The 72,089-nt window shown below is 46.8% G+C and overlaps 2 protein-coding genes across 2 annotated transcripts; one reads left to right on the plus strand and one right to left on the minus strand.

The window, feature by feature from the left end:
• Positions 1-7,823: 7,823 nt before the first annotated feature.
• On the minus strand, positions 7,824-49,066 carry LOC123447765 (4-coumarate--CoA ligase-like 7). The gene is made up of 5 exons (XM_045124417.1): positions 47,957-49,066; positions 8,940-9,126; positions 8,680-8,825; positions 8,439-8,506; positions 7,824-8,359 (listed from the first exon to the last, which is right to left on the minus strand). The coding sequence occupies exons 1-5, from the start codon at positions 48,965-48,967 to the stop codon at positions 8,146-8,148; spliced, it is 1,626 nt and encodes a 541-aa protein (XP_044980352.1). The 5' UTR covers positions 48,968-49,066; the 3' UTR covers positions 7,824-8,145.
• Positions 49,067-49,290: 224 nt separating this feature from the next.
• On the plus strand, positions 49,291-49,812 carry LOC123446284. The gene has a single exon (XM_045122960.1). It carries the CDS (start codon positions 49,324-49,326, stop codon positions 49,558-49,560), a length of 237 nt encoding a protein of 78 aa, XP_044978895.1. The 5' UTR covers positions 49,291-49,323; the 3' UTR covers positions 49,561-49,812.
• The last annotated feature ends 22,277 nt before the right edge of the window (positions 49,813-72,089 follow it).

The following is a 72,089-nucleotide window of genomic DNA, read 5'->3' on the forward strand; positions in this document are numbered from 1 at the left end:
ATGCTTATGTCAAAAAGCTTCAGCCTAAAAAGCTGGAACCCAAAGCGGAAAAGTGCATCTTCATAGGTTACCCAAAAGAGACAGTTGGGTACACCTTCTATCTCAAATCCGAGGGCAGAGTGTTTGTTGGTAAAAACGGAGGTTTTCTCGAGAAGGAGTTTCTCTCGAGAGAATTGAGTGGGAGGAAGATAGAACTTGATGAGGTTGTCGAACCTCTCATCCCTCTGGATGGTGGCGTAGGGCAAGGGGAAACCTCTGTCGTTGCGACGCTGGTTGAGGAGGAAGTTAATGATGATGATCATGAAACTCCGGTTCAAGTTTCTGTCGAACCACGCAGGTCGACGAGACCACGTGCTGCTCCAGAGTGGTACGATAATCCCGTCTTGTCAATCATGTTGTTAGACAACAATGAACCTGCAAATTATGAAGAAGCAATGGTGGGCCCAGATTCCAACAAATGGCTAGAAGCCATGAAGTCCGAGATAGGATCCATGTATGAGAACAAAGTGTGGACTTTGGAAGTACTACCTGAGGGCCGCAAGGCTATTCAGAACAAATGGATCTTTAAGATGAAGACGGACGCTGATGGCAATGTGACCGTTTATAAAGCTCGACTTGTGGCAAAGGGTTTTTCACAAGTTCAAGGAGTTGACTACGATGAGACATTCTCACCCGTAGCGATGCTTAAGTCCGTCATAATCATGTTAGCAATAGCTGCATTTTTCGATTATGAAATCTGGCAGATGGATGTCAAAACGGCGTTCCTTAATGGTTTCCTTAAGGAAGAGTTGTATATGATGCAACCCGAAGGTTTTGTCGATCCTAAGAATGCTAACAAGGTGTGCAAGCTCCAGCGATCCATTTATGGACTGGTGCAAGCATCTCGGAGTTGGAACAAACGCTTTGATGAGGTGATCAAAGCATTTGGGTTTATACAAGTGGTTGGAGAATCTTGTATTTACAAGAAAGTGAGTGGGAGCTCTGTGGCGTTTCTAATATTATATGTGGATGACATATTGCTGATTGGAAACAACGTAGAGTTTTTGGAGAGCATAAAGGATTACTTGAATAAAAGTTTCTCTATGAAGGACCTAGGAGAAGTTGCTTACATTCTAGGCATTAAGATCTACAGGGATATATCAAAACGCCTGATAGGACTTTCACAAAGCACATACCTTGATAAAGTTTTGAAGAGGTTCAAAATGGAACAGTCCAAGAAAGGGCTCTTGCCAGTTTTACAAGGTACGAGATTGAGTAAGACTCAGTGCCCAGCAACTGATGAGGATAGAGAGCATATGAGCACCGCCCCCTATGCTTCAGCCATAGGTTCTATCATGTATGCAATGATGTGCACTAGACCGGATGTTAGCCTGGCCATAAGTATAGCAGGCAGGTTCTAGAGTAATCCAGGAGTGGATCACTGGACGGCGGTCAAGAATATCCTGAAGTACCTGAAAAGGACTAAGGAGATGTTTCTCGTGTATGGAGGTGACGAAGAGCTCGCCGTAAAGGGTTACGTCGTTGCAAGCTTTGACACAGATCCGGACGACTCTAAGTCGCAGACCGGATACGTATTTATTCTTAATGGGGGTGCGGTATGCTGGTGCAGTTCCAAGCAAAGCGTCGTAGCAGATTCTACATGTGAAGCGGAGTACATGGCTGCCTCGGAGGCGGCTAAGGAGGGTGTCTGGATGAAGCTGTTCATGACGGATCTTGGAGTGGTGCCAAGTGCACTGAATCCAATAACCTTGTTCTGTGACAACACGGGTGCCATTGCCTTAGCAAAGGAACCACGGTTTCACAAGAAGTCCAGACACATCAAACGACGCTTCAACCTCATCCGCGACTACGTCGAAGGGGAGGACGTAAATATATGCAAAGTGCACACGGATCTGAATGTAGCAGACCCGCTGACTAAACCTCTTCCACGGGCAAAGCATGATCAACACCAGAACTGTATGGGTGTTAGATTTATTACAATGTAATTCGCATGATGATGTGAGGGCTAGATTATTGAATCTAGTGCAAGTGGGACACTGTCCCTAGCAAGCCTCTAGTTGTCTAGCCAGTTGATCAAAGATAGTCAGTGTCTTCTGATTATAAACAAGGTGTTGTTGCTTGATAACTGGATCACGTCATTAGGAGAATCACGTGATGGACTAGGCCCAAACTAATAGACGTAGCATGTTGATCGTGTCATTTTGTTGCTACTGTTTTCTACGTGTCAAGTATTTGTTCCTATGACCATGAGATCATATAACTCACTGACACCGGAGGAATACTTTGTGTGTATCAAACGTCGCAACGTAACTGGGTGACTATAAAGATGCTCTACTGTTATCTCGGAAGGTGTTCGTTGAGTTAGTATGGATCGAGACTGGGATTAGTCACTCCGTGTGACGGAGAGGTATCTCGGGGCCCACTCGGTAATACAACATCACACACAAGACTTGCAAGCAATGTGACTTAGTGTAAGTTGCGGGATCTTGTATTACGGAACGAGTAAAGAAACTTGGCGGTAAACGAGATTGAAATAGGTATGCGGATACTGACGATCGAATCTCGGGCAAGTAACATACCGAAGGACAAAGGGAATGACATACGGGATTATATGAATCCTTGGCAATGAGGTTTAAACGATAAGATCTTCGTAGAATATGTAGGATCCAATATGGGCATCCAGGTCCCGCTATTGGATATTGACCGAGGAGTCTCTCGGGTCATGTCTACATAGTTCTCGAACCCGCAGGGTCTGCACACTTAAGGTTCGACGTTGTTTTATGCGTATTTGAGTTATATGGTTTGTTACCGAATGTTGTTCGGAGTCTCGGATGAGATCACGGACGTCACAAGGGTTTCCAGAATGGTCCGGAAACGAAGATTGATATATAGGATGACCTCATTTGATTACCGGAAGGTTTTCGGAGTTACCGGGAATGACGAATGGGTTCCGGGAGTTCAAAGGGGGGGGGGCAACCCACCCCGGGGAAGCCCATAGGCCTTGGGGGTGGCGCACCAGCCCTTAGTGGGCTGGTGGGACAGCCCGAGAAGGCCCTATGCGCCATAGGAAGAAAATCAAAGAGAAAAAAAAAGAGGAGGTGGGAAAAGGGGGAAGGACTCCTCCTTCCAAACCTAGTTGGACTCGGTTTGGAAGGGGAGGGTTGCCCCCCTTGGCTCGGCCGAAGCCCTTGAGGGTCCTTGGACCCCAAGGCAAGGCTCCCCCTCTTCCCCCTATATATACGGAGGTTTTAGGGCTGATTTGAGACGACTTTTCCACGGCAGCCCGACCACATACCTCCACGGTTTTTCCTCTAGACCGCGTTTCTGCGGAGCTCGGGCAGAGCCCTGCTGAGATAAGATCACCACCAACCTCCGGAGCGCCGTCACGCTGCCGGAGAACTCTTCTACCTCTCCGTCTCTCTTGCTGGATCAAGAAGGCCGAGATCATCGTCGAGTTGTACGTGTGCTGAACGCGGAGGGGCCGTCCGTTCGGCACTAGATCGTGGGACTGATCGCGGGACGGTTCGCGGGGCGGATCGAGGGACGTGAGGACGTTCCACTACATCAACCGCGTTCACTAACGCTTCTGCTGTACGGTCTACAAGGGTACGTAGATGACACATCCCCTCTCGTAGATGGACATCACCATGATAGGTCTTCGTGCGCGTAGGAAATTTTTTGTTTCCCTTGCGACGTTATCCAACATTATGCGTGGCAGAATCATGGCGGTAGTGCGGGTTTCTCCGGTCCTCCTGGGAAGTTTGCACCAGGGGTGGCGGGGCCTCAGCATCCTAAGAGGGGTGCTTTCCGACAAAATTATGGTGGAAGAGGAGGTGGCAGGAAGCCTAAGCCTCCGCTTCCCCCTTCAGCTGTCCATGTTGCTGCTGTGGCGGTGGTAGCTACTCCAACCGAGCCTACAGCGGGGCAGGCCATGGAAGGCTCCAACTCCACGGTGCAGCCTCAGGTGGTTGTTCCTCGACCGATTGGAGAGGCACACAAGAGCATCTCACAAGGGCGGCTCGAGGGAGGTGATCGTCCTTCCAAGTGGGCCCGCAAAAAGGAGACTGGGAGAGATAATTTTACTTCTCAGTTTTTTATTTCTTTATCAGCGGGAGTAGATTTTGACTGGCATTGTCTCCCTCCAAGAAGAAGATCCGGTGGGATTTTACTTGGAGTTAGATGTGATACCCTTCAGGTTAGAGAAGTGGTATTAGGAGATTTTGCGGTTAAATTCAGGATTACATCTAAAGTGGATGGATTCCAATGGGCTCTCATTGCTGTGTATGGGGCTGCTTAGCCATAGCTTAAACCTGATTTTCTCGCCGATCTGGTTCGGATCTGCGATGAGAAATTACCGCTTTTGATTGGGGTTGATTTCAACATTATTAGGAGAGCTGACGAAAAGAGCAATGATAATTTTGATGGCAGATGGCCATTTATGTTTAATACTATTATCGAGAGCCTGGATCTGAGGGAGATAGAACTCTCTGGTAGGAAATTCACATGGGCGAATTCCCTACAAAACCAGACTTTCGAAAAGCTGGACCGGGTTCTTACCAGTGTTGAGTGGGAACAGAAGTTCCCTTTAGTAACGGTGCGTGCGCTCCAGATTGCGATTTCTGATCACACACCTTTGTTGCTGGATTCTGGTAGTGCTATCCATATGGGCAACAAGTGTAGATTCTCCTTTGAATCAAGCTGGTTCTCGCGGGAGGGCTTCATAGATTTGGTTGCCCGGGAATGGAAGAGAGAGCTGGGTGGGACATCCAACGTTGATCGATGGCAAAATAAAATCCGACATCTTAGACAATACCTTCGTGGTTGGTCCAAGAACGTTGCTGGGATCTATAAGGATGAGCAGGATAGGCTTATCAAACTTATAGAGGATCTTGATCGTAAAGCTGAGACAATTGTTCTCGATTTCAACGAGCGATCTTTGAAGAATGAAGCTGAACAGCGCCTTCCAGTGCTCCTTAGAGAGGAGGAATCGAAATGGGCTACTAGAGCTAAAGTGCGGGCAATCGTTTATGGGGATAATAATACTAAATTTTTCCACCTGATTGCAAATGGCAAGCATAGGAAAAAGAGAATTCTCCAGCTTGAGCAAGATGAGGGTACAATAGTAGGTCATGAGAACCTAAAATTGTATATTTCAAACTATTATAAAAAGTTATTGGTGCTTCTGACCCTAGTTTTGTGACTATGGATGAACATCAAATTGCGGATATACCTCAAGTCGGAGAGGCTGACAACGAGTTACTTTCCACCCCATTTACGGAGAAAGAGGTGCTGAAGGAAATTGGGGACATGAAGAATGGTAAAGCTCCCGGGCCGGATGGGTTTCCAGCTGAGTTTTACAAGAAATGTTGGCACATTATCAAGAAGGATCTTATGGCAATGTTTCATGATCTTTATGATGGTCACTTACAACTCTTTCATTTGAATTTTGGTACCATTACGTTGCTACCAAAGAAAGAGGGAGCGACTCGTATTGAGCAATTTCGCCCTATTTGTTTGCTAAATGTTAGTTTCAAGATTTTCACGAAGGTGGGAACGGATAGACTAACGACTATGGCACACTCGGTGGTGCAATCTACGCAAACAACATTTATGCCTGGGCGGAATATCCTAGAAGGGGTAGTTGTGTTGCATGAAATGTTGCATGAGATTCATTCGAAGAAACTGGACGGTGTTATCTTCAAAGTGGATTTTGAAAAGGCATATGATAAAGTTAAATGGTCCTTTCTGCAGCAAACCCTGCGCATGAAGGGGTTCGACGAGCTTTGGAGAAAGCATGTCGATTGTTTTATAAAAAAGGGAAGTGTCGGGATTAAGGTAAATGATGATGTAGGTCATTTCTTTCAGACACTGAAGGGTCTTAGACAAGGGGACCCAATGTCTCCCATTTTATTCAACATCGTTGCTGATATGTTGGCACTTATGGTTAAGCGTGCCACCGAGAAGGATATCATAGGGGGTCTCATCCCGCATCTCGTGGACGGGGGTGTTTCTATATTGCAATATGCAGATGACACAATTCTGTTTATGGAGCACGATCTGGTTAAAGCTAGAAATTTGAAGCTCATCCTTTGCCTTTTTGAGGAGCTATCAGGGCTGAAAATTAATTTTAATAAAAGTGAGGTTTTCTGTTTTGGCAGAGCCAAAAATGAACAACACACTTATAATCAATTGTTCGGTTGCGAAACTGGGAATTTTCCCTTCACGTATTTAGGGATTCCTATACATCACCAAAAATTATCAAACAAAGAATGGAAATGCATTGAGGATCGATTTGAAAAGAAGCTAAGTTGCAGGAAAGGCAAGTTGATGTCTTATGGAGGCCGGTTAGTTCTGGTTAATTCGGTATTAACTAGCATGCCTATGTTTCTCCTATCCTTCTTCGAAGTTCCTGTTGGGGTGCGAAAAAGATTGGATTTTTATCGGTCCCGTTTTTTCTGGCAAAGCGATGAACTTAAGACTAAGTACAGGCTTACTAGATGGGATATTATTTATAGACCAAAAGATCAAGGGGGATTAGGAATTGAAAATTTAGAGACCAAAAACAGATGTCTACTAAGCAGATGACTGTTTAGACTATCTTTGGAAAATGAAGGTACGTGGGTACAAATTTTGAAGAACAAGTACTTACACAACAAAACCTTATCTCAAGTTACAACATGACCAACTGACTCTCCTTTCTAGAAGGGGTTGATGCGGGCAAAAAATGCTTTCTTCAGCAGAACTAGGTTTATCATAGGCAATGGTGAATCTACTAGTTTCTAGGAAGACACTTGGTTAGGGGAGATGCCTTTAGCTATTCAATACCCGCGGCTGTACCATATTGCACAACGTCGACAAGCGTCCGTTGCATCAGTACTTGGTGAGATTCCTCTAAATATTCAATTTCGTAGATCTCTCATCGGCGATAGATGGATTAGTTGGTTGCACCTCGTGAGAAGGTTGATGGACGTCAACCTCTCTCACAGACCCGATCGTGTTTATTGGAAGTTGACCACGAATGGAGTATTCACGGTAAAATCTATGTACATGCATCTCATAGATTCAACACCTATTCCAAAATCTGCGCATATTTGGAAGATAAAAGTTCCTCTTAGAATCAAAGTCTTTATGTGGTTTGTTCACAAATGAGTTATTCTAACGAAGGATAATCTTGCCAAGGAAAACTGGAATGGTAATACTAGATGCAGCTTTTGTCCGGATAAAGAAAGTATTAAGCACCTCTTTCTCGATTGTCCTATGGCTAAACTGGTTTGGCGGTCGCTGCACATTGCTTTTAACATCACTCCCCCTAATAGTATAAACACGTTATTTGGGATGTGGTTACAAGGGGTTGATGTAAACAATGCTAAACTTATTCGCGTGGGTTCTTGTGCAATGTTGTGGGCTGTATGGAACAGCAGAAATGACTTAGTATTTAACAGACAACGCAACTTTAACTTCTTGCAGGTTATCTTCAGGGCTACCGCACTGATCCGCACATGGTCATTACTCAGTCCTGTGGAAGCCAGAGAGCCTATGGTTACTGGGTGTGTTCGCTGGGAGATGGTAGCACATGGTATCTTCAACCGGTTTGGATGTCGTCATGTTAATAAGATAGGTGTTTAGTCATCTATATATTTTGTCATCTCCGGCTTGGGCAAGAAGGATGCCTTGTATCGTCCTATTTTATTTTTTGTTGCACACTTCATGTACTTTGTCTGAGACTTCATTTTAATTTTAATATATTTGGCCGTATGCATCTCCCGATGCACAGGCCGGGGCTCAGCCTCCATTTCGAAAAAAATTCTAGTGACACACACACAAAAAAAAATACTGGCCCTTAGGCACGAATCAAACATACCCTATATTCTACTCCCTTCGTTTCAAAATGTAAGACCTTTTCTAACAATATAATAGTAACAGAAAAATGTCTTACATTTTAGGATGGAGGAAGTAGGTGTGTAAATTGACAAGTAACAAGCGGAAGAAAAATAAAATTCTTCACGACATGTTTCAATAGGGGACAACAAGGTTTTAACTTAACATTGAGCAGCCCACATGTGCTCTCGATACTATATAAGTCTTCTTTTTTGCCCGTTGCAATGAATATAGGAGATGATCTCACTGATGATCTCACAAGCTTGATCAAAGTCTGGACAGATGGCTCGACAACTGCCTTCTCAGTATCTTCCCGGCCGGCGATCTGGGTATGGAGTCGATGAAGAGCACCCTACGGACCTTCTTGTACGGCGCCACCTGCTTCGCCACATGCTCCATGACTTGTGCTTCGGTGATCTTGCTGCCGGGTTGCCTCACCACGAGCGCCATGGGTATCTCTCCTGCCTCTTCGTGAGGATATCTGCATATTCATTGGGACCGTCAATACTGTTTCTACGCTGTCAGAAGGCGGTAAACTGTCAGTCATTAGTTGGACTTACGGCATAACTGCAGCATCGACGATTTCTGGCAACGACTGAAGGATAAGCTCCAGCTCTACAGGCGCGACCTGCAGTTTTCAGTTTATCATCAACCATGCGAGCCAAATTGCTATTCATTGCAATAATAACACATACTCCCGATGTAAATTAATATAAGAACGTCTAAATTATTAAAATAGTGTTCTAAATGCTTTTATATTAGTTTACGGAGGGAGTAGTTCAGAAGCTGATAAGAGCAGACCTGATAGGCCTTGTACTTGATGAGCTCCTTGAGCCTATCAACCACGAACAGAAACCCATCCTGATCAATGTAGCAAAGGTCGCCGGTCTTGAGCCAGCCTTCCGAATCGAAGGCGGCCGCGTTCGCCTCCTCGTCGCCTACGTAACCTGCACAGACACACAAAACCGTAAGTAATCTCAGCGCAGCAGCGTCACAACAATCTGCGCGCACCGAAGGCAATGTGCGTTGCAAGGGCGATGCTCGTGGGCTCGTGGCTTCACCTGTCATGATGGAAGGACCTCTCAGACACAGCTCCCCTTTCTGCCCGACGGACAAGGGCTTGCCAGTGACGATGTCGACCATCTTCGCCTCGACGTTGTGGTTGATGCGGCCGGCGGAGCCTACGTGGGAGCACTCGTCCCGGTCGACCATCATGGACACGGCCCCAGCCTCTGTTGAGCCATAACCCTGAAGCAGATTTAAGCAACAAGATTTTAGAAATTGTACTGAAAAATCTCCTACACTCGGACTAATTTGACACCGTGAGCAGATCTTATGACTGCATATTATAGTCGCTATACAGAAATGAGTCTTTTAACTACGAACAACTTGTCTTGAAAATTACATGTTTTGATCATTATCCCGAAGGGACTTTAGTAGTGTTGGTAAGGGGCAGAAGCACCTTTGTTTCTTTAGGTAGGTGGTTACACATTAGAGTATCTCTAGATGTGCTATAGTCGGTCAAACCTCTAAATTTACAGTATATATCCCTAAAGCGCACCTAATAGATCCCATAAAATGGACGATCCTATTTTTTCTTTTGCAGCTCCCCGTATATTATCCACTACATACCTCAAATATATCTATACCTACTAATAAAAGAAATAGTTATTCTTAGTCCATCTTGCTATTTTATATAAAACCTCCTGATGTTTCTAACATTAAACTCGCACTACATATTTTTTTAAAAAAAATACTCATATCTTCTAAACCGTAACTTCAAATTTAACATGTTATATATGAAATGATTAGAAAAATATGTATAATTTGAATGTGATGTTATTTTACATGTTAAACATTTAATAAAAAAATTATCTAGGGTGCAATTTTAATAAGTAATTTGTTATTCGTCTTTCTTTCATACCGGTACTAATCCGGATTGGGGATGAACACGTCACAAAATCAGGATTGAAGATGAAATTGAAGGTCACTTGTCCGTTTCTTTATATTTATTAAATCTACATGCAAGCCGTGTCAAAATAGAAGACCTGTGGAATCTTGAACTGAACTTTTGTAGGGTAAGACCATATATGTTTGTGCCGTAACTACGAAGTCTCATATTATAGACCATTTTTTATAAATTAACAGTGTATGGTTTTTTTTTCTTCCGTTGCAACGCACGAGCCCTTTTGCTAGTAGTTTTTAAGCCGTTTTGCAAGCCCCGTATATTGGAATTGAAAACGGTCAACGCCAGAGCAGGCGGAGGAGCTCGACAGCAGACGGCCGGAGCGTCGCTGGAGCAGGTGGATGTGTTGAATGTTCCTGAAGATGGAACGATGAAAGATGGCGACGGTTTATTCTAGTGTGCGCGTGCACGATGTGCAGACAGCCTGTTAGACCGGTTGGTGCTCTCATTTGACTGACAAACGGCTTCGTGCGGCCACCGGACTAGATGACAAGATGGTGTGTGTTGATGCGAGTTTAGGACACATTATTAAGGAGGTGTTTGTTTTCGAGTTTTTTGCCCGTCACCTGTTAACGCCGTAAAGGGAAAACAATCCCTGCGTTTGGTAACTCCACAGCGTAAACATGTCACAACATAAATGAGTCCAGGCCAGTTATGTATCGATACCGCCCACCCCTCACTGGTATCGATCTTCTATCCTCCTCCTCCTCCCGTCAGAACCCACTGCTCCCCGTACAACCCTCTTCCTCCCATCAGAACCTATTGTTCCCCATGCAACCCTCCTCCTCGTCAGCTGCCGCCTCCCCGAGAACCTCCGAGTCCTGCATCGATGCCTTCCTGATCCCCTTCGAGCCCCCCTCCGCCGCCGGCGTGAGTCGGAGCAGCCGTTGGCGCTTGTGATCGGGAAGGGTCAGCTGTGCTTGAGATCAGAGGTGGCCGGCGGCGCTTGATTTCAGGCCGGCCGGCGGGCGCTTGATTCGAGTGGCCAGCTGCGCTTGAGACCGGAGGTGCCCGACAACGTTTGATTTCAGGCCGATGGGCGGGCGCTTGATCCGAGCGGCTAGCAGCGCTTGATCCGAGTGGACGATGGCACTTGATTTTGCGGACGGCCGGCGGCGCTCGATCCGAGTGGCCGGCGGCGTTTGATTTAGGAGACCGTTGACGTCGCTTGACTTTGGGGAAGGCCGACGAGGCTTGATCTGAGTGGCCGGCGGCGCTTGATTTAGGAGACCGTTGACGTCGCTTGACTTTGGGGAAGGCCGGCGAGGCTTGATCTGAGTGGCCGGCGGCGCTTGATTTTCTGAAGATGGCCGGGGTGCTGGACATCTTGGGCGGCTGGAGCCGAGCAATATCAGGCCATTCATGGTGAGCATGCTGGCCGGCGACAGCAGGGACGACAATCGATTCCTTTACCTCAAATGAGCCAAACAAATTTGAAAAAAACTCACTAGACCTCCTTAAACAGTGTGATCTGATTACGTTACCATTACCGTTACCATTTCTGTAGCCAAACACCTCCTAAGTTTATAGGTGTAGCAGCAGTGGTGCCATGAAAGTGGCTTTGTCTTCATTTATGTCTTTGTTTGAGCCACTTTTTAATCACTTATTTTGGAACGAAGGGAGTATAATAAACGCCATATGATTCAGAGGTACACAACTTTTTCCGCGCATCAACCAAGTGGACGCTTGAGGATGGTCGTTCTTGCAAGTTCTAGGCGGATCACTGGCTAAATGACGATTTCATCACTCACATGGCTCGTTCCCGCTCTGCTGGAGTCCAGCACCGGTGCAAGCGTTGCCGCACTGTCCGAGTCTCTCCGAGATGCTCTCTAAACAAACTTGGATTTTGGACATACACAGAGCCCTTGGGCTGGGTGCACTGGTCGAATACATCGATGTTTGGCAGCTACTACGTACATCACGTGACTCTTCCGGACCTGGCCGACTTTTTGCTATGGTGATGGACGAGTTCGGCCATCTACACTATTGCATACTGTTACAAGGCCCCTTTCCTTACAAACTGACCCGTAATTGAATGATTAGGAGGACCGTGATATTCCCTGTCCATTAAAGTTTAAGTTTCAGATTTAACGTTGGTGCTTGCATTTTTCTGAATTTATTCAAGATCTTCCGACGATATGTTTTCAGTGGAAGGATATGTTCCCGTCGAGAATGAAGGCGTCAGTGATGACTTCGTCAATGTCAAGATGATGTGTCGGCTTAGTCTATCAAAGATACTCATAAGGATAGGGTGTACGTGCGTGCGTTTATAGGGATGAATGTACGCTCGTGTATGAGCGACTTCGATTGTACTAAAAAAAAAAAAAAGACCCCTTTCCTTCGATAGCACTGCCTCCCCCTTCTAGAAGCTGAACTGGATTAATTGCTCCCTCCCTCCACAAATGAGCTTGAAGGATTTCCTTTGGCTAGTTTGTTGGACGGCAGATCGGTTCCTCATTTTTTGTTCTCATGATCCGGAGACCCTGGACCACCTTCAGGTGGGAAGCGTCTTTGCCCGTAATAATAGAAACCAAAGAAAGAGCAGAACTGTAGTATTCATCTTCAAGGTTGCTCGATCTCAAATGAATCAAAGAACAATTCTTCACAACATACCTATAATATACCTACGCATAATAAACTAGCTAGGCGAGCACGTCAGCAGCAGTGCGTGTCCCGGCTGGATCCTGACTGCTTGACGCCGCCGAGCATCTGTACGACCATCCCGACACCGTTCTCCAACCACTGGCCGTGGCCGCCCCCCACGAACGGCCTCGCCGCGGCAGTGAGCACGCTGGAGATCTGTATCACGAGCAAGAGCAGCAACGCCGCCTTTGCCATGCTCGCCGTCGCGGCCATTGTCGTCAGCAGGAAAGATCCCAATCAAGGCTCAAGAGAGTGAATGAACCGAACAGAGAGTCAGAGATACGGGATCGAGTGCCCTGTCTGTTTTCGAGCTTCAAGTTCTGCTTTTGTGCTAAAATGCAGCAATGTCTAGCTGAGGAGCTGAGGTTAGTTTGGATTGGAGGAAGCTTGCTGAGCTCGCGCCGCTATATATATGCATGCATGCAGAGCCGGCGTGTCGTGCGGCTATCGTCTGTGTGTCCAGTGCCCTCGGTAGACGATTCAAACGTAGTACGTACGTGGGAGAAGGGAGAATTCGTGCTAAGACTCGTTCATAGTCTCTCCAACACGCCGGTCTGAGTCGATCAGTGGACGATCATATTCATAGTACCACACCCCGGCTGTTGAACCGTTCCAGCTTGTTCGACAAGTAGAACCGTAATACGATATACTACCCGTACGTACTAGTAGCAGGCTAGAGGCTAGCAGCAGAGGAAGAGTCGCAGAAACCTGCACTGACGTAAAGGAATGCGTGCTTTTGAATCCTGAATTCGTTCAGGTCAGACGCAAGAACACGAATATCATCCGTTCAACAAGAAACTGAATTTCCTCGTGTACATGGGGGTTGGTCATGGTCGTGAAAGGGGGGAGGCGGGGAAAACTTGCATACAGACACGCATCGTCCTTCTTACTGTCGTCAACATGAACACCCTCCGTTCCTAAATACTCCCTCCGTTCCTAAATATAAGTTTTTGTAGAGATTTCACTAGTGGACTACATACGAATGTATATAGACATACTTTAGAGTATAGATTCAATCATTTTGCTTCGTATGTAGACCCTTAATAAAATCGCTTAAAAGACTTATATTTAGGAACGGAGGGAGTATAAGTCTGTTTAAAGTATGTCTTTATACATCTGTATATAGTTTTTAGTAAAAGCTTTAAAAAAATTATATTTAAAAACGGTGGAGCATATATTGTGCATTCTTGTACGTTCACTGTCGTACTAGTACTAGTACTTAGTCAAGAAATACAGTAGTTCCGTTGGACCAAATGCATCGTGTATCTTACTGTAGAATTCGAGTCAGAAAGGATATATTTGTTGGTAGCTCCTGCCATGGGTTGCAGTATAACTAACTCATGTCTTGTCCATGAGAAAGATTGACCGTATAGTGTTGACGTCATCAAGACTACTCGTCATTTGGTTTTTTTTGGTAAATCAACGGTGCTGACCGTCTCTAAAGTCTCTGTCGAAAAGTCAAGGGGTCGGAACCTGTCCAACACGAAAAATACGAGGTGGGGAGATCGGAAGCAGTGACCGGTTCTACACGGCCGGGCACACGTATGCGCATGCATGTGTGTGCACCTACCAACATCCGCAAAGAATACCCAATTCATAGATGTGGCTCAGGAGAAAGAACCCGATGTAAGATGGAGTAACGGCAAGCTGGAGGAGCTGGTGGCAGATAAGGATGGGGCATGGGTGAAGAAGAACGGAAGAAAGAACCGGGTGTGCAATCGAGCGGAAAGAAAACCGGGGGTAAAAAATAAAAGATTGATAGAATGTGTAAAATAATTAGAATAGGGTAAACCCTGGCATAAATTTAGTTTAAATGGGTAAGATGGATGGATTTTTCTTATATAGGATAATCCCTGCCAAAAAGGACAAAAGAAGAGGTAAAAAATGGAATTAACTCTCATTATCTCGAAGGGGCTTTAGTAGTGTTCGTAAGGGGCAGAAGCACCGGAGCTCGGCAGCGACCGTCGAAGCGTCGATGGCCGGAGCTCCGTCGGAGCCTCGTCGTTTTTCTTTACGGTACGGTTTTGCAGTACTTGTTCTGTCAAAGCCAATGTAAAACTGCAAATATCTTTACCGACGACCATAAAACGATTTTACGGGTCGAAATTGTAGAACATCTGCTTGAGATGCTCTTTAAGCCAACAGTTGGATCAATCGTTGAAGATTTTGCTACACCCTTTGTGCGAACTAGTGCCAATCCACATGCATTTTGGTCACTGGAATGGGATTGAGAAAACCCCGTGTCGCTCCTCCTGCCTATGGCGACTTGGGGGGACCCAGCCAACCCTAGCACAACTGTTGCCTTCTTGTCTCTACCCTTTGCTGTCATTGAATGAAGCCGCTAGGCGAAGCTTACGCGGCCGGGGGCGACGGCTCAATGTCCCGTGGCGCGCTTTCAGGTTGTGGACGACGGCTCTCGCAACCCGTGGTTAAATCAGGTCGAAAACTAATTATCAGCGGTAGTTTTTCGGTGAAATCAATGTATGTCAACTTTATCAATACCGGAATGATACCTACATCTTCACACATTTAAATCATTAAAATATTACTGAAGATTAAGATTTTTATGTGGTTTTTTCACGAAGGAGTAATATTCACAAAGGATAACTTGATTAAACGAAAATGGGTAAGGAACTTTAGATGTTATTTTTGTGAACAACGAGACTATTAAACATCTCCTTCCTGAATGTCGTTTAGCTAGACTACTATGACGTACTATTCGTATAGCTTTCAACATCTCTCCTTCAACAAGTATGAACACATTATTTGGAACGTGGTTTATTCGAGTGGACGTCATCACGGCTAGACACATTTGGATAGGAGTTTTGTGTCATGCTTTGGGCTATATGTAATTGGAGAAATGATATGATATTTAACAGAAAAATATTCACCATTTTTTGCAGCTTATCTAGAAAACTACTACTTTGATACGTACATGGTCGTTACTCACACCTGCGGAGTCCAGAAAGATTTTGGTTAGTGGATGTAGCGGATGGAAGACGGTAGCACTAGATATCTTCAATCGATATGAATGACGGCATATTAATAGGCTAGGTGTTTAGTAATTGTAGCCTATTTATATCTTATCAGAAGTGACCCGCTATTTTCCCTTTCATTTTAAGACCTTCTTAGATCCTTTTGGATATTGCACTTGGTTGGAACCTTCTTATTTAATAAAATAACTGCAAGCATCATCATGATGCAAATAGCAGTCTTTCTTTTCTAAAAGAAAACACTATTGCCTACTCTTACAGAGCCCTTTTCCTTGGTAGCAGTACCTTCCCCTTCTAGAAGCTAAACTGGATAAATTGCCCCCCATGAGCGTGAAGGTTTTCCTTTGGCTAGTTGCTCAATATCGTTATTGGCATTCTTTGCTCTCATGATCCGGACCCTGGACCACCTTTAGGTGGGAAGCGTCTTTGCCCCTATAATCTAGCACGAGGTGCTATCTTGGTGCTGCAACCCCCCCCCCCCCCCTGCGTTCTTTGAGCGGCTTTCTTCGACGATGTGGTCCCTATATGCCCGTCTATCATGTATGGTAAACCCTAGATGATTCATCCTTCCTACACGGATAAGAGCCCCTGGTTTATATAGATACCACGGTCCCTAGGATTTTACAAGTTTCCGACCTTTGCCCGGGGATAGATAGACCGATTTAACCCTATTCATCTTGGAGCACACGCCAAACTTCGGAGCCTTCCTGCCCAAGCACGGGGTCGTCATAGTCGGGTGTGGTCCACAGACCGGTTGCCCGAGGACCCCTTAATCCTGAACTCCCTCAGTAGCCCCCAAACTAGCCTTCAACGTCGATGAGTATAATCTTCGACACCTTCATGTTTCCCGAGTAATCGGCTTGCAAGGCGAGTTCCCCTCCGATTTGTAAAGTGGCGAACTATTCTTCGATGAATCCACACATACCAAAGCGATGCGGGACCCATAGTTTTAAATTTTGCTCCAAAATTTAATAATAAGCCTCGGACACCGCGTGCCTTGAAGAAAGCAAGCGTCCTAGCAGTTCCCAACGGAACCGTCTCTTATAGACGTGGGGGTGACCTCTCTTTACAAATAAACAAAGAATCATGTCGAGGGTTTCATCGCTGGTTCCTACCCCTGCCCCCAAGTGCCTCCGAAAAACCCGAGAGTCCCAACACCCATCACCATGGCAGGCTCCTCTTAACGTCCCTTTGGTCCCCAATCAGGGGGCTCGGCAAGTTGTTCCATCTCCCCCAGCTTCGGCTGTGAGACCTCGAAGTCCATGGATAACTACCATCGTTTGATCTCGTGCCTACGCACGCCGTCCTAACCTTCATCAATGGCAAGGCTTTCGCAGAGAATTTCCTTGCCCCACAAAGAGGCGAAAGGGTCTGCTTTACTTCCTTTCTGCTGCGCGGGCTGGGATTCCCCATTCACCCCTTCCCGAGGGGTTTGTTGGAGTTCTACGGGCAACTGGTCCACAATCTCACCCCGGCTCCATTCTCCATATCTCGGGCTTTGTAGCCTTATGCGAGATGTTTCTGGGCTGCGAGCCTCACTTTAATTTGTGGAGGAAATATTTCTGCCTTGTCCCCCGGACTAAAGGAACGTCCCTTTGGGAAGTGGGCGGGACCGAACTGTGGCGCATAGTAGCTACAGGATACCTAGTCGGGGCACCAAAGAAGGAGGTCGACGAGTGGTCTTCGAAGTGGTTTTATATCGACGATGTTCCTTTATTCGAGCTAGTTTGGAGAGGACTGCCTGAATACTCCGAGACTCCCTTAAAAAAACGATTTTGTTAGCGTCCGAAGAGTTCTCCTGAATAAGAGAGTTCCGAGGTGAGCGCCTAGCCGCCAAGGTTAAAATGCTTGCTCACGGCAGGCTGACCATTGTCCAAGTGATGGCCACATCAATTACGAGGTGCGTTCAATCGCTTCAGCAGCGTATACATCCCTTATGAAGCTACATCGGGACGAGCGACTCAACGCGCTCCCGGCGGCAGAGACCGGATACTCGGGAAGCCTTAACAGCAATTTTGGCGGATCTCTTCAAGGGGGAAAAGAAGATTTCACCCGCCTTGCCTTCAAGGAGGGTTTTGGGTCGTATAATCCCATTACATGGGTAATTATGTGACATTTTATAGCCAGTACGTTTAATGTACGTCACGATGATTGTAAACTTGTGATCCTTCGTTGTGGGACTGGAGGCGCTGGATCGAGATTGTTAAAAGTCCCACTCCCTAGCGCGAGGACTTTGCTCGTGATGACGACCCCCGATTCCACGAGGATCCGAAATTTTTGATTATTTTTTGAGGACGGGGTGTTTTATGAAGAGAGCATCGACAAGCAAGAGGTGGCATTTTGGCCGATAACCCCAAGTTCCATCCATCTTCAGCAAGCAAGAGGAAGACAACCACTCGTCAAGAGACCATGCCTAAACGTCGTCAGAGTACGCGCCGGACAGCATCCCGCCCTCCTGCAGCCAGGGTCATGCCAACCAATAGCCAACTCCCGAACATGAGGAGGTGATAAATACCCCGGCTACCCCGCAAGCTAGGTACATATGTTAATCATTTTATTTTCCCCGGTAGCGGTTGCCTTCTTAAATGTCCATAACCCTTTGCCAAATGAAACGTAGAAAGCGTGCGTGACCCTCCTCGTCCGAAGACGTGGTCGAGGTGCTGGGAAGCCAGCCCAACCCAAGGTCTTCGGTTGGCCACGGGATTCCGAACACCGGCCCGGTGCCTGCCACATTCGAGGATTTTCCACGATGAACTCCGAAGTCGAGAGCGCTATGCATCATCGGCAGCGGAAAGAGTCCTTACGACACCCCATCTTTTCCGAGCAAGAGTTTAATGCTCTAAACTCGACCGATGCCTATCTTGGCGTTGCGCGGACCGGTCTCAAAGAAGTGGCCTTGCAGATGTCAGCCAAACTTCAACTATTCATCGGTATTTTGGTAACCGAACCAAGGTTCGGACCCAATAGCCCCCGAGCCTTAATTTGGTCTGTACGGCCGAGTTAAGGCTCGACATGACCTTTGAATTTGCTTCTGCACGCTTTAAAGCAGGAAAATGACAAATTGTCCAAAGATGTGCAACAAATTGAAGTCAAACTTCAAGCCACCAGGGCAGAGCTCGAGGACGTGATTTTTTTACCAGGGAAGCACATGGTAAGGGGAATTTGTTTTGTGATGTGCTGAATTCCATAGGGCTGCTTGTTTATTAGAGGATTTTTGATATAGCAGAATCTATAAGCCACATGCAGAAGGATGTAGACGCAGCTTGAGATTCTCAAAGGTACGCCGAATCTCAACTTGAAGCTGGTCATCGCATATTAGCACGATGCCGCGAGGAAAACAACCAGCGCAAAGAGGAGAAGAAAAACCAAGCCGAAGAGATTGATGCTTTAAAAGCCCAACTAGCGCAAAGCATCGAAGAGAATCAACATTTAAAGAGCGGCATATACTGTAAATAAAATCCCTGGCCTGTTTGCGTGATAAATCACTTTATGATGACGATAATCTAAAAAATCTCCGTCGTACTTTGTTTTTGAAAAGGTCTCTTGACTGGGCGTCCCATGGCATAAACCGGTTCCTTAGGAGGGGATCTGTTGCAAGAGCTTTCCATTGTTCATGGGTGGGCTCAAAAAGCTATGTGGAGTATGATCCAAGCTTTATGGCTGAATCAAACTCCTCCACAAGGGATGGCTGAACTGTCCGAGTTCTTCAAAGGAGCCCGGAGCCGTTTCGATCTGTGGAAGATTACAGCCTGCCGAGAAGGAGCTCGGAAATCATGGGCCATGGTGAAGCGTCTTGATCCCGAACACATGACCCGAGTTGGTACAGCGGTCCGTGATGGCGCAGAGATACCTCTACGCCTGGTTTATGACCAAGTGATGCTAGCGGCTCGCCTATCGCAGGAAGACTGTGCATTAGATACTATGATAGATGATCTCGACCAACCAAGTGGGTAATCATGTGTAATGTTATACGTCGTGTACGAAGACACTTCCCTTCATGTGTGAAACATTTGTCATAAACCGTCCATCGGCTTCTACCTCCCGTGTTTAATAACCCGATAGTGTTTTGTAATGTATATCCGATGATAACAGGAATCAATTTCCGAGAACAAGGCAATCTGTCCATGTGGTGCTAATAGACAAAGATGGTATGAGGGGATTATGTTATATTACGATGAAACGTAAGAAATATCTTCCAGAAAACATAATTCCTTTATGGGTTCCCTTTTCTGGGTTGCTACACAATCTATAGTTGATGTGAGTATATTTCCGAACAATACAGTATGTAATGGCAGGGATTGTCGGTTAATTTGACCTCGTTCGTTGTCGACCAAGTTGTATATTAAGAAACTCTAGCTTTCGGCTTCACCCGTTTGAGGCACGAATCTAGGCAAACCGGTCGTAACAATCACATAGGTGCTCCCTTTACTCTCTAGCCGAAGAGATCGGGAACATAGAGAGTAAGCACATGAGCGAGGCAACCCAGCTTTGCAAAGATCTTAATCCAATTGATGCATACAATGGCACGAATTTACTTTGAGTCGAGGTTTATATGGATGAACATGTATGCGTGATGAACACACTCGATTTCTTCGTTACGAAGCCCGGTGAAGCCGAACTCACCTGAGGATAATCTAGAAAGACCCTACAAAAGAAAAAAAGAAAAACAACAAATGTTTGAAAATAAAGAGAAAGGAATAATATGCATGAGCGACGATGTTGGTCTAGCCGTAGAAACGCCGAAGGCGACCCGCGTTCCATGGGCTTGGCTCCAGGCGATTGTCTCCAGGGTTGCGCAGATGATAAGCTCCTCCTATTAAAACTTCGTCAATTACGAAGGGGCCTTCCCACTTTGGGTGAAGTTTATGCTTTTGCTTCTCTAGGAGGCGTAGTATTAGCTCGCCCATGTTGTATGCTTTGGCCCGAACTTCTGTGCTTTGGTGGCGCCGGGCTTGTTGTTGATAAAAGGCAGATCGGGCACGAGCTATGTCGCGCTCGCGTTCTAAAGCGTCCAAGTCGTCTTGTCGATCTAACTCGGCCTCCTTTTCTTCGTACATGCGTACATGGGGTGCGTCGTGGATAATATCGCAGGGGAGAATGGCTTCGGCCCCGTACAACATGAAAAATGGTTTGAACCCGGTTGAACGATTCGACATGGTACGCAAGCCCCATAGTACGGAATCGAGTTCCTCCACCCAACGATAATCGGGCTCTGTGAGAGAGTGTACCAGATGTGGTTTAATACCACTCATAATGAGCCCATTGGCTTGTTCGACCTCTTCGTTGGTTTGTGGGTTGTAAACTGAGGCGTAGTCGAGCTTTATGCCCAAATTTGCACACCAATCCTTCACCTCCTCGGCGGCGAAATTAGATCCATTGTCGGTTATTATGCTATGCGGGACACCATAACGGTGTACGACACCGGATATGAAATCGATGACTCGCTTAGCCTTAGCAGAGCTGACCGGCTTTGCCTCGATCCACTTGGTGAATTTGTCGACCATAACGAGGAGATTTTTTTTTTCTTTGTCCCCCCTTTAAGTGGGCAGACCATGTCAAGACCCCAAACCGCAAAGGGTCAAGTGATCGGAATTCCCCGAAGAGTTGTGGGCGGGGGGCATGTGGCTTTGATTCACGAAGAGTTGGCAACTTGGCATCCCTTACAACGCTGAATGAGTGTGTGGGCGTCCTCTCGAGCTGTTGGCCAGAAAAAACCAGCTCGAAAAGACTTGTTGACTAAGGCCTGAGGTGTTGCATGATGACCGCCCATACTCGCGTGTACTTGATCCAACAACTGCCTCCCTTCTTCGAATATGCGCTGTTGGAAGACTCCTGTGGTGCTTTTATTATATAGGTCCGTCTCGTGTACCTCGTACGCCTTTGATCGGCGGACGATGAGTCGCGCCTCGGTCTGGTATTCGGGGAGTTCCTTGCGTAAGAGAATAGGCAAGGAATGGTTCGGTCGATGGGGCAATCACTGCCATGACCTCATGGGTTGAGGGCGTTTCCTCGATTTAGGTTCCGTCGATGACTTGATCGTCTTGCTCGACTGTGGGGGTATGGTTTGCTCGATGATACGTCTATTTTGCATCATGATTTTATGTTGATATTTATCGCATTATGGGCTGTTATTACACATTATGGTACAATACTTATGTTGGAAATATGCCCTACAGGCAATAAGAAAATGGTTATTATCATATTTCCTTGTTCATGATAATCGTCTATCGTTCATGCTATAATTGTATTAACAGGAAACAGTAATACATGTGTGAATGAATAGATCACAATGTGTCCCTAGGAAGCCTCCAGTTGGCTAGCTCATTAGTCAATAGATGATCATGGTTTCCTGATCATGGGCATTAGATGTCATTGATAACGGGATCACATCATTGGGAGAATGATGTGATGGACAAGACCCAATCCTAAGCCTAGCACTAGATCGTATTGTTCGTATGCTAAAGCTTTTCTAATGTCAAGTATCTTTTCCTTCGACCGTGAGATTGTGCAACTCCCGGATACCGTAGGAGTTCTTTGGGTGTATCAAACGTCACAACGTAACTGGGTGACTATAAAGGTGCACTACGGGTACCTCCGAAAGTGTCTGTTGGGTTGGTACGAATCGAGATCGGGATTTGTCACTCCGTGTGACGGAGAGGTATCTCTAGGCCCACTCGGTAGAACATCATCATGAGCTCAATGTGACGAAGGAGTTAGTCACACGATGACGTGCTACGGAACGAGTAAAGAGACTTACCGGTAACGAGATTGAACAAGGTATAGGTATACCGACGATCGAATCTCGGACAAGTTCTATACCGACAGACAAAGGGAATCGTATACGTGGTTCATCCGATGAGATCATCGTGGAGCTAGTGGGAGCCACCATGGGTATCCAGACCCCGCTGATGGTTATTGGCCAGAGAGGTGTCTCGGTCATGTCTGCCTGTCTCCCGAACCCATAGGGTCTACACACTTAAGGTTCGATGACGCTAGGGTTATAGGGAATTGTTGTACGAGGTTACCGAAAGTTGTTCGGAGTCCCGGATGAGATCCCGGATGTCACGAGGAGCTCCGGAATGGTCCCAAGGTAAAGATTGATATATCGGACGGATGGTTTTGGACACCGGAAGTGTTTCGGGCATCACCGATAATGTACCGGGACCACCGGGACCACCGGAGGTGGTCCCGGGGGACCACCGAAGGGGGGCAACGACCCCGGGAGGCTAGATGGGCTAAGTGCGGAAGGGAACCAGCCCCTAGGTGGGCTGGTGCGCCCCCCACCCAGCCCATGCACACCAGAAAAAAGGGGGAAGGGGGGAACCCTAACTTAGGTGGGCCTAAGGCCCACCAGAGGGGTGCACCACCCCTCCTCCTTGCCCTGGCCGCCACCCCCTCTCCCATCTAGGGCTGCCGCACCACTTGGGGGTGGGAACCCTAAGGGCTGCGCCCCCTCCCTCTCCCCCTATATATAGATGAGGGTTCGGGGCTGTTTGAGACACCGTTTCATCTCTCTCTCGGCGCAGCCCTGCTCCTCTCCCTGCTCCTCTCTGCCGGCGCTTGGTGAAGCCCTGTCGGGAGACCTCGTCTCTCCATCGACACCACGCCGTCGTGTTGCTGGACTTCTTCCCCAACCTCTCCCTCCTCCTTGCTGGATCAAGGTGCGGGAGACGTCACCGGGCTGCACGTGTGTTGAACGCGGAGGTGCCGTTGTTCGGCACTAGATCGGAATCGCCGCGAGTACGACTCCATCAACCGCGTTCTAGCAACGCTTCCGCTTAGCAATCTTCAAAGGTACGAAGATACTCTTACCCCTCTCTCGTCGCTGGTCTCTCCATAGGAAGATCTGAACATGCGTAGGAAAATTTTGAATTTATGCTACGTTACCCAACAGTGGCATCCGAGCCAGGTTTTCTATGCGTAGATTCTATGCATGAGTAGAACGCAAAAGTTGTGGGCGATGGTTTGTCAATTTGCTTGCCGTTACAAGTCTTATTCTTTTCTGGCGGTATTGTGGGATGAAGCGGCCCGGACCGACCTTACACGTACGCTTACGTGAGACTGGTTCCACCGACAGACATGCACATCGTGCATAAAGGTGGCTAGCGGGTGTCTGTCTCTCCTACTCTCGTCGGATTGGATTTGATGAAAAGGGTCCTTATGAAGGGTAAATCGCTTTGGCATATCATCATTGTGGCTGTCACGTAGGTAAGAAGGCGTTCTTGCTAGAAACCCAAATCAGCCACGTAAAACTTGCAACAACAATTAGAGGACGTCTAACTTGTTTTTGCAGGGTTTGACATGTGATGTGATATGGCCAAAGTTGTGATGTTGCATGTATGATGTATGAGATGATCATGTTATTGTAATAGGTTTCACGACTTGCATGTCGATGAGTATGACAACCGGCAGGAGCCATAGGAGTTGTCTTAATTTATTGTATGAGATGCAACGCCATGTGCTTACTACTTTTACTTCATTGCTAACGGTTAGCCATAGTAGTAGTGATAGTAGTAGTTGGCGTGACGACTTCACGGAGACACGATGATGGAGATCATGGTGTCACGCCGGTGACGATGATGATCATGCGATGCCTGAAGATGGAGATCGAAAGAGCAAAGATTATAATGGCCATATCATGTCACTATATGATTGCATTGTGATGTTTATCATGTTTTACATCTTATTGCTTAAAACGACGGTAGCATAATAAGATGATCCCTCTTAAAATTTCGAGAACGTATTCCCCTAAGTGTGCACCATTGTGAAGGTTCGTTGTCTCGAAGCACGACGTGATGATCGGGTGTGATAGAATCTAACGTTCGCATACAACGGGTGTAAGCCAGATTTACACACGCGAAACACCTAGGTTGACTCGACGAGCTTAGCATGTACAGACATGACCTCGAATACAAGAGACCGAAAGGTCGAACATGAGTCGTATGGTTGAATACGATCAACATGAAGTTGCTCACCATGGTGACTGGTCCGTCCCACGTGATGATCGGACACGGGTTAGTCAACATGGATCATGTATCACTTAGATGACTAGAGGGATGTCGATTTAAGTGGGAGTTCATACTTAATTTGATTAAATGAACTTAATTGTCATGAACTAAGTCTAAAAGTTGTCTTTACAAATATTGTAGATGTCCAACGTCAACCTCAACTTCAACGCATTCCTAGAGAAAAACAAGCTGAAAGATGATGGTAGCAACTATGCGGACTGGGTTCGCAACCTGAAGCTCATCCTTGAAGCAGCTAAAAAGGCTTATGTCCTTAATGCGCCGCTAGGTGACCCTCCCGCTCCCGCAGCAGCCCAAGACATTCTAAACGTCTGGCAAGCGCGGAGTGATGACTACTCTCTGGTCAGGTGTGGCATGTTATGCAGTTTAGAAACGGGGCTCCAAAGACGTTTTGAGCAACACGGGGCATATGAGATGTTCCAAGAGCTGAAGCTAGTTTTTCAAGCTCATGCCCGTGTCGAGAGATATGAAGTCTCCGACAAGTTCTTCAGCTGTAAGATGGAGGAGAACAGTTCTGTCAGTGAGCACATACTCAAAATGTCTGGGTTACACGGTCGTCTGACTTCACTTGGAGTCGAACTTCCGGATGATGCTATCATTGACAGAATCCTCCAGTCTCTCCCACCAAGCTACAAAGGCTTCGTGCTTAACTACAACATGCAAGGGATGGAGAAGACCATTCCCGAGTTGTACTCGATGCTCAAGTCTGCAGAAGTAGAAATCAAGAAGGAGCATCAAGTGTTGATGGTCAACAAGACCACTAGTTTCAAGAAAGGCAGGGGTAAGTAGAACTTCAAGAAAGACGGCAAAGCTATTGCCGCGCCCGGTAAGCCAGATGCCGGGAAGAAGAAAAAGAACAGACCCAAGCCTGAGACTGAGTGCTTCTATTGCAAGGGAAAAGGTCACTGGAAGCGGAACTACCCCAAATACTTAGCGGACAAGAAGGCCGGCAACGTTAAAGGTATATGTGATATACATGTTATTGATGTGTACCTTACCAGTGCTCGTAGTAGCTCCTGGGTATTTGATACCGGTGCTGTTGCTCACATTTGCAACTCAAAGCAGGAACTGCGGAATAAGCGGAGACTGGCCAAGGACGAGGTGACGATGCGCGTCGGGAATGGTTCAAAGGTCGATGTGATCGCCGTCGGCACGCTGCCTCTACATCTACCGTCGGGATTAGTTTTAAACCTTAATAATTGTTATTTAGTACCAGCTTTAAGCATGAACATTGTATCAGGGTCTTGCTTAATGCGGGACGGCTACTCATTTAAGTCAGAGAATAATGGTTGTTCTATTTATATGAGTGATATGTTTTATGGTCATGCTCCGCTGGTGAATGGTTTATTCTTGATGAATCTCGATCGTGATGTTACACATATTCATAGTGTGAGTACCAAAAGATGCAAAGTTGATAATGATAGTCCCACATACTTGTGGCACTGCCGCCTTGGTCATATCGGCGTTAAGCGCATGAAGAAGCTCCATACTGATGGACTGTTAGAGTCTCTTGACTTTGAATCATTTGACACATGCGAACCGTACCTCATGGGCAAGATGACTAAGACTCCATTCTCAGGAATAATGGAGAGAGCAACCGACTTATTGGAAATAATACATACTGATGTGTGTGGTCCAATGAACGTTGAAGCTCGCGGCGGTTATCGTTATGTTCTCACTCTCACCGATGATTTGAGTAGGTATGGGTATATCTACTTGATGAAGCACAAATCTGAGACCTTTGAAAAGTTCAAGGAATTTCAGAGTGAGGTTGAGAATCAACGTGACAGAAAAATTAAATGTCTACGATCTGATCGTGGAGGAGAATATTTGAGTCACGAGTTTGGCACACACCTAAGGAAGTGTGGAATCGTTTCACAACTGACACCGCCTGGCACACCGCAGCGCAACGGAGTGTCTGAACGTCGTAATCGCACTTTATTAGATATGGTACGATCTATGATGTCTCTCACCGACTTACCGCTATCATTTTGGGGATACGCATTAGAAACTGCAGCATTCACTTTAAATAGGGCACCGTCTAAATCCGTTGAGACGACACCGTATGAACTATGGTTTGGCAAGAAACCTAAGTTGTCGTTTCTTAAAGTTTGGGGCTGCGATGCTTATGTGAAGAAACTTCAACCAGAAAAGCTCGAACCCAAAGCGGAGAAATGCGTATTCATAGGATAGCCTAAGGAAACTATTGGGTATACCTTCTATCTTAGATCCGAAGGTAAAACCTTTGTTGCCAACAACGGATCCTTTCTAGAGAAAGAGTTTCTCTCGAAAGAAGTAAGTGGGAGGAAGGTAGAACTTGATGAGGTGATTACACCCCCTCTCGAACAGGAAAGTAGCGCAGCGCAGGAAGTTGTTCCTGTGGCGCCTACACCAACTGAAGAGGAAGTTAATGATGATAATCATGAAGCTTCGGATCAAGTTACTACTGAACCGCGAAGGTCCACAAGGGTACGCTCCGCACCAGAGTGGTACGGCAACCCTGTGATGGAAATCATGTTGTTAGACAACGGTGAACCTTCGAACTATGAAGAAGCGATGGCGGGCCCAGATTCCAACAAATGGCTTGAGGCCATGAAATCCGAGATAGAATCCATGTATGAGAACAAAGTATGGACTTTGGTGGACTTGCCCGATGACCGGCGAGCCATAGAAAATAAATGGATCTTCAAGAAGAAGACTGATGCAAACGGTAATGTAACCGTTTACAAAGCTCGACTTGTCGCAAAGGGTTTTTGACAAATTCAAGGAGTTGACTACGACGAGACTTTCTCTCCTGTAGCGAAGCTGAAATCAGTCAGGATCATGGTAGCAACTGCCGCCTTTTATGATTATGAAATTTGGCAAATGGATGTCAAAACAGCGTTCCTTAACGGGAACCTTAAGGAAGAGTTGTATATGATGCAACCAGAAGGTTTTGTCGACCCTAAGGGTGCTAACAAAGTGTGCAAGATCCAGCGCTCCATCTATGGGCTGGTGCAAGCATCTCGGAGTTGGAACATTCGCTTTAATGAGGTGATTAAAGCGTTTGGGTTCATACAGGTTTACGGAGAAGCCTATCTGTACAAGAAAGTGAGTGGGAGCTCTGTAGCTTTCCTCGTACTATATGTAGATGACATATTATTGATGGGGAATAATATAGAGATGTTGGAGAGCATAAAGGCCTATTTGAACAAGAGTTTTTCAATGAAGGACCTTGGAGAAGCTGCATACATATTAGGCATCAAGATCTATAGAGATAGATCGAGACGCCTCATAGGTCTTTCGCAAAGTACATACCTTGACAAGATATTGAAGAAGTTCAATATGGAAAACTCAAAGAAAGGGTTCTTGCCAGTTTTGCAAGGAATGAGATTGAGTAAAACTCAGTCGCCGACCACGGCAGCAGATAGAGAGAAGATGAGTTATGTCCCCTACGCTTCAGCCGTGGGCTCTCTAATGTATGCCATGCTGTGTACCAGACCTGATATAAACCTTGCCATAAATTTGGTAGGGAGGTACCAAAGTGATCCTGGTACGGAACACTGGACAGCGGTCAAGAATATCCTTAAGTACCTGAAAAGGACTAAGGAAATGTTTCTCGTTTATGGAGGTGACGAAGAGCTCGTCGTAAAGGGTTACATCGATGCTAGCTTCGACACAGATCCGGATGACTCTAAGTCTCAGACCGGATACATATATGTGTTGAATGGTGGGGCAGTGAGCTGGTGCAGCAGCAAGCAAGAAGTCGTGGCAGCATCTACATGTGAAGCGGAGTACATAGCTGCTTCAGAAGCGGCTCATGAAGGAATTTGGATGAAGGAGCTCATCACCGACCTTGGAGTGGTTCCAAGCGCGTCGGGTCCTATGACACTCTTCTGTGATAACACTGGAGCCATTGCCATAGCCAAGGAGCCCAGGTTTCACCGGAAGACGAAGCACATCAAGCGCAGCTACAACTCCATCTAGGACCATGTCCAGAGTGGAGTGATAGATATTTGTAAAGTACACACGGATCTGAATATTGCAGACCCGTTGACTAAACCTCTTCCACGAGCAAAACATGATCAGCACCATAATGCTATGGGTGTTCGATACATCACAATGTAACTAGATTATTGACTCTAGTGCAAGTGGGAGACTGTTGGAAATATGCCCTAGAGGCAATAATAAAATGTTTATTATCATATTTCCTTGTTCATGATAATCGTCTATTGTTCATGCTATAATTGTATTAACAGGAAACAGTAATACATGTGTGAATGAATAGATCACAATGTGTCCCTAGCAAGCCTCTAGTTGGCTAGCTCGTTAGTCAATAGATGATCATGGTTTCCTGATCATGGGCATTAGATGTCATTGATAACGGGATCACATCATTGGGAGAATGATGTGATGGACAAGACCCAATCCTAAGCCTAGTACTAGATCGTATTGTTCGTATGCTAAAGCTTTTCTAATGTCAAGTATCTTTTCCTTCGACCGTGAGATTGTGCAACTCCCGGATACCGTAGGAGTGCTTTGGGTGTATCAAACGTCACAACGTAACTCGGTGACTATAAAGGTGCACTATGGGTACCTCCAAAAGTGTCTGTTGGGTTGGTACGAATCGAGATCGGGATTTGTCACTCCGTGTGACGGAGAGGTATCTCTGGGCCCACTCGGTAGAACATCATCATGAGCTCAATGTGACTAAGGAGTCAGTCACACGATGACGTGCTACGGAACGAGTAAAGAGACTTACCGGTAACGAGATTGAACAAGGTATAGGTATACCGACGATCGAATCTCGGGCAAGTTCTATACCGATAGACAAAGGGAATCGTATACGGGATTGACTGAATCCTTGACATCGTGGTTCATCCGATGAGATCATCGTGGAGCTAGTGGGAGCCACCATGGGTATCCAGACCCCACTGATGGTTATTGGCCAGAGAGGTGTCTCGGTCATGTCTGCCTGTCTCCCGAACCCGTAGGGTCTACACACTTAAGGTTCGATGACGCTAGGGTTATAGGGAATTGTTGTACGAGGTTACCGAAAGTTGTTCGGAGTCCTGGATGAGATCCCGGACGTCACGAGGAGCTCCGGAATGGTCCGGAGGTAAAGATTGATATATAGGACGGATGGTTTTGGACACCGGAAGTGTTTCGGGCATCACCGGTAATGTACCGGGACCACCGGGACCACCGGAGGTGGTCCCGGGGGACCACCGAAGGGGGGCAATGACCCCGGGAGGCTAGATGGGCTAAGTGGGGAAGGGAACCAGCCCCTAGGTGGGCTGGTGCGCCCCCCACCCAGCCCATGCGCACCAGAAAAAAGGGGGAAGGGGGGAACCCTAACTTAGGTGGGCCTAAGGCCCACCAGAGGGGTGCGCCACCCCTCCTCCTTGCCCTGGCCGCCATCCCCTCTCCCATCTAGGGCTGCCGCACCCCTTGGGGGTGGGAACCCTAAGGGCTGCGCCCCCTCCCTCTCCCCCTATATATAGATGAGGGTTCGGGGCTGTTTGAGACACCGTTTCATCTCTCTCTCGGCGCAGCCCTGCTCCTTTCCCTCCTCCTCTCTGCTGGCGCTTGGCGAAGCCCTGCCGGGAGACCTCGTCTCTCCACCGACACCACGCCGTAGTGTTGCTGGGCTTCTTCCCCAACCTCTCCCTCCTCCTTGCTGGATCAAGGTGCGGGACACGTCACCGGGCTGCACGTGTGTTGAACGCGGAGGTGCCGTTGTTCGGCACTAGATCGGAATCGCCGCGAGTACGACTCCAGCAACCGTGTTCTAGCAACGCTTCCGCTTAGCGATCTTCAAAGGTACGAAGATGCTCTTACCCCTCTCTCGTTGCTGGTCTCTCCATAGGAAGATCTGAACATGCGTAGGAAAATTTTGAATTTATGCTACGTTACCCAACAACTTATGCCTTTTCTCTCTTATTTTATAAGATTTACATCACGAGGGAGAATGCCGGCAGCTGGAATTCTGGGCTAGAAAAGGAGAAAGTTTGAGATACCTATTATGCACAACTCCAAAAGTCGTGAAAATCAGCGAGGAATTATTTTGGAATATATAAAAAATACTGGGCGGAAGAAATACCGGAGGGGAGCCACCAGGAGGCCACAAGCCTGCGAGGCACGCCCTACCCCCCCTAGGCGCGCCTGGGTGGCTCATGGGCCCCCTGTTATCCCTCCGGCTCCCATCTTCTGCTGTATAGAGGGTTTCCTCCCAGAAAAAATCAAAAGAAGGTTTTCGGGAAGAGACGCCGCCGCCACGAGGCGGAACTTGAGCAGAACCAATCTAGAGCTCCGGCAGGGCCGTCCTGCCGGGGAAACTTCCCTCCCGGATGGGGAAATCGTCGCCATCGTCATTACCAACACTCCTCTAAATGGAGGAGATTGGTCTCCATCAACATATTCATCAGCACCATCTCATCTCCAAACCCTAGTTCATCTCTTGTACCCAATCTTCGTCTCGTGACTCCGATTGGTACTTGTAAGGTTGCTAGTAGTGTTAATTACTCCTTGTAGTTGACGCTAGTTGGATTACTCAGTGGAAGATCATATGTTCAGATCCTTAATGCAATTCAATACCTCTCTGATCATGAACATGATTATGCTTTGTGAGTAGTTACGTTTGTTCCTGAGGACATGTGATAAGTCTTGCTATAAGTAGTCATGTGAATTTGGTATTCGTTCGATATTTTGATGCGTTGTATGTTGTCTTTCCTCCAGTGGTGTTATGTGAACGTCGACTACATGACACTTCACCATTATTTGGGCCTAGAGGAAGGCATTGGGAAGTAATAAGTAGATGATGGGTTGCTAGAGTGACAGAAGCTTAAACCATAGTTTATGTGTTGCTTCGTAAGGGGCTGATTTGGATCCACTAGTTTAATGCTATGGTTAGACCTTGTCTTAATTCTTCTTTTGTAGTTGCGGATGCTTGCGAGAGGGGTTAATCATAAGTGGGATGTTTTTCGAAGTAAGGACAACACCCAAGCACTGGTCCACCCACATATCAAACTATCAAAGTAGCGAACGTGAATCATATGAACATGATGAAAACTAGCTTGACAGAATTCTCATGTGTCCTCGGGAGCGCTTTACCTTACATAAGAGTTCGTCCAGGCTTGTCCCTTGCTACAAAAGGGATTGGGCCATCTTGCTGCACCTTTGTTACTATTGTTACTTGCTACCCGTACGAATTATCTTATCACACAACTATCTGTTACCGATAATTTCAGTGCCTGCAGAGAATACCTTGCTGAAAACCATTTGTCATTTCCTTCTGCTCCTCGTTGGGTTCGACACTCTTACTTATCGAAAGGACTACGATATATCCCCTACACTTGTGGGTCATCACTCGACACCATCTATCACTGCGCTTCCAGACTCGTCGTCCCATACCACGGATGGCTTAAAGAGCCTTTCCAGGAATGTATTGCTGTGGACGGGGTCACGCTTTGCGCCTAACCAGGCAAGAACATCCGTTGCTCGGTTATTGTCTCTAGAGACGTGAGGGAATTCCAACCCTTCGAATCGTGCCGATATCTTACGCACGGCGTTTCTGTATGCTGCCATTTTTGGATTTTTGGCATCGAATTCACCGTTGATTTGTGAGATGGCGAGGCTGGAGTCCCCCCTTACCTCAAGTCATTGTATACCCATTGAGACTGCCGTTCAAAGACCGTGTAGCAGTGCTTCGTATTTGGCCGCGTTGTTTGAGTCGGCACACATAATATGTAGCATGTACCGGACATTATCTCCAATGGGAGAAGTGAGGATCACTCCGGCTCCTAGGCCGGCGAGAGTTTTGGACCCGTCAAAGTACATGGTCCAATGAGCGTAAGTGCTATACTCTCTGGAGAGTTCGACCTCTGTCCATTCGGCGACAAAGTCGTCCAGCACTTGAGATTTGGTGATTTGGAACGGCAGGAGCTCAATAGCCCATTTGGCAATTCGGCAGGTGGTGTGCTTGTTGTTAGTTATGTCGTTCATGGGTACTTCCGATGTCACCGTGACGACGCATTCCTGAAAGTAATGCATGAGTTTGCGCGATGCCATGAATACCACGTAAGCGATCTTCTGTAGTGCGTGTATCATTTTTTGCATGGGGTAAGAACCTCAGATACGTAGTAAACAAGCCTTTGTATCCGTAGTTGGTGACCCTCATTTTCTCGCTCTACGACGAGGACCGCGCTCACCACCTGATTGGTGATTGAGATGTATAGCAACGGCTCCCCTACGTAGGGTGCTACAAGGATGGGGTTGCAAGCCAATATCATTTTAATTTATTCCACAGCCGTCATGGCCTCCTCGGTTCACTTGAAGTTTTTGGTCTTCTTCAGCAACCTATAGAGCGGGAGGGCTTTCTCGCTGAGGCGAGAGATGAATCTGCTTAAAGCCGCCATGCAACCTGCCGATTTTTGGACGTGTTGTAGCTCTGTTGGGATGGTGAGCTCTGACAGTGCTCGAATTTTGGCAGGATTGGCCTCGATTCATCGCTGTAACACTATAAATCTAAGAAGATTGCTGGCTGGTACTCCGAAGACACATTTGTACGGATTAAGCCGCATGTCATATGCCCGTAGGCTGGCAAAGGTTTCCCCGAGTTCTTCTACGACAAGGGTCTCCGCTAGTACCTCCAAGACTAGGGATGCCATTTTGTTTTCGACCCGGAGTGCTCTGTTGGGATCGCTTTTGACCGTGATCACGCCGTTTGGCCCTGGCATTTTCAGCTTCATGTACCCGTAGTGTGGTATGGCCTGAAATCTTGTGAAAGCTTCGCGTCCCAGCAGGGTGTGGTAGCCACTGTGTAATGGGATGATATGGAACAGGAGCTCTTGGGATCGATAGTTCTCGGGTGTACCGAATAATACGTCGAGTGTTATACGTCCGGTACAACGGGCCTTTTTCCTCGGGACAATACCCCGGAAGGTAGTTGTGCTTTGCTCGATTCGAGATGGACCAAATTGCATTTTTTTCAAGCGTACTCCCATAGATGAGGTTAAGGCCGCTGCCCCCATCCATCAATACTTTTCCTAGTCTGGAATCGTCCACAATGGGGTTCAGAACTATTGCGTCGGGTGTCCGACCAATACACCTTACCGGCTCGTTGTCTTGGTCAAAAGTGATTGGTGTGTTCGACCATTGGTTTGTCGCCACTACATGGTGGATTTGATGGAGCTCTCGAAAGGCTCTTTTTCGTTGGCTTGCTGAGGAGAATGTTTCGTAGATCGTTAGGATCTCCTTATTAGTGTTTGGCGGCACCTCAGACTCTTCATTTCTTGGTGTCCGAAGGATCGTTTCCCCACTTTTTGTGACTTGTAGGATGACCCAACAGGCTCGAAGGCTGTGTGTGGAAGGTGAGTTCGGCGGGGCAAAGTGTATGGGGCATGGTTTATCCAGTAGTGCGTCGAGGATCGACTTGTCCCTTGACTGTGACTTGTTTCTCTTTTCTGCGTGTCCAGAGGTAACCTGCCCCGTAAGTGGGGGTAAGTGCCTTCTCCAAATTCGCCTGTTGTGCTCGATGTAATTAGGCTTGATGCACATTTTATGCATTTGCCAGGTGCTCTCCATGGTGTAGTACTTGAGCACTAGGTTTGATAGTTCAGGGAAGGTTTGAACCCGGCGACAGGCTAGGGCGTTGAGAATGCCCCATCCCGACAATGCGTCTGGAAGGCGCTTATTATCTCATGGTCGCTGCGGCCTTCTTTCCTTTGATGAAGGAGGAATCTGGCCCAGAAGTGGTGCACTGACACACCTGGCCATTGAATGACCGCGTGCGGGTTTAAACCGGACCCATTTCCCAAGAGACACTCGAGTTGGGTGGTGGGTGGGATGAAATTTCCGATTCCCGTTAGTTGTGAGTTTGAGACTTCGGCCGCTGCGTCGTTGACAGGACTGCGTACCGGACCAGTCATTGGCCTGAATTGTTCCTCAAGCAAGGTAGGAGCTCCGGATCATTGAGTTTGTCCGGACGACCGGTGACTCGGATGCATACCGTTCTTCGTTCCAGTGACTGGTGCGGGAAGCCCTTAACCGGGCACTCGACAGTACTGATGAGATGTGTGATTGATACGTCCATTTTGCATCATGCTTTCATGTTGATATTTATCGCTTCTTGGGCTGTTATTTCACTTCACGGTACAATTCTTATGCCTTTTCTCTCTTATTTTGCAAGGTTTACATGAAGAGGGAGAATGCCGGCAACTGGAATTCTGGCCTGAAAGTGGAGCAAAGTTCAGATACCTATTCTGCGCAACTCCAAACGCCATAAGAATCAACGAGGATTTTTTCCGGATTTATAAAAAATACTGGGCCGAAGAAGTGCCAGAGGGGCGCCAGGGGTTGGCCACAAGCCTACACGGCGCGACCACCCCCAGGCCACGCCATGAGGGCTTGTGGGCAACCTGCTGGCCCACTTGCCCCCCTCTTTTTCTATATGAAGGGTTTCGTCCACAAAAAAATCAGGGAGGAGCTTTTTCGTGGATTCACCGCCGCCACGAGGCGGAACTTGAGCAAAACCAATCTAGAGCTCCGGCAGGGCCGTCCTGCCGGGGAAACTTCCCTCTCGGAGGGGTAAATCATCGCCATCGTCATCACCAACACTCCTCTAAACGGAGGGGACTCATCTCCATCAACATCTTCATCAGCACCATCTCATCTCCAAACCCTAGTTCATCTCTTGTACCCAATCTTCGTCTCGCGACTCCGATTGGTACTTGTAAGGTTGCTAGTAGTGTTAATTACTCCTTGTAGTTGATGCTAGTTGGATTACTCAGTGGAAGACCATATGTTCAGATCCTTAATGCAATTCAATACCTCTCTGATCATGAACATGATTATGCTTTGTGAGTAGTTACGTTTGTTCCTGAGGACATGTGATAAGTCTTGCTATAAGTAGTCATGTGAATTTGGTATTCGTTCGATATTTTGATGCGTTGTATGTTGTCTTTCCTCTAGTGATGTTATATGAACGTCGACTACATGACACTTCACTATTATTTGGGCCTAGAGGAAGGCATTGGGAAGTAATAAGTAGATGATGGGTTGCTAGAGTGATAGAAGCTTAAACCCTAGTTTATGCGTTGCTTCGTAAGGGGCTGATTTGGATCCACTAGTTTAATGCTATGGTTAGACCTTGTCTTAATTCTTCTTTCGTAGTTGCGGATGCTTGCGAGAGGGGTTAATCATAAGTGGGATGCTTGTCCAAGTAAGGGCAGTACCCAAGCGCCGGTCCACCCACACATCAAACTATCAAAGTAACGAACGTGAATCATATTAGCATGATGAAACTAGCATGACAGAAATTCTCGTGTGTCCTCGGGAGCGTTTTTCCTCCTATAAGACTTTGTCCAGGCTTGTCCCTTGCTACAAAAGGGATTGGGCCACTTTGCTACACTGTTGCTACTTTTGTTACTTGTTGCTTGCTACGAATCATCTCACCACACAATCACTTGTTACCGACAATTTCAGTGCCTGGAGATTTTACCTTGCTGAAAACCACTTGTCAGATCCTTCTGCTCCTCGTTGGGTTCGACACTCTTACTTATCAAAAGGACTACGATTGATCCCCTATACTTGTGGGTCATCAGTACTCTTTTCTGGCGCCGTTGCCGGAGAGTGAAGCGCCTTTGGTAAGTGGAACTTGGTAAGAAAACATTATTCAAATAGTGTGCTGAAATTTATTGTCACTTGTCACTATGGATACTAATCCTTTGAGGGGCTTGTTCGGGGTATCTTCACCTCGAACGGAAGCACAAAGAGTTGCTCCTCAAGCTGCTGCACCTATTGAAAATATTTGCTTTGAATTTCCTTCGGGTATGCTTGAGAAACTGTTGGCTAATCCTTTTACAGGAGATGGAACATCACATCCAGACTTGCTTCTAATCTATGTAGATGAAGTTTGTGGTTTATTTAAGCTTGCAGGTTTGCCCGAGGATGAGGTCAAGAAGAGGGTCTTTCCTTTATCTTTGAAGGATAAGGCGTTGACATGGTATAGGCTATGTGATGACACTAGATCATGGGACTACAATCGGTTGAAATTGGAATTTCATCAAAAGTTCTATCCTATGCATTTAGTACATCGTGATCGGAATTATATTTATAATTTTTGGCCTCGTGACAGAGAAAACATCGCTCAAGCTTGGGGAAGTCTTAAATCAATGCTATATTCATGCCCCAATCATGAGCTCTCGAGAGAAATTATCATTCAGAACTTCTATGCTCGGCTTTCTCATGATGATCGCACCATGCTTGACACTTCTTGTACCGGTTCTTTTATGAAGAGAGATATTGACTGCAAATGGAATTTATTGGAGAGAATTAAACGCAACTCTGAAGATTGGGAGCTTGAAGAAGGTAAGGAGTCAAGTATGAATTTCACGTTTGATTGCGTTAAATCCTTTGTTGAGACAAATACTTTTTGTGAGTTTAGCGCTAAGTATGGACTTGACTCTGAGATAGTAGCTTCATTGTGTGAATCATTTGCCGCTCATATTGATCTCCCCAAAGAGAAGTGGTTTAAATATCATCCTCCTTTAGAAGTGAATTTAGTTAAACCCACTCCAGTTGAAGAGAAAGTCATTGCCTATAATGATCCTGTTGTTCCCAGTGCTTACATTGAGAAACCACCTTTCCCTGTTAGGATAAAGGATCATTCTAAAGCTTCAACTGTGATACGTAGAGGCTATATTAGAATGCCTACACCCCCTGAGAAAATTAGAGTTGAACCTAGCATTGTTATTATCAAAGATCTTCTGTCCGATGATGTTGAGGGACATAATATTCACTTCTGTGAAGATGCTGCTAGAATTGCTAAATCTCACGCTAGAGACAAACATAGGCCTGTTGTTGGCATGCCTGTGGTTTCTGTTTAGATATGAGATCATTGTTATCATGTTTTATGTGACATGGGTGCTAGTGTTAGTGCAATACCTCAATCCTTATACGATGAAATCAAAGATGATATTGCACCTGTTGAGATAGAGCCTATTGATGTCACTATTCAGCTTGCCAATTGAGATACTATCTGCCCTGTGGGAATTGTTAGGGATGTTGAAGTCTTGTGTGGTAAAACGAAGTATCCTGCTGATTTCCTCGTTCTTGCTACTACACAAGATAGCTTTTGTCCCATCATATTTGGTAGACCTTTTCTCAATACCGTCAATGCTCATATTGATTGTGAGAAGCAAACTGTCACTGTTGGCTTTGAAGGTGTGTCACATGACTTCAATTTCTATAAGTTTGGTAGACAACCTCATGAAAAGGAGTTTCCTAGTAGGGATGAAACTATTGCCTTAGCCTCTATTGACGTGCCTCCTACTGATCCCTTAGAGCAATACTTGCTTCAGCATGAAAATGATATGCATATGGATGAAAGGGATGAGATAGATAGAGTTGTCTTAGAACAATATCCTATTAAGAATAACTTGCCTGTTGAACTGCTTGGGGATCCACCCCCACCAAAGGGTGATCCTGTTTTCGAGCTTAAACAGTTGCCTGATACTCTTAAGTATGCCTATCTTGATGAAAAGGAGATATATCCTGTCATTATTAGTGCTAGCCTCTCAGAGCATGAAGAAAAGAAGTTACTAAAAACTCTGAGGAAGCACCGCGCTGCTATTGGATATACTCTTGATGATCTTAAGGGCATTAGTCCCACTCTATGCGAGCACAAGATTAAAATTGATCCCGAATTCAAACCAGTTGCTGATCATCAAAGGAGATTAAATCCTAAGATGAAAGAAGTAGTGAGAAAAGAAATACTAAAGCTCCTGGAAGCAGGTATCATTTATCATGTTGCTCACAGTGATTGGGTGAGTCCGGTGCATTGCGGTCCTAAGAAGGGAGGCATTACCGTTGTCCCTAATGATAAGGATGAATTGATCCCTCAGAGGATTATTACTGGCTATAGGATGGTGATCGATTTTAGGAAATTGAATAAAGCCACTAGGAAAGATCATTACCCTTTGCCTTTTATCGACCAAATGCTAGAAAAGGTTGTCTAAACGCACACAGTTCTGCTTTCTAGACGGTTATTCTGGTTTCTCCCAAATACCAGTTGCACAATCTGATCAGGAGAAAACCACTTTCACCTGCCCTTTCGGTACCTTTGCTTATAGACGTATGCCTTTTGGCTTATGTAATGCACCTGCCACTTTTCAAAGATGTATGATGGCTATATTCTCTGACTTTTGTGAAAAGATTGTTGAGGTTTTCATGGATGACTTTTCCGTTTACGGGTCTTCCTTTGATGATTGCCTCAACAACCTTGATCGAGTCTTGCAGAGATGTAAAGACACCAATCTTGTCTTGAATTGGGAGAAGTGCCACTTTATGGTTAATGAAGGCATCGTCTTAGGACATAAAATTTCTGAAAGAGGTATTGAAGTCGATAAGGCTAAGGTTGATGCAATCGAGAAAATGCCATACCCCACATATATCAAAGGGATAAGAAGTTTCCTTGGTCATGATGGTTTCTATAGAAGGTTCATTAAAGACTTCTCTAAGATTTCTAGGCCTCTTACCAATCTCTTGCAAAAGGATATTCCTTTTGTCTTTGATGATGATTGTGAGGAAGCCTTCGAAATACTTAAGAGGGCTTTGATAACTACACCTATTGTTCAACCACCTGATTGGAACTTACCTTTTGAGATCATGTGTGACGCTAGTGATTATGCTGCTGGTGCTGTTCTAGGGCAAAGAGTCGATAAGAAGTTGAATGTTATTCACTACGCTAGTAAAACTCTAGACAGTGCCGAGAGAAACTATGCTACTACGGAGAAGGAATTTTTAGGAGTCGTGTTTGCATGTGAAAAGTTCAGGTCTTACATAGTTGATTCCAAAGTCACTATTCACACTAATCATGCTGCTATTAAGTACCTCATGGAGAAGAAGGACGCTAAACCTAGACTTATCAGATGGGTTCTCCTACTACAGGAATTTGATTTGCACGTTGTTGACAGGAAGGGTGCTGATAACCCAGTAGCAGATAATTTGTCTAGGTTAGAGAACGTTCTTGATGACCCACAACCTATTGATGATAGCTTTCCCGATGAGCAATTGAATATCATCAATGCTTCACGTAGTGCACCGTGGTATGCTGATTATGCAAACTATATCGTTGCCAAATATATAGCACCTAGTTTCACATACCAGCGAAAGAAGAAATTCTTCTTTGACTTAAGAAATTACTTTTGGGATGATCCTCAACTTTATAAGGAAGGGGTAGATGGTGTTATTAGATGTTGTGTACCTGAACATGAACAGGGACAGATCCTACAGAAGTGTCACTCCGAGGCCTACGGAGGACACCATGCGGGAGATAGAACTGCACACAAGGTATTGCAATCAGGTTTCTATTGGCCCGCTCTCTTCAAGGATGCCCGTAAGTTTGTCTTGTCTTGTGACGAATGTCAAAGAATAGGTAATATTAGCAAACGTCAGGAAATGCCTATGAACTATTCACTTGTCATTGAACCATTTGATGTCTGGGGCTTTGATTATATGGGACCTTTTCCAAAATCCAACGGGTATACTCATATCCTAGTTGCTGTTGATTATGTCACTAAGTGGGTAGAAGCTATCCCCACTAGTAGTGTTGATCACAACACCTCTATCAGGATGCTGAAAGAAGTTATCTTCTCTAGATTTGGAGTCCCTATATATCTAATGACCGACGGTGATTCACACTTCATTCATGGTGCTTTCCGTAAAATGCTTGCTAAGTACGATGTCAACCATAGAATTGCGTCTCCCTATCACCCTCAGTCTAGTGGTCAAGTAGAGCTAAGTAATAGAGAGATTAAACTGATTCTGCAAAAGTCTGTCAACAAATCTAGAAAGAATTGGTCTAAGAAGCTCGATGATGCACTGTGGGCTTATAGGACTGCCTATAAGAATCCCATGGGCATGTCTCCGTACAAAATGGTGTACGGTAAAGCATGTCATTTACCTCTTGAGCTAGAGCATAAAGCTTATTGGGCAATCAAAGAGCTCAACTTTGATTTCAAACTTGCCGGTGAAAAGAGGTTATTTGATATTAGCTCGCTTGATGAGTGGAGAACTCAGGCATATGAGAATGCCAAGCTGTTCAAAGAGAAGGTTAAGAGGTGGCATGATAAGAGGATACAAAAGCGTGAGTTCAATGTAGGTGATTATGTCTTGCTATATAACTCTCGGTTAAGATTCTTTGTAGGTAAGCTTCTCTCTAAATGGGAAGGTCCCTATGTTGTTGAGGAAGTATATCGTTCCGGTGCTATCAAGATCAACAACAAGGAAGGTAATTGTCCGAGAGTTGTAAATGGGCAGAGAATCAAGCATTATATCTCAGGTACTCCCATAAATATTCAAAGCAATATTATCAATACCATAACTCGGGAAGAATACCTAAGGGATATTTATCAGCTTGTTTCAGACTCCAAAAATGAAGAGGTATGTGATTCGGTAAGAGAACAGAGTCCAAAACTTTTTCAGTAGGAAATTTTCTCCGTTTTGGAATATTTGAAAAAATACTAAAATTGGAAGTAGTCTGGAAAGTGCGCGAGGAGGCGACAAGCCTGCACGGCGCGGGGCCACCCCCTGGCCGCGCCGTGAGGGCCTGTGGCCACCTCGTGCGCCTCCTGGACTCCGTTTTCATGCGGGGTACTCCTTCTGGTTTGGAAAAGATCATTATATATACTCCCGTTTGGTCTGACCCCTGCATCACGTAGATTTCCTCTGTTTTTCGTTTCGATCCTGTTATCTGCCGCAGATCTAGGTCAAGATGTTTTCTTAGGATTCAGAGGGGGAGAGCTATGTGGCTGATTACCTTGCTAACCCCAAGGTCTATGGGGACTTGGATCCTTACGGCTGGACAACTGATGAGGAAGAAGATTATGATCCGAAGGGGAAGGAACAAACAAGTTCCGATGAAGAGGAGGCTCCTCTACCTGAACCTGGACACACTCATGTGGAGTTCAAGAAGTCGAGCCTCCCGGACTCGAGGAAGAATCCTAAGACCTTGTTTATCCCTTCTCGTTTCTTGCAGGAGAGTAAGCAGGAATTATGCCAAAGGGTGTTGAAGCTTGAAGTGGAAAATGATGATATGAGGGAGCAGAATTTTATGCTCAAGTGGAAATTAAACAAACTAAAGTCCTCTTCAACAACTCCACCACCATCACCACCAAAGGAAGACAACTGAGCATTGGTATGGGCAATCCCCTTGGCTTGTGCCAAGCTTGGGGGAGTTGCTCCGGTATTGTATCACCATCACATCTTTTGCCTTTACCTTTGTTTTAGTTTTCCTTTTCAGTTTTCTCTTTCTCTTGTAGATTAAAAGTCTTAGTGTTTTAGTCTTGAGTTTTGCTTTGCGTCACCCCCGATGTATTCTTGCTCGTGAGCCTTATAATAAAGAGTGTCTTAGTTGAAGGGCTTTGCCTGTTGTCATGATCAAAAGAGTGAGAATAGATCAAAAGCATGAAAGATCATGTAATGATCTTATGGAAAGTGATGGCTTCACATATAAAAAGAATGAGGATTGAAACTTGTTGAGGGTAGGCAAACGTAGACCTTGGTCATGGTTGCAATTAATAGGAAGTAATAAAGAAGGAGAGGTTCACATATAAATATATCATCTCTGACACTATCTATGATTGTGAACACTCACTAAACTATTACATGCCTAGAAGTAGATGTTGGACAAGGAAGACATCATAATGAATTGTGTTTGCTTGGCTCCGAACAATGTTATATGATTAGAGATCCCTTAGCATGTGACGATTGATTCCACCTCACATTAGCCAAACCTCCCGCACTAAGTAGAGATACTACTGGTGCATCCATAAAACCATCAACCTAGTTTTGCCATGTGAGTCCATCATACCTACCTATGGATTGAATAAGATCCCTCAAGTAAGTTGTCATCGGTGCAAGCAATAAAAATTGCTCTCTAATATGTATGATCTATTAGTGTGTGTAAAATAAGCTTTGTACGGACCTGTGATGAGGAAGACATAAAAGCGACATACTGCATAATAAAGTTCTTTATCACACGAGGCAATATAAAGTGACGTTCCTACGCACTAAGAGGACACGCATCCAAACCTCAAAAGCGCATGACAACCTCTGCTTCCCTCTGCGAAGGGCCTATCTTGTACCTTTACTTTTTTCCCTTGAAAGACTCATGGTGATCTTCACCAATTCCCTATTTCGCCTTTATCTTGGCTACCGTCATATGGTTTGGAAAGATCTATATTCATATGTCAACTTGGAGGTAAGTATTCATGAATTATTATTGTTGACATTACCCTTGAGGTAAGCAGTTCGGAGGCAAAATTGTAAGCCCCTATCTTTCTCTGTGTCCAGTTGAAACTTTGATCTCATGAGTACCACGTGAGTTGTAGCAATTGTAGAGAACGAAAGAATGATTGAGTATGTGGATTTGCTTTACAAGCTCTTATTTGACTCTTTCTGATGTTGTGATAAATTGCAATTACTTCAATGACTAAAGGCTATCGGTTGTTACTTCTCGGTAAGGTTCTTGATCCATGCTTTACCTTGTGAAGGAATTATCACTTTAGCATGAAAGATTATATGTTGGTATTGCTGTTCTGATCTTGATCATGATGCATGCATGTTCGTATCTTGTTTTGTCGACACCTCTCTCCATAAACATGTGGACATACTTATTGAGCTAGGTTTTCGCTTGAGGACAAGCGAGGTCTAAGCTTGGGGGAGTTGATACGTCCATTTTGCATCATGTTTTCATGTTGATATTTATCGCTTCTTGGGCTGTTACTTCACTTCACGGTACAATTCTTATGCCTTTTCTCTCTTATTTTGCAAGGTTTACATGAAGAGGGAGAATGCCGGCAACTGGAATTTTGGCCTGAAAGTGGAGCAAAGTTGAGATACCTATTCTGCGCAACTCCAAACGCTGTGAAAATCAACGAGGATTTTTTTCCGGATTTATAAAAAATACCGGGCCGAAGAAGTGCTAGAGGGGCGCCAGGGGTTGGCCACAAGCCTACACGGCGCGACCACCCCCCCAGGCCGCGCCATGAGGGCTTGTGGGCAACCTGCTGGCCCACTTTCCCCCCTCTTTTGCTATATGAAGGGTTTTGTCCAGAAAAAAATCAGGGAGGAGATTTTTCGTGGATTCGCCGCCGCCACGAGGCGGAACTTGAGCAGAACCAATCTAGAGCTCCGGCAGGACGATTCTGCCGGGGAAACTTCCCTCCCGAAGGGGGAAATCGTCGCCATCGTCATCACCAACACTCCTATCATCAGAGGGGACTCGTCACCATCAACATGTTCATCAGCACCATCTCATCTCCGAACCCTAGTTCATCACTTGTAACCAATCTCCGTCTCGCGACTCCGATTGGTACTTGTAAGGTTGCTAGTAGTGTTGATTACTCTTTGTAGTTGATGCTAGTTGGATTATTTGGTGGAAGAGTTTATGTTCAGATCCTTTATGCTACTCATTACCTCTCTGGTCATGAATATGATTATGCTTTGTGAGTAGTTACTTTTGTTCGTGAGGACATGGGATAAGTCATGCTAATAGTAGTCATATGAATTTGGTATTCGTTCGATATTTTGATGTGTTGTATGTTGTTTTTCCTCTAGTGGTGTTATGTGAACGTCGACTACATAACACTTCACCATTATTTGGGCCTAGAGGAAGGCATTGAGAAGTAGTAAGTAGATGATGGGTTGCTAGGGTGACAGAAGCTTAAACCCTAGTTTATGCGTTGCTTCGTAAGGGGCTCATTTGGATCCACTAGTTTAATGCTATGGTTAGACTTTGTCTTAATTCTTCTTTCGTAGTTGCAGATGCTTGCGAGAGGGGTTAATCATAAGTGGGATGCTTGTCCAAGTAAGGGCAGTACCCAAGCGCCGGTCCACCCACATATCATACTATAAAAGTAACGAACGCGAATCATATGAACATGATGAAACTAGCATGACAGAAATTCCCGTGTGTCCTCGGGAGCGTTTTTCCTCCTATAAGACTTTGTCCAGGCTTGTCCCTTGCTACAAAAGGGATTGGGCCACTTTGCTGCACCGTTGCTACTTTTGTTACTTGTTGCTTGCTACGAATCATCTCACCACACAACCACTTGTTACCGACAATTTCAATGCCTCAGATTTTACCTTGCTGAAAACCACTTGTCAGATCCTTCTGCTCCTCGTTGGGTTCGACACTCTTACTTATTGAAAGGACTAAGATTGATCCCCTATACTTGTGGGTCGTCAGTGATCGACGGGACGTGGATTTCCCTGTCGTCGGGTCTGGTCCGACGGTGGTACTCTCAATGAAAGCACAAATATCAGTGTCAAAACCGGCATATCTCGGGTAGGGGGTCCCGAACTGTGGACCTTGGATCGATGGGTTACTGGAAGAGGGGGAGGCAGTAGTTTACCTAGGTTCGGGCCCTCGTGATGAGGTAGAAACCTACGCCCTGCTTAATTGTATTGATGTGGATGATTAGAGAGTTGATCTACCTTGAGATAGTATATGATAAACCCTAGATGATTTAGCCTCCCTACACGGATAAGAGCCCATGATTTATATAGATACTAGGGTCCCTAGGGTTTTACAAGTTTTCTACCTTTGACCGGGGATAGATAGACCGATTTAACCCCATTCATCTTGGAGCGCACGCCAAACTTCGGAGCCTTCCTCCCCGAGCACGGGGTCGTCATAGTCGAGTGTGGTCGACGGGCCGGCTGCCCGAGGACCCTTAATCCTAAACTCCCTCACGGCCATCCCTAAACACAAGCCGCTCCTGGAAATCTAATGACACCTTGACAACAACAATCTATAGACCGATTTGGCAGTGTACTCTCTAGAGGGTGACCATCTCCAACTGAAGGCGTTAGCAAACGTGGGATCAAGTGTGATCAGGATAACACTTCGAGGTCCGAGTGAATTGAGCTAGGCATTGCGTGATATTCTAGCTCCCACATATGCTATCCATCTTGGCATTGCAAGGGACTCATAAATTTTGCACGTGTTCATGCGGCTCTTGTTCACTTTCTCGATTACGACTGGCTTAGCAATTCTAACATTCTTGATCACCACCAAGCGGCTGTTCTAGGAATGAGGCCTCTCTGCTAGTCTGGGATTCCTTAACATGAGCAAGCATGGGCTGTCATTGGGTCTTGGTTAGCTGCTTTGTATTTTTAATGGAATGACTCAATGCGACATCGTAGAAGGTCCACCACACATCTCTCAAAAATAAAAAAAGGTCCACCACCCATTGTTTGTCTTCCTTTTCACCTTTTCTTTTCGATAATAAAGGTCTTCCTCCTCGCGTGGATGAGAATCCCAGAAGATTTTTAAAAAATCAATCTTAATACAAAGGCTTCTCCAAATGCCATTAGAGCATTGTTAACAAATTAGAAGTCTTGACGAGAGTATCGGACGAAGAAAACCACGTCATCGACAAAAATGGAAAGACACTACACGGGTGAAATTCTCGATACGACGTACATGACTTCTTCCTTCGTTGCTTCTAGACAACCTTCATCAGCGCATCTATGGCTATGACAAAGGGGACCTCCTATTTAACTCTCTTTGCATCGAATAGGAGGGTTGCCGCAGAGGAGGGCCATTGCATGAAGTACAACGAATCGAGAGCTAGCATGCCATTGTAGTTAACTTTTCTTTTATTCGAGATATTTTTTGAACTCGACCATTTTCTGATATGTTCTGGTATTTTTTAAATGCAAATATATTTTTTGAAACTCAAAACTTTATTTGAATGTGGTGAACCTTTTTTGAAAACTTCAACTTTTTTAAAATGCAAAAAAGGTTTGAAATCCATTTTTTAAAATGGAAATATTTGTTGAAAATTTTGAACAATTTTGAAAGTGTGAACATTTTTCAGAAAACCTTTTTGTTTCTAATTATGAACAGAAAAAAACAAGTAAAAACCTAGGCATAACTTCCTAGGAAGTTCCTAAAACCGGGTCCTTTGCGTGATAATCTAGTGGGCTGACTCATTTATCTCGCTCACTACCCTTTCATGTGTGTTTCCTCAACGGTGTGACGCTGAGCAGGGGGGAATGTCCTTTTGAATTATTAGCCCTTTAAAGATTTCTCCTACCGTCAAATCAACTTTAACTGGGGGCCAGTAGTCCTTTCCTCAAAAATATTAATGTTATCTTGACCAAAGCTCATCAAAAAGCGATTCCTTAGGACCCAGTTAACATGATAATATTATCTTCAAAGCGCATTATACCTACTTTTGTTTGTTAGTTATTCTGTTATTCCCATTTGCCATATGCGTTTTATGGTTTCTGGTAAGTGCAAATCTATACCGAACAATAAAGGGTGTGGTTCTCTTGTATTTTATCTATGCATCTATCGAAAATTGTCTATAAGGTAGAAGTAAATTGCCCATCCTATCAGCCTTAAGTGAAAACAAATTTCGTTAACTGTTTCTATGAGTTTTTCGTTGTCATATATAGAAACTGTCCATAAATTTTTAGCAAATTACCCCTACGGCGGTAAGTGAAGAAAAATCTTCATTAATTGCTTCTCTAATTTGTTTCATCTGTCATCAAAACTGTCCTAAAATTGAAGTAAATTACCCACCCGGCACATGTAAGTGGAAAATAAACTATTCGTTACTTATTTTTCTGAATTTTTCGTTTGTCATTAGAGCTATCACTAAAATTGAAGTAAGTTACCACCTTGTCACTCGTGGAAGTGAAAAAACGACCGTTCGATCGTATTATTCGTATATTATAGCTCCCTCCGTTTTTTTCATCCATCATGAAAACATTTTATTTTCGTTTTTCTTCTCGTACACGCATTGAGGATGTACACAAAAAGAATACATGCATCAAGGATTAAGTCCAGTTCCATTCGTTATGACCATATTAGAATGTACTCCCTTCATTTTTAAATATAAAATTTTAAAAACATTTTATTATGAGATTATATATGAAGTAAAATAAATAAATTTATATTTTAAAATATGTCTATTTACATCTATATGTAATCTTTTAGTGAAACCTTAAAAAAACTTATACTCCTATTTAGAAACGAAGGAGTATGTGTCTTAGGTCCGCATGCGCGTCAGTTGACATACGAATGTTCGAATACTATGCATGGATCGATTAAAAAAATGTACTCCCTCCGTTTCAATATGTAAGACCTTTTAGATATTACATTAGAAGACTACATACGGAGCAAAATGAGTGAATCTACATTGTAAAATATGTCTATATACATCCGTATGTAGTTCATAGTGCAATATCTAAAAAGTCTTATATTTAGGAATGGAAGGAGTACTATGCATGTATTCAAAATATTTAAAATTATTATTTTATTATCCCATTGCTAGACTTTTTTTTTTTGAGATCATCCTCTTTTTCTAAAATAAAAAATTGCAAGACCTTTTGCTTTTGCTAGTAACAGCCAACAGGAACAAAGTAAAACGAATTATATATGTGAGAGCACTAACCGTGCGTAGATCCACGTGAGGAAAGCGCCGACGGAACTGCTCCGCCACCGACGTCGGCAGAGGGGCTCCGCCGCAGACCACCCGCGCCAGACTCTTTAGCCGGTACCTCTCTTTGGTGATCCCCAGAAGCACGGGAGGCGCCGCCGTTATCTCCGTGACCTCCCACCGCTCCGCCGCCTCCAGCATCCCCCGTAACCCTGCCCGCGCTGCCGCGGCCGTCATCACGACTACCGTCCGCCCCTGCGCCAGCCCGTTCAACACGACCGCGAAACCCATGGAGTGGAACATGGGAGCGCTCATCAGAACCCTCTCGACGCCCTTGCTCGACTTCACGTGCCGGGCGTGTAGCCCCGCCGCCATCGCTATGAGGCTCCGGTGCGTCAGCGCCACCGCCTTCACCTGCCCTGACGTGCCGGAGGAGTACTGGATCGTCGCCGTTGCGGACTGCCGCAGCGAGCCCGCGTCGAGCGGGTCCGGCTCGTTCCCCCCTTGGTCGTAGTGCAAGAGGGAGCGGAAGCGCGGGGAGTCGAGGAGGACGGTTGGGAGCCCGGCGGGGAGCTTGGCGGCGGTGGAGGAGACCGCGAAGGCGAAGGACGCGCCGGAGAGGGAGACGAGACGGGACACCTCGCCGGCGGTGAGGGCCGGGTTGGCCGGGGACACGGCCACGCCGACGGCGAGGAGCACGAAGTAGAGCACGGGCACGTCGAGCCGCGAGGGGGCAAGGACGAAGGCCACGTCGCCGCGGCCGAGCGGGAGCACGCGCGAGCGCAGCGCGGCCGCGAGCGCGCGCGCCTGGGACAGGAACGCCGGGTAGGAGACGGCCTCGCCTGTGGCGGCGTCGAGGAGCGCGGGGTGGGCGGGGAGAGGGGACGGCAGCAGCGACAGCGCGAAGGCCGGGAATGTGAGTGGGACGTCCGCCGGCGGCAGCGGCTGCGGCAGCGGCGGGCGGAGGCTGCGGAATGACTTGGTTGTTGCGCAGTAGCCGCTGCGGGCGTCGATGGCTCTGGACATCTTCGACTGTGGAACTCGTGAGTGGGGCGAGACGCTGAGGTGGTGAGACTTGAGAGAGGCTGTCGCAGACTCGCACTCTCGCAGTGGACAAGGAGACTGCAGCGATAAACGTGGGTTGTTTCACAGTCTCGCACTCTCGCAGTGGACAAGAGACTGCAGCATTTCCGTCGCCAGTTACTGTCCAGGTCGGACTCGGACGTCGACTCTTGTCTCAGAAGAAAAAAATAGAATCGCAGCTCGACTCGGTTTAACCATCGCTCGCTTCCCATATATACTTCTCTACGCCTTTCCTTTCATGCCAAAAGGATTCGAGCCTTCCAAAACCGGAGTCGACGCTCGCCACTCAGCCGGCCGCCATGGACGCGGACGACTTCCGAGCGATGCTCGAGAGCATGCTGCAGCTGCAGCTGGACTGCCCGCCGGACGGCGAGGAAGCCACCACCGCTCCTCCAGACGCCGCCGCGGCAGACAAGTACAACGACCACGCAAAGGTGAAGCAATCGGCGGCCGAATGGACGGAGCTGATGGTGGGCGAGATGGCGAGCGCCGGCTCCATGAACGACGCCCGGCAACGCGCCGCGAAGATCCTCTAGGCCTTCGGCGACGCCGTCTGCTCCCTCGCGGCGCGCGTCCTCGCCGACAAGGACCGGGAGCTGGAGAAGGTCCGACGGCACAACGCCATCCTCAAGAGGGCGGTGCTGCTGCAGCACCGGCAGCACGTGGAGGACGAGGAGGAGGGCAGGGAGCTCCAGGGCCAGGTCGCCCGCCACCGGGAGCAGGTCCGGCAGCTCGAGGCCGACAAGTATGTACTGTCCATGCACCTCAGGAACGCCGGTGGCGGGGCCGGCTCCATGCCCGGGAACTTCAACCCGGAGGTTTTCTGAACACCCATAGGTTGGCTGACGCAGTGACGGCTGGTCGGTCTATGCAATGCAACCCATTTTTTTAATTTTTTTGCATACCATAGCATCATGATGTATCATACTCTGCTCAAGTATGATTCCTTTTGTCTTGGAGTACTGTCCTGTATGTCTGTATCCAACGATGATTGATTTATTGATCTGTTTATTTTGTGTGGTGGTAGCACCCTTCTTTCTCTAGGAGCAGGGTGTAGTATGCAAGAACAAGAAAAAACTAAAAATAAAGTTATTACCACGAATCTTGATACAAGATCAACGGATCATAGTATCGACTTAGACTTTTAGCAGCGTCGATTGGTCATTGCGGTAGTTGTAATCAAGCGGGCAGACGAGCAATAATCCTTCACCTATCACTGGTAGAAAAAGAGGCTTCCGTCCAGCCCCATAAGTCGCGAAACTATAGGAACCGCGACTAATGAATTCTTTAATCGCGGTTCGGAAGACGAAGCGCGACCAAACGCCTGGGCCCAGGGCGCTCGGTGGCCAGCTGGTGCACGTGAGGGGCTTTAGTCGCGGTTGGCCAGGCTAACCGCGACTAAAGGCCTTTAGTCGCTCATCCCCTATATATTATTTGTATTTTTAAGATTTTGAAAAAGAAAAGTATTTTGAAAAATACCTTTAGTCGCGGTTGGCCTGGCCAACCGCGACTAAAGGTCGTTGCGCGCGGGAACGCAAAAACCCGCCAAAAAACCCTTTAGTCGCGGTTGGCCAGGCTAACCGCGACTAAAGGCCTTTAGTCGCTCATCCCCTATATATTATTTGTATTTTTAAGATTTTAAAAAAGAAAAGTATTTTGAAAAATACCTTTAGTCGCGGTTGGCCTGGCCAACCGCGACTAAAGGTCGTTGCGCGCGGGAACGCAAAAACCCGCCAAAAAACCCTTTAGTCGCGGTTGGTCTGGCCAACCGCGACTAAAGGTTACCCTTTAGTCGCGGGTCGCCTCCCCAACAGCGACTAAAGGGGGGGGGCTATAAATACAAGGGCCCGAACCGTCGCCTCCATTTCTCGTCTTCTCCGATCTCTGCCGCGCCGAAGGCCTGCCGCCGTCGCCCTCGCCCTCGACGCCGCCCACCGTCGCCCTCGCCCTCGACGCCGCCCGCCCTCGCCCTCGCCGCCCGCCGTCGCCCTCGCCGCCCGCCGTCGCCCTCGCCCTCGACGCCGCCCGCCGTCGCCCTCGCCCTCGACGCCGCCCCCTCTCGCCCACGTACGGCGCCGCCGGCCGCTATCACCGGCCTCCCTCGCCCACCGCGCGCGCGCCGCCTCGCTCGCCCGCCCTCAACGCCGCCGGCCGGCCGGTACTGCCGCGCGCGCACGCGCGCGCCTCTCTCAGTTCTTAGAATTTGTAAAAACTACGGAAAAAAGTTTGTAAAAACTACGGAAAAAAGTTTGTAAAAACTACTTGTAAAGGTTTTGCATTTTTTGTAGCTTTCAATGGTATATTATTTGTCCCATTGTGATAAAAAATTTAACCGTAGAATATGTGAAACTCCTTCAAAATTAAAATAAAGCACAAAAGAAATAAAACAATACAAATTAAACAGAAAACAGGTTTAGGGGGGGAGGGGGCTACCTAAACCTGCGGCGGCCTTTAGTCGCGGTTGGCCAGAAGAACCGCGACTAAAGGTCCTCCGCCCCGACGGCCGCCTGGCGCCCACGTGGACGGGCCTTTAGTTGCGGTTCTTAAGCAACCGCGACTAAGGGGGGGCCTTTAGTCGCGCCTATTTGGTCGCGGTTGCGCAACCGCGACTAATGGCAGTTGCGAACCGCGACCAAAGGCCCTTTTTCCACCAGTGTACGCTAATTCTGATCGATGCTTCAAATGTTAGAGAAGGATCCGCCCAACTAAAATTAGTGAAGTAAAATTTTACTCTTCTATAAATGATATATTTAATGTTCCGTGAAACTTATAATGAAATAATATTTTTCTATAGATTTTTTGTCCTATTCGCAAGAATTTCAAACACTTCACCCCGTTTGATAGCAATGTATTTTCTAAATATTCTGAGAATACTATAATCTTGGTGATTACTGTAGATTTATTCACAGGGACTTGTTTGGATGCAACTAAATACTACTCCATTTCTTTTGTATTTAAATAATTATAGTTGAGAAAAACTATTTTTTAATTATAATTATTTAGATACAAAAAAAAGTATGATTTTAATAGTATATTATTATCAAAACTGTGGTATTTTCTTTGCATATAGAAAAGGACCCTTGACCTCATGTTTTAAAACCGAACAAGGAGAATAAACAGTCCCTTCGTATCATCATCATCTTCATGGCTCCTAAGTTGCCGCCGCTCCGTGTTGTTTAGATCTTCTCCATGGGCGGCCATGGATAAACAAACAAACGACAATACACTACATAAAAAACACACGTTGCCTAATACTATAATACAGTAAGCTGAGTGATAAACCACGGGCTTACGGTTTACGTTCCCTCAAGCCGAGTACGCTCTTAAGGACACACAACGCACGTACAGTATTCGGCTTTCATAGACATACACCGTGAACCCAATGCACCGACACTCGGCTTAAAGAAAATACATGGCATACACTATGGTCAGCCGTAGACCGTAGTTGCAGCGGAGATGCTCGGCTTACTGCACAAGGCTCGGCAAAACATATCAGCCACGTGGCTCGCATGCAGTCCACTAACGGCTCCACGACGGTGCTGTATGTAAGCCGAGTGTCCGATATAACACACTCGATTTATGCCTATTTCCTGTTGCATTTCTTCTCCTTTTCCCTATTTCTCACACATTCTATGTATGCTAGTTTTCGTCACACTATTGATCTCATTTCATCATTGTTAGAAAAATATGAAACGCGTACTCGGTTGAGGACTAAAAGTAATCACACAAAACCGATATAGAGATTTGTTAACAACATTCAACGGCTCATATACATCCCCGGTGCCCCAACCAGACATATCGACGTAAGGCGGCCAGACGCTCAAATGCTTGGTGCACAACATTGATGTGACACCTCCCTCATAAACCGGACAGTCACGCAGGAAGGTTCAGAACGTATAGCGCGGCAGCCTCCCCCCTCCCAACACACATCGAGCAGACGGGAAGAGTCCGTTGACCGCATTCGCTCCGACCTGCTCCGACGCGTCGGCATGACCTGCAGTGACACATAACAAGAGGAAAGTCCCCCGGTCAAACCCGTCTAGCACTCGATCAAAGCCGTAGACTACGCGGGCCCATAGATGCCCGCGACATCAAACACTGACCCAGGGAGGGTCGGAAGACCGCGCCGGCCTGCGTGGGCCCCTGTATATCAACGTAAGGGCGGCTAGATACTCAAATGCTTGGTGCAGAAAGATATGCCACCTCCCTCACAAACCGGACAGTCACGCAGGAAGGTTCACGAAGTATAGCGTGGCAGCCCCCCGCATCGAGCAGACGGGGGAGTCCTTTGACCGCATGCGGGCCGACCTGCTCCGGCACGTGTGCATGACATGTCGTGACACAAAACAAGAGGAAAGTCCCCCGATCAAACCCCTCTGGCACCCAGTCAAAGCCGTAGACTGCACGGGCCCACAGATGGTAGCGGCCTCAAAAACTGCCTTGCTCGCAAATAATGACAGAGCATGAGTTCGAGCATCACAAGTGAGGACGATCTTTCTCCTCTTCCCCCTCTTCCTAATTTCAACTTTGTAAGTCTTTAAACTTTTCAATCATTCATCTTACCATTACATATGCTTAATGTCTCATCCTTACAAATGCCTCCGTCGACTGGATCCAACAACATGCCTCCTTCTAGTGCACCGTCTATACCATGAGAGTCAAGCCAAATGACACCTAGTGTTGCTGCTGGCGCTTCGACCCAGGCCCCTAACGTAGAATGACCACTCCAGGTATTTTTTAAGCTTGTGTGTTGTTGCTTTCATTTCTTAAACCCATGATAATGCATGAAACCTCGATGTAGTGCTCAAAACTTTGAATTTGGCAATGCATGCTTCTGCCCTATCAATTTATACATAGTGCTCACAACTTACCTTCACTTTGAAACTTATCGATCGTTGGCAATTTAAGCTTGGAAACTCATGTTGTTGTAATGAACTTGTAGGTTTGCAAAGAGGATGCCATCGACGGTGGACCCATCGTTGTGAACGAATTGGATATGCTTATTTTTCACTTTATGAAAAATTTGCTTGTCTTTGGTGTGACTTTGCTGGATATGTATGAATGTTGAACTTTCTGCAGCCAACAATATATTGATGGGGAACGTTGCATGGGAAACAAAAAATTTCCTATGCACACGAAGAGCTATCATGGTGATGTCCATCTACGAGAGGAGATTTGGATCTACGTACCCTTGTAGATCACACAGCAGGAAGCGTTAAGAAACGCGGTTGATGTAGTGGAATGTCTTCACGTCCCTCGAACCGCCCCCCGAACCGTCCCACGAACCGTCCCGCGATCCGTCCCACGATCCGTCCCGCGATCCGTCGCACGAACCGTCTTGCGATCCGTCTTCATGATCCGTTCCGATCTAGTGCCGAACGGACGGCACCTCCGCATTCAGCACACGTACAACTCGATGACGATCTCCACCTTCTTGATCCAACAAGAGGGGGCGAAGAGGTAGAAGAGTTCTCCGGCAGCGTGGCGGCGCTCCGGTGGTGGTGACGATCTAATCCTGCATGGCTCCGCCCGAGCTCCGCAGAAATATGATCTAGAGGAAGAACTATGGTGTCTAGATCTGAGTTGCACGTGGCAAAAAGTTGTCTCAAATCAGCCCTAAATCACCACTATATATAGGAGGGAGGGAGGGGAGGAGGCAGCCTCAAAACCTCAAGGTTTGGACGAAATTGGAGGTGGAGGAGTCCTACTCCAATCCTACTTGGAGTAGGATTCCACCTTCCCACTTGGAAACTCTTTCCACCTTGTGTTTTTTCCTTCTCAAACCTTATGGGCCTTAGTGGGAACTTATTCCATCCCACTAGGTGCTGGTTTATCTCTTCCCATAGCCCAGGAGACCCCTTGGGGCGTGACACCCCTCCCGATGGTCCCTGGGACCCCTCCCGACACTCCCGGTACACTACCGATGAGTCCGAAACTTTTCCGGTGACCAAAATAGGACTTCCTATATATTAATCTTTACCTCCGGACCATTCCGGAGCTCCTCGTGACATCCTGGATCTCATTCGGGACTCCTAACAACTTTCGGTTACCAACACCTATAACTCAACTATACCGAAACGTCACCGAACCTTAAGAGTGCAGACCCTGCGGGTTCGAGAACCATGCAGACATGACCTGAGACACTCTCCGATCAATATCCAATAGCGGGACCTGGATGCCCATATAGGATCCTACATATTCTACGAAGATCTTATCGGTTGAACCTCTATGTTAAGGATTCAGTTAATCTCGTATGATGTTCCCTTTGTCCTTCGGTATGTTACCTACCCGAGATTCGATCGTCGGTATCTTCATACCTAGTTAAATCTCGTTACTGGCAAGTCTGTTTAGTCGTTACGTAATACAAGATCTCGTAACTAACTCATTAGTGACATTTGCATGACTCAAGTGATTCAAAATCAAGTGAGTCCAAGCGATCCATCTCTATGGAGCTTCTTCATGCATTTATACCAACATGACTCAAGTGCCAGTGCCACAAGTAAGTGGTACTATCATTATTACTTTGTATCTTTTGGCACCAATATTATGAACATGTGCAGCACTACGATCGAGATTCAATAAACCATTGAAGGGTAATTATTCAAGCACATAGAACAACTATTATTCTCTTTGAATGAATAATCGTATTGCAATAAACACGATCCAATCATGTTCATGCTCAACCGAAACACCAAATAACAATTATTTAGGTTTTACCACCAATCCCGATGAGATGTTTGGTCACATCAACCTTGGAAACACTTCCAACACTTATCGTCACCTCTCCTTTAGCTAGTCTCGCTTTATACCGTAGCTTTCATTTCGAGTTACTAATCACTTGGTAACCGAACCGGTATCCAATACCCTCGTGATACTAGGAGTACTAGTAAAGTACACATCAATATCATGTATATCAAATATACTTCTATCGACTTTGCCAGCCTTCTTATCTACCAAGCATCTAGGGTAGCTCAGCCTGAGTGACCGTTCCCCTCATAATAGAAGCACTTAGTCTCGGGTTTGGGTTCAATCCTGGGTTTCTTCATTAGAGCAACAACTGATTTGCCGTTTCATGAAGTATCCCTTCTAGTCCTTGCCTTTCTTGAAACTAGTGGTTTTACAAACCATCGACAATAATTGCACCTTCTAGATTTGTACTCTTGAATTGTCAAACATTGCGAAACGCTCAAGGATCATCATATCTGTCCTTGATATGTTTATAGTTCATCACGAAGCTCTAGCACCTTGGTGGCAGTGACTTTGGAGAACCATCACTATCTCATCTGGAAGATTAACTCCCACTTGATTCAAGCGATTGTTGTACTCAGATAATCTGAGAACATGCTCAGTAATTTGAGTTTTTCTCCTATACATTTTAGACAAAGAATCTTGTCGGAGGTCTCACACCTCTCTACAAGGGCACGAGCATGAAATCTCAATTTCATCTCCTCAAACATCTCTTATGTTCCCCGACGTTTCAAAACGTCTTTGGCGCCTTGCTTCTAAGACATTAAGTATCACCCACTGAATTATCACGTAATCATCAAAACGTGTATGTCAGATGTGCGCAACGTCCACAGACGACGCTCGAGGTGCAACACACCGAGTGGTGCATTAAGGACATAAGCCTTCTGCGCAGCAATGAGGACAATCCTCATTTTTACGGACTTAGTCCATAAAGTTGCTACTATCAAATTTCAACTAAATTTTCTCAAGGATCATATAAAAACAGTAGAGCTATAGCGCAAGCTACATCATAATTCGCAAAGACCCTTTGACTATGTTCATGATAATTAGAGTTTAACTAATCAAATTACTTAATAAACTCCCACTCAAAAAGTACATCTCTCTACTCACTTGAGTGGTACATGATCCAAATCCACTAACTCAAGTCCGATCATCACGTGAGTTGAGAATAGTTTCAGTGGTAAGCATCTCTATGATAATCATATCAACTATACGATTCATGCTCGACCTTTCGGTCTCTTGTGTTCCGAGGCCATGTCTGCACATGCTAGGGTCGTCAAGTTTAACCCGAGTGTTCCGCGTGTGCAACTGTTTTGCACCCGTTGTATGCGAACGTTGAGTCTATCACACCCCATCATCACGTGGTGTCTCGAAACGAAGAACTGTCACAACGGTGCACTGTCGGGGAGAACACAATTTCGTCTTAAATTTTAGTGAGAGATCTCCTCATAATGCTACCGTCGTTCTAAGCAAAATAAGGTTCATAAAAGGATTAACATCACATGCAATTCATAAGTGACATGATATGGCCATGATCTTGTGCTTCTAGATCTCCATCATCAAAGCACCAACACGATCTTCTTGTCTCCGGCGCCACACCGTGATCTCCATCAACATGTCGCCATTGAGGTTGTCGTGCTACTTATGCTATTACTACAAAAGCTACGTCCTAGCAATATAGTTAATATAAGAAACACGGTTGATGTAGTGGAGCGTCTTCACGTCTCTCGAACCGCCCGCCGAACCATCCCATGAACCGTCCCGCGATCCGTCCCATGATCCGTCCAATGAACCGTCCTGCGATCTGTCTCACGAACTGTCTTGCGATCCGTCTTCATGATTCGTTCTGATCTACTGCCGAACGGACGGCATCTCCGCGTTCAGCACACGCACAGCTCAATGACGATCTACACCTTATTGATCCAGCAAGAGGGGGCGGAGAGGTAGAAGAGTTCTCCGGCAGTGTGACGGCGCTCCGGTGGTGGTGATGATCTAATCCTGCACAGCTCCGCCCGAGCTCCACAAAAATACGATCTAGAGGAAGAACTATGGTGTCTAGATTTGAGTTGCACGTGGCAAAAAGTTGTCTCAAATCAGCCCTAAATCACCACTATATATAGGAGGGAGGGAGGGGAGGAGGCAGCCTCAAAACCTCAAGGTTTGGCCGAAATTGGAGATGGAGGAGTCCTACTCCAATCCTACTTGTAGTAGGATTCCACCTTCTCACTTGGAAACTCTTTCCACCTTGTGTTTTTTCCTTGTCAAACCTTATGGGCCTTAGTGGGAACTTATTCCAGCCCACTAGGGGCTGGTTTATCTCTTCCCATAGCCCACGAGACCCCTTGGGGCTTGACAGCCCTCCCGATGGTCCCCGGCACCCCTCCCGACACTCCCGGTACACTACCGATGAGCCCGAAACTTTTTCGGTGACCAAAACAGGACTTCCTATATATCAACCTTTACCCCCGAACCATTCCGGAGCCCCTCGTGACATCCTGGATCTCATCCGGGACTCCGAACAACTTTCGGTTACCAACACCTATAACTCAACTATACCAAAACGTCACCGAACCTTAAGTGTTCAGACCCTGCGGGTTCGAGAACTATGCAGACATGACCCGAGACACTCTCCGATCAATATCCAATAGCAGGACCTAGATGCCCATATTAGATCCTACATATTCTACGAAGATCTTATCGGTTGAACCTCTATGTCAAGGATTCAGTTAATCCCGTATGATGTTCCCTTTGTCCTTCGGTATGTTACCTACCCGAGATTCGATCGTCAGTATCTTCATACCTAGTTCAATCTCATTACTGGCAAGTCTCTTTACTCGTTACATAATATAAGATCCCATAACTAACTCATTAGTCACATTGCTTGCAAGGCTTGTTGTGATGTTGTATTACCGATTGGGCCCCGAGATACCTCTCCGTCACACGGAGTGACAAATCCCAGTCTTGATCCATGCCAACCCAACACACACCTTCGGAGATACCTGTAGAGCACCTTTATAGTCACCCAGTTACGCTGTGACATTTGATACTGCTACTTGTCAAACAACAGCGCCAGAAATTGGCACGTTGGCGGAGACATGGCTTGCGTTGGTTTTTCCCTTGAAGAGGAAAGGGTGATGCAGCACAGGAGCAGTAAGTATTTCCCTCAGATTGAGAACCAAGGTATCAATCCAGTACGAGAATCTCGTCAAGTCTAGAGTACCTGCGCAGACACAAAAGAGCTTGCACCCAACGCTATAAAGGGGTTGTCAATCCCTTCAAGATTGACTGGAAAGTGATATCTGAAGGCGGAAAGTGCAACGAAGTAAAAGAGTAAGGCTGAAAATATGGTGTGAAGTAGACCCGGGGGCCATAGTGTTCACTAGAGGCTTCTCTCAAAATAGCAAATATTACGGTGGGTGAACAAATTACCGTCGAGCAATTGATAGAACCGCGCAAAGTCATGAAGATATCTAAGGCAATGATCATACATATAAGCATCACGTCCGAGACAAGTAGACCGATACTTTCTGCATCTACTACTATTACTCCACACATCAACCGCTATCCAGCATGCATCTAGTGTATTGAGTTCATGATGAACAGAGTAACGCCTTAAGCAAGATGACATGATGTAGAGCGATAAACTCAAACCAATGATGAAAACCCCATCTTTTTACCCTTGATGGCAACAACACGATGCGAGCCTCGCTACCCCTTGTGTCACTTGGTGAGGTCACCGCACGGTATTAACCCAAAACCAAGCACTTCTCCCATTACAAGAATCATAGATCAAGTTGGCCAAACAAAACCCACAACTCGAAGATAATTACAAGGATATGAAATCATGCATAAGAGAGATCAGAAGAAACTCAAATAAGATTCATAGATAATCTGATCATAAATCCACAATTCATTGGATCTCGACAAACACACCGCAATAGAAGATTACATTGGATAGATCTCCATGAAGATCATGGAGAACTTTGTATTGAAGATCCAAGAGATAGAAGAAGCCATCTAACTACTAGCTATGGACCCGTAGGTCTATGGTGAACTACTCACGCATCATCGGAGAGGTCATGGTGTTGATGAATAAGCCCTCTGTATCCGAATCTCCCCTCTGGAAGGGCACCAGAACGTGCCCCAGATGGGATCTTGTGGAGACAGAAGCTTGCGGCAGCGGAAAAGTATTTTCGTGGATCCCCTGATTTTTAGGGATTTTAGGGAATTTATAGGCGAAGGAGCTAGGGAAGGGGAGGCCGAGTGTAAGGGATATTATCTATCGGGTAACCCGCCCTAGTTGGGTCGGGTCACCCAAGCTGGCGACTCATCTCCAAGTGGTTCCGGCCTTGGTCCAGCAAGGCCGGGAGTCGTATGGCGGTTCAGGACCTTTGGGAGAAGTCCATAGTAGAGAAGATCTCCGAGTCTTGGAAAGATGGCGATTTAGAGATAGAAGAATCACGATTTGTGTAAAGGAAAGGACCCTTGTAAACCCTAAGGACTCGACTTATATATAAAGGCGAGTCCCCGGGAAGGAGAGGGTAGGTCAGAAATCATCGAGTGCTAGGTCAGGCGAGTTACGCCCCCTTGTAATCGAAAGATCATCAATACAAACTCCAAGCAGGAGGTAGGCTTTTACCTCCTCACGAGTGGCCGAACCTGGGTAAATCTCTGTCTTGCTCCCACATAACCCCTTTGAGTCGCCACCAAGGTGCGATGGCTCCAACACTAAGTCCTTTCACGAGGACATCTGCCGTGACAAAACCACGACAGTTGGCGCCCAACGTGGGGCCTGCGCACGGTGGAGTTGAGTTCTCAAAGGGAGCCCTACCAGGGTCAGGGAGCTACACAGCGGGGCTCATGACTCGGAGCCGCCGCGGGAAGTACTACATCAACAACTTGCGCTGGGGGCCCGAGGTCGATTCGATCGAATCCGGTTATAGGGTCCCCTTCGGCAAGATCAACATCTTCGTCGGCATGATTGGATCGCCCATGCCTGAGCCGGACACCTCCTCCGACATCTTCTAGCCGGCCAGGTACGTCCGCCCTGTCGTAACGCCAAACCTAACCCGTCCGGTCTTTGTTGGGTTCATGCAGGGATTTGAGGAACCAGAACAATCAGCGACCAAGGAAACCACGCCGCTCAACACTGATGACGAATCGTCCGTGGGCGATTCAGCTTCAATCCAGTCTCTACACGGGGGCTGCCTTGGGGGCTTGTCACTGGCCATGGACCCCGAAGTTCTTGACCGGACTCGCCGTCAGATCGCCGTTTACATGGCAGGGGCGACTCAACCCTCGCCAAACCCGGCAGGCGGAGATGGAACTGGCGAAACGTCTAGAAGCCCGGCCGTGATCTTGGTGGAGTTAGCAGTAGAAATAACAAGGCTCATGGCGACCCCCATAACACCGGAAAACCAGGACGCGGTAAACACAGAACTGACAAAGCTAAGAGAGGGGGTCGCAAAGGCTCAGTGGGACGATGAGGTGGAGGCCGCCAGGATCGAGACCCGGCAGGCTCAAATTACCACTGAGGTAGCTCGCTTGAATACCGAAAACTGGCGGCTCGAAAGGAATCAGCGCGCATCTGACGCCGTCCATCAGCGGAGGCATCAGGGTCGTTTGCCCCCTGATCTCAACCCGACGCGCCTGTTCGACACTCCACGAACTCCCGGGGCAGGAGCCGCCCCGGGGGGAGGGCCGGGCCAGCCACCGAACCCGCTGTTTCATCCAGCTGTGGATCGCGTTCCCCGATTCCAGACACCTCAAGGTCACTTTTCCAACCCGGTGGACAACATCCTTGCCATTTAGAATCCCTTCCGATTCACGGCAACACTCCAGCCGAGATAGAGGCAAGGAACGCCATTGAGATGTTGAAGACGGCGGTGGTTCAAAACGCCCAGTTCTCACACAGCCTAGATCGGCTGCACTCCACTCCCCAGGCAAGCCGCACCAGGAGTCGGCCAGAGGACCAGCCCGCTATAACCAGCGGACCGCGACCCTTTCCCCAGGTCAACTCGCCTGATCATCGAGACCCGCCAGGTCGGGATCACCCGGACACCCAAGTTGCCCCAGCGCCTCTTGTTGGAAGCGGCAGACAAGTGGGGGTGCCGTGTTTGGCCCCCTCCCTTCGCAACGAGCGAATGCCCAAGGATTTTAAAGGGCCAAGAAAGGTGCCTAACTACACACCGGACCTTGAGCCGGCGTCGTGGGTCGAGAGTTACAAAATCGCCATGGACATGCTCGATGTAAGCGAAGCAGTCTGCGCCAGATACTTCACAATGATGCTCGAAGGGACGACGCGCACTTGGTTAAAGAACTTGCCCCCAACTCCATCCAGACTTGGGCTGAATTAAAAGAGCGTTTCGTCAAAAACTTCTGAGGAACCTGCAAACGCCCGATGACAATAGTCGATTTACAGCACTGCGTTCAACGCCCGGATGAGTCGGCCCACCATTGGTCGCGGCGGGTCGCGGAAATCATTCACTCGTCGGACGGTATTACGACGGCTCAGGCTGTGCTGATCCTAGAGCAAAATTGCCACTACGAGCCCTTGGTGCAGAAGTTGGGGCGACTCAAGCGAAAGGTCCAAGACATGGGGGAGCTAATGGACACCCTCACTAGGTACGCTGAGGAGGACGACACCAAAGATCCCGGGGAGGATGGTGGTAAAGCCAATTCGCCAAGGAAAGGCGAGTCATCCAAAAATCATACCCGGTTCGAGGGACGCGCCCACCGTAATCATGGAGCGAATGGCAAGAGAAGGTAGCAGGAAGAGTCTTCGGACTTAGTCGCTAACACCAACACCAATAATGGCAACCAGCGCCAGAAAAAGAATAGGGGTTATAGTGGCAAAAAGCAGCGCAACTATAATGAGTTACTCAAGGGCCCCTGCCCGCACCACGCCATGGCAGACGGACCGACGACTCATTCCTGGGAAGACTGTTACGTGATGCGGGAGTTTCAGGCGGAGGTGATCAAAAAAGGGCAAGGCGGTGACCCGGACCAACGGCAGGAATAGTTTGGCGCATCTAATCAATGCCAGAACCCCTTCAGCGGCTTCCCCGAATCCGGGGCTCAGGGTGGCTCGCAGCCAAGCAGTGGCCAGTATCCGGTGCATCACCAACGACGGTATAACCCGCCTGGAGTTTTTCAACAACCACCCCCACAGGGGGCTTCGTAGGGGCAGGACGACAATGGCGGATTTCGCAACAACCCCAAGCAGTTAAGCAATGGGCAGTACCACGTTTTCACCACCAATGCATGCAGGCGTGATAAAAAGGTGAGTCACCGAGCGTACAGTGTATCTGAGCTGGCACTCCCCAGATACCTCCACTGGTCCGAGCAGACTATATCATGGAGTAGGGAGGATCACCCGCCAAGAGTTGACAATCCCGGTGACTTAGCGTTGTTCGTGGCTCCCCAAGTTGGAGGATATACTTTATCGAAGGTATTGATGGATGGTGGCAGCAGCATCAACATATTATACTTCGACACCTTCTAAAGGATGAACCTGTTGGAGAAAGATTTGATGCCCTCAACCACGGTATTCCACGGGATTGTCCCAGGTAAATCGGCGTATCCCATAGGCCGAGTTAGGCTCACAATTGCGTTTGGAACAACGTCCAACTACAAGAGTGAGTCGCTTATGTTTGAGGTGGTCAAGTTAAAGAGCCCCTATCATGTGCTGTTTGGGCGACCGGCTTACACCCGGTTCATGGCTCGCCCCTGCTATGTTTACCTTAAACTCAAGATGGCTGGTCCTAAAGGACCCATCACGGTTGATGGTGATAGGAGGATTGCAAGAGAGTGTGAAGAAGGGGATGCGGCTTACGCAGAAGTCGCCTGTGCTGCGGAAGAGCTTAAATATCACCAGGCCAATGTTGATCCGGCTAATATGTCACCTTTAAAGAAGCCAACGACAGACGCTGAGCCACCCCTCAAGTTCAAGCCAACAGATGACACTAAGACAGTGGATTTCGTCCCTGGCGACTCAACCAAGTAGTTCACTATTGGGACGGGTCTGGATCCCAAATAGGAAAGCGCGCTCATCGAATTCATCCGTGAGAATCGGGACATCTTCGCATGGAAACCTTCTGACATGCCTGGTGTGCCGAGAGAATTCGCTGAGCACCATCTTAATGTTGACCCAAAAGCAAAACCTATTCAGCAATATCTTCGTAGGTTCAATGAGGAACGACGCAAGGCAATCGGGGAGGAAGTTGCCCGTCTCTTGGCCGCCGGATTCATCGTAGAGGTTTTCGACCCCAAATGGTTGGCTAACCCGGTCCTGGTGCTCAAGAAGAACTGTACCTTCCGTATGTGCATTGATTACACGGATCTTAACAGAGCTTGTCCAAAGGATCCTTTCGCTCTTCCCCGCATCGATGAAATTATTGATTCAGTGGCGGGATGCGAACGTTTGTGCTTCCTGGACGCTTATTCCTGATATCACCAAATCAAGATGGCCGTGGAAGATCAGAAGAAAACAGGTTTTATAACCCCCTTTGGGGCTTTTTGCTATGTGTCCATGCCATTCAGACTCAAGAGTGCAGGGGCGACTTATCAGCGCTGCATCCAAACTTGCCTCCGTGGCCAAATCGGACGCAACGTCCATGCCTATGTTGATGACATTGTGGTTAAAACTCACAGGAAGGAAACGCTACTGGGAGATCTCAAGGAAACTTTTGATAATCTGCGGGTATATCAGATGAAGCTTAATCCCACCAAGTGTGTCTTTGGTGTTCCTGCAGGGAAATTGTTGGGTTTTTTGGTGTCTGAGCGCGGCATTGAAGCTAACCCGGACAAGATCGTGGCAGTTACTTCCCTTGGGAAACCAGCGAATATTAATCAAGTCCAACGGATGGCGGGTCGTATTGCGGCCTTAAGTCGCTTCATAAGTCGTCTGGGATAAAAAGCTAGTTCCCTTTATCAACTGCTTAGGACATCTGACCATTTTGTTTGGATAGACGAAGCCAATGAAGCTTTCGAAGCCTTAAAACGGCAGCTGGTCAACCCGCCGGTCTTGGCCGCCCCGACTGAGAAAGAGCCCATGCTTTTATATATTGCGGCAAACTCCAAAGCGGTGAGTGTGGCGGTGGTCGTCGAAAGGAAGGAGGAAGGGAAGGAATATCCTGTGCAGCGCTCGGTGTATTTCATCAACGAGGTGCTAACTCTTTCCAAGCAGCGGTACCCACACTGGCAGAAATTAGTTTATGGGGTCTTTATGGCAAGCCGGAAGCTCAAACATTATTTCCAAGAGCATCCCATCACGGTGGTTAGCTCCGCTCCCCTTGGGGACATCATCCAGAATCGGGAGGCGACAGGGCGAATCGCCAAGTGGGCGATCGAACTTGGGCCGCACCACGTGCAATACACCCGTCGCACGACTATCAAGTCTCAGGCCTTGGTTGATTTCGTCAATGATTGGACCGACTTACAGATCCCGGAAGACAGGCCTGACCTTACATACTGGACTATTTAGACGGATCTAGACAGTTGGAAGGCTCGGGGGCTGGTGTGGTGCTGATATCGCCTCAAGGAGACAAATTCTGCTATGTCCTCCGACTCATGTTTCCATGTACCAACAACGCTGCGGAATACGAAGCTTTGCTTCATGGCTTGCGACTCGCCAAGGGGATGAACCTTACGCGGGTCTGATGTTTTGGCGATTCTGATTTGGTGGCTCAGCAAGTTTCAGGTACTTGGGATTCTCGGGACCCCTTGATGGCGGCTTACAGGAGGGCTATGTCTAATGTGGCGGGTCACTTCCATGGCTATCAGGTCGATCACATCGACCGGCGCCTTAACGAAGCAGTTGATGCCCTTTCACGTCTCGGTTCCCAGCGTAAGCCGGTTCCCCCCAATGTTTTTCTAGATACTCTGCATAATCCTTCCGTAAGGTTGCCCTCGGAGGAGGAGTTGGCAATACCAGACCCTGAGTCTCAGTTCGTGGCGGCTCTCCATGTTACGTCGGATTGGGTTCTTCCGTATCTGGCCTATCTCGCCCGAGGTGAGTTACCTACGGATGAAGTGTTGGCTCGCCAAATCGTTCGGCGGAGCAAATCTATGGTGTTCATCAATGGCGAATTATATAAACGAAGCACTTCCGGGGTTTTCCAAAGATGTGTTTGCTCCGAAGAAGGGTGCATAATTCTAAATGACATTCATTCCGGAGATTGTGGGCATCACGCCGGGTCACACTCCTTGGTTTCAAAAGCGTTCCGTCACGGTTTCTTCTGGTTGACGGCCCATGCAGATGCAGAGGAGATAGTTCGTCGATGTGATGGATGCCAGCGTTATGGATGACAGGTCCATGTGACGGCTCAAGAACTAAGGATGATACCCATCACTTGGCCTTTCGCGGTCTGGGGGTTAGACATGGTTGGCCCCTTTAAGATGTCGTCCAACAAGAAAACTCATCTGCTGGTGGCGGTTGATAAGTTCACCAAGTGGGTTGAAGCAGAACCTGTTGGAGCTTGCGATGCGGAGACAACAGTCAAATTCTTGAAAAAATTGATCTTCCGGTTCGGATATCCACACAGCATTATTACTGATAATGGCACTAATCTGTCTCAAGGAGCGATGCAGGAGTTTTGCCATCGTGAGCACATCCGGCTTGATGTTTCTCGATAGCTCACCCGCAATCTAATGGACAGGCGGAGCGGACGAATCAGGAAGTTTTGCAAGGAATCAAACCACGTCTCATGGTTCCCTTGGAACGTACCCCGGGGTGTTGGGTTGAGGAGTTGCCTTCAGTACCATGGAGCATCCGGACCACCCCGAATCGTTCTACGAGTTTTACTCCTTTCTTTCTGGTATATGGAGCAGAAGCCGTTCTTCCCACTGACATTAGGCATGACTCGCCCAGAGTCGCCGCTTATGTGGAACAGGACAACGAGTTGGCGCGTCAAGACTCTTTGGACGCCTTGGAGGAAGCACGTGATTTGGCTGCAGCCCGATCGACCATTTATCAGCAGGACTTACGGCGTTATCACAGCCGCCGGGTCAAGAGCCGAACTTTTCAGGAGGGCGACTTAGTGCTTCGACTGATACAAGATCGTACTGGCATGCATAAGTTATCACCACCATGGGAAGGACCGTTCGTCGTCAGCAAAAACCTTTGCAACGGGTCCTACTATCTGGTGGATCTACGACCTGATCGATCAACCACGGAGGCTGAGTCAACTCGCCCCTGGAACATAGCCCACTTGCGGCCTTATTACACTTGAGCTATTAGCTCTACATTTTGTATGTTTTTCATTTCTTATAAAGCAATAAAATTAACGCCTCCCGGCTTGGGGGCTTTCCTGCTAATTCATCTTATTGAAAGGTATGGATCTTTATTTTTGTTCATCAACAAGTCGCCCAAGCATGGACGCTATCCATACCAAAGAGCTTAAGTCGCCACGATGCGCTTATTACAAAACTGGGTATCGATAAGCCAAAGAGGATTGAAGTTGCCACAAGCGCGCGATTCAAACATAGGCGCCTTATATGATTCTGTGGATTAGGCCGACTTACTTGAGGGCAGTTTGTTCTCAAGTCGTTTTGTGGTAATATCGTATATGCTTCTACAATCCTATGACGGTCTTTCCCTTAATCATAGGTCACTTGGGGGCTTCCTCTCACTGAGATCAGCCTTACTAACCATTTGGCCTGCGAAAAATTACCGCATTACAAATGGTTATACTGGACTGTGTGTTGGCCGAATCGCCATATGGACCTGTGAACTCTTGGCGAGTTATTCCGCTCATGGACCCTGAACTCGCCTTGGTTAAAACATGTCTGGTACCGGCTAGCGCCTCACATGGAAAATAGAGAAACCATTGGTTCATTGAACCCGCTTCACTGAAGCTTGACGCGTGCCTGATCAGCTGGTCTAAATACTTGAGCTTTTGATACAAAAGTCTCCCTCGGGCAGCACTTGAGTTTATTGAACTCGTGCTATCCTGTCGCGACGTGATGAGCCGACGAAATTGCTATTTTTTACCTTCGTGGCACTGCCACAAGGTCTCTCAGACTTTTTTCTGACTCGCCTCAAATATCTTGGGTCGATTATTATTTATTATCATCCATTACTCACCGAGATGGTTTTATATATGTTTTCAAGAATAACAGGTTGATGATCAAAATCATTCTAGCCATGGCAGGTCAAGCATCATAAAAACGCTTCAACGGCGGGTCAAGCATTTTAAAGCGCCTTAAGGGCGACATAAGGGTTTTTCAAGACATCACAGAAGCAGTTTGATCTCTAAAAAATACTTATTACATGGCTCTTATGGCCAAATCTATGAAGTTTTATTCTGCTGATGTCCTCGGATCAGCCTGCTGCGAGCTCTGACCGACTTCAATTTGCAAGTCGCCTAGTACCCAGTTACAATTGGATAACGCAACGAACTCATCTTCATCGTTCAACACTGATGAGAGATCCACCTCCAAGTCAAAAGGATTCTTGGGTCGAGTTAAGCTAGTCGTTACAAAGGTTGGCGAGTTAACTTTCTTGTTCTTGTTGTCATAGGCGGCTTGGTATTTTCATAAATCCAAGCTTGCAGCAAGCTGAGTCACTGCCAAACGGGATTCTTTGACAACACGCTGGTAATCTTCTTCAGCAAATTCTGACCCGTCATCCTTGAGCTGGGGAAAGCCCGCCGCTACTTCTTCCGGGTTTATTTCTGGAGCATACGCCAAACACCGACTCAGCATAGTCAGTGCTCCTTTTCGGGCGGCAGACCGAGTTAGCTCACCAATTGGAGGAGGAAGAGTAGATAAGCAGCCAAGCATCTTCTTTATTGATGTTATGGGTTCCTTGGCACCCATCACTGCTTTCACGGTCAGCACACTTCTGGTATATAGTTGCTCCGTCAACGTATAAATCGCCTTCAGCATCAGGACACAATCATTCTGAAGATTGGCGGCTCTCGGACCTGTGTAAGAGGTAATGATGGTCAGCGATTTCTACAAGCTATTTATTTACAAAGTGCAAGGTCAAGGGTTGGTTTTTACCAAAGACGGCTTGCGCCATGTTGGAGATATGTCGCTTTAAGCCGGCCAGCTCTTGTTGCACAATATCCAATTTAGCTTCAGCTTTTTCTGCTCGCTTTATTAAGGCATCTTGATCAACTTGAGCCTTTTTTAAGTCGGCTTTTAGCTTCTCCATCTCAAATAAGATCAGTTGACACTTCTCTTCTGATTTTGCTCAGGCATCCTGCTGATCCGTTAAATTTTTCTTCAAGTCGCCAAGTGCTGATTCAGTTTGGGTAAGTGATTCCTGTCGAAATATATAGTCAAGGGGCAAGTCTCAGAATTATTGCAAGCAACATCCCTGACACTTGGGGGCTAATGTATAATTTTTTAGACAAATTATATAGTATCAAGACCCGGTTCATCTTTTTATAGATGACCCGACCCTTGGGGGCTACAGGTCGAAAGTTTTCTTCAATTATCAAGACCCGACTCATCTTTTTATAGATGACCCGGCCCTTGGGGGTTACAGGTCAAAAGTTTTCTTCAATTATCAGGACCCGGCTCATCTTTTTACAGATGACCCGGCCCTTGGGGGCTACAAGTCGAAATTTTTCTTCAATTATCAAGACCCGGCTCATCTTTTTACAGATGACCCGGCCCTTGGGGGTTACAGGTAGAAAGTTTTCTTCAATTATCAAGACCCGACTCATCTTTTTACAGATGACCCGGCCCTTGGGGGTTACAGGTCGAAAGTTTTTCTTCAATTATCAAGACCCGGCTCATCTTTTTACAGATGACCCGGCCCTTGGGGTTACAGGTCGACAAATTCATTTTTACTATCAAGACCCGGCTCATCTTTTTACTGATGACCCGGCCCTTGGGGGTTAATGAGGATAATACAGTGTGCAATAAGACGTACCTCATGTTTGTTCTTCAGCATAAGAAGCAAACTTTTTTCCATCTCATAACTCGCCTCCAGGCGACTTGCAAAGCCAGAGCAAAGTTCTTTGAATTCAAGATTCTCATACTAGGAGAGCTTAGCCTTGGAAAGTTCATGCTCAAAAGCAGGTTGAGCTGATGATGATACATGCTTCGATAAAACTGGTGTGGCCGGCTTAGAGAAGCGAGTGCCGGTGATGACTACAACATCTGGGTCTTCTGCTGTTTTCAATGGACTTGGCGGGTTAGGAATTTCCATGGTTTCCTTGGGCGAGCTTGGGAGATCCACTTGATCTTCAGGTTTGTCTTGGTCCGGGTTATCCTGGATCGGCGCCGATTTTTCAATAGGCTCCGAAGCTGTAATGGGAGTTGACCCGCTAGTTTTCCTTTTCTTCGCATGTGCCCTAAGAGGAGAAGAGGGTGTGCTTAAAGAAACAGACATTACCACCATCAGGACAAGGAGGAGAACTCTGCAAAAATAACACTTCAAGATGTGAGCGAGTTATAAACACGATCCAAAAGGAAATGAAGAGGTGCTATTAAAAGATACCTCATTTTGCCTTTTCTTGGTTCTTGTTGGTAACCGGGACACCAAGTTTCCAGAATGACTCAGAGTTTTCCGATTTGAGGCATGTTGCGGTTTCTTCAGAAAGAAATTTGGATCCAAACAAGAATTTGTGTGTGAGAAGGGAACTTTCCCAAAAATTCGCCTGGCCGGCTTAGGTGGAGGAGAAGATGAGTCGGAGGAAACAGAAATTACCTCTATGGAGTCTTCCTGGCTTTCATTTTCCTCATTCTACACAAGAGTTACAGAGGAATAAATACAAAACTGTCATAAATGAATGGCGAGTTAAAAGAGGATGGATTTTTACCTCTGAAAGTACGTCGCCGACTTGGGATTCATCGGCGTCAGATGGCTCAGTGACGGCGGCTTTGCCTTTGCCCTTGGACTTCTTCTTCGGGGGCGGCCTGGCTTGCGTCATGGCCATCTTTTTTGGCCTCTTGGACCGAAATTTGTCACCTTTCTGAAACGGTTTTTTTTATTTATAAGAGGTCTTAGCCCAAGTAAGACGGAAGGAATAAAAACAAGTGGCGGGTTAAGTTATTTACCTTTGGTGCCGGGATGATCTTGCAGAACGGTTTAAGACCTATTTGACCGCACTTGGGTGCTGGCTCGCCGGTCAATTTTTTGATAATGGTTACAATATCATTTTCTGTCAGTGCTGTGTGGAAGTAGCACTGAGGGTGATCCAGGGTACCATCAAAATCACACATTAAGCCGTCCCAGCGACTTAAAGGGAGAATACGCCATTCGACCCAGCAGCGGATTAAGTCAACCCCAGTAAGGCCGTTGTTTGTCAGAGATCTTAACTCGAACCGTACTGGGATAAAGTCTGACTTCTCTTCTTCGGTGAGCTTGTCCGGGAGTTTGAAATTAGTTGGAAGGCGATCCTTCCTATAGCCAAGAAGCTTGTTCTCACCCTCAGGCGAAGTCTCCTGGCAGTAAAACCAAGACTCGCCCCAGCCTTTGGGATGGCTTGGCATGGCGAGTGACGGGAATGAACTATCCCTACGGCGTTGAACATTGACACCTCCAAGCTCCAAGCTAGGGCCATTGGAAAATTCTGTCTGGCGATTCAAATGAAAGAAGTACCAGAATAAAGGAACTGAGGGTTCCATCCGCAAGTAGGCCTCATAGAACACCTAGAACTGGCATAAATTGCTCATCGAGTTGGGTCCTAAGTCCTGAAGGCGGACATTCATAAAGGTCATGGCATCTCGGAGGAGTTTTGATCCGGGCGGCTTAAAACCTCGTTCAAGGTGTTCGACAAAAACAACAATCTCCCCTTCTTTCGGGTTGGGGATCTCCTGTCCTAACCCGGAGCGCCAACCGATAACCTCTTGACGGTCCAAATTCCCCGTTTGCACATAGTTATTAAGGAGAGTATCGTCAACCTTGGTCGGGAGCCAATCACTTTTGAAAACAGTACCCATGCTACAAAGGGACAAAATTACGGGTAAATTAACTCGCCAAATATCTACTGATCGGTGAAACAGATCATTTGACTCGCCAAAACAGTTTGCATGATAACTGAAAGAGTTTTTTGACTCGCCGATAAAGGTCCGGGTCAGGGTACCAGGGTGACTTATGAAATTCTTACTACTTAAAGGAGAGGTTTTTCAGAGCTTCAGTAGTGTTTGCCAAGATGGTGAAGTATGAAACTATAAACATGTTCCACGCGACAAGCAATAATATATGGATCTACCGGGCAGACAGAAATGAATGAGAAAAGGTCTGGATAAAACGGCCTGTGACTAGGGTGAAAAACAGTGTGGTTGATCCGGTGAGAACCCTTTTTAAATTTGCGACCAAGGATAAACAACTGGGGGTATGGAGAATGTTGCTGTGTTC

The sequence above is a fragment of the Hordeum vulgare genome, chromosome 4H, assembly GCF_904849725.1.
Source record: "Hordeum vulgare subsp. vulgare chromosome 4H, MorexV3_pseudomolecules_assembly, whole genome shotgun sequence".
Lineage (NCBI taxonomy): Eukaryota > Viridiplantae > Streptophyta > Magnoliopsida > Poales > Poaceae > Hordeum > Hordeum vulgare.

What these genes read in the sequence shown, in the direction of transcription:
- LOC123446284 (XM_045122960.1), top strand. Translation starts at nt 49,324, where the DNA reads ATGGACGCGGACGACTTCCGAGCGATGCTCGAGAGCATGCTGCAGCTG.
- LOC123447765 (XM_045124417.1), bottom strand. Translation starts at nt 48,967, where the DNA reads ATGTCCAGAGCCATCGACGCCCGCAGCGGCTACTGCGCAACAACCAAG. An exon ending in TCAAGTACAAGGCCTATCAG is followed by an intron (nt 8,507 to 8,679) that starts GTCTGCTCTTAT and finishes TGAAAACTGCAG; the next exon opens with GTCGCGCCTGTAGAGCTGGA. An exon ending in GTCGATGCTGCAGTTATGCC is followed by an intron (nt 8,360 to 8,438) that starts GTAAGTCCAACT and finishes ATGAATATGCAG; the next exon opens with ATATCCTCACGAAGAGGCAG.